Genomic DNA, 72,089 nt, shown 5'->3' on the forward strand with positions numbered 1-72,089 from the left:
ACCGTCTCTCCAATTACTATCTCCCTGCAAGTATCACCTACTCATTTAGACTGATCTCTTAGTTCTATTGAGAATAAGTTTTATGTGTTTCTGAATGAGAGAATCTGGAATATAGAAAGTATTAAAAAGCAACAGACTTGGGTCTTAGGTGTCACTCTACCACCTTGTGACTGTGGACAAATTGCCTATTTAGTGACATTCAGTTTCCCTGTCCAGAAAATGATGCTAACACCACCTTGTAGAATAGATATGAGTGTTAAATAAGATAATTATTCATTGTGCTTAGCTCAGCGCCTCCCATAGAGAAGGTGATTAGTGAATTTATTATATTTCCTTTCTTTTTTTTTACCTGTCCATATTGACTTCCCTTGTATGTTTTTATTTCTGCATTATTTTAAGGAAGGCGCTCTTCACGTCTCTTGTAAATCCCTCAAAGTCTGCAATGTTTGCAATTCTCTAGCCTCCTAGATCATTGTATTCTTCCTTCAGCACCGATCCCAATTTTCGTTTCCACCACTTTGTGGAGTTAGTGGCATGGTATTTGTTCCCTTTGGTAGATTGCAATTTGCTTCAGAGCAGAGACCATGTCTGTCTTGCTCGTGTATATTGCACCTTGATATTCCTCATACCTAGAATAGTTTCTGATGTATAATAAGCTCTAAATAAATATTAGATGAATAAATGATTGACTGGATAATTGAGATGAATCAAGTACATCTTGGTACCAAGCACTGTGCAAGGTTCTTTATGCATGTAACCTCACAGCACCTGAATACCCTGGCACTTTTATTACATCCCTATTTCCTGATGAAGAAATGGGGGCATAAGGAGGTAAAGTAGAACAAGTAAAGAACACTACTAGGAAGAAGCAGAATCAGGATTTGAATTTTTGTCTCCTGACTCCCAGCCCAACTCCTGACCATTATCATAACATCTTCTGTTCCAGGATGGCGGGCAGTGGAAGTCAATAATGAATGCAGAGCTTGGGGAATCTGAGGATTGGGTGATCCTGCTTTAAATCGCTGGGAGTTGCCCAAACAGGATTCAGAAAATATGAATCCCTTTCTTTCTTTTCAACAGCTTTTCCTGTCATGATGTCCTTTGATCTTCACATAAGACTTTGCTCTGTCGATGAAAAAATGGAACACAGCAGGAGTAAGCGGTTTGCCCAAGGTCACTCATCTAGTCATTGATGTGGAAACACAGAGCTGGAGACGCCTGGAACAATCAGTGGAGTAATCACATCAGGTCACTGCAGTCAGCCAGGCCTCCTCTCCCACCTCCTGTTTTGGAGGGGAGCACGATGTGGGTCTGCCTCAGAGATAGCTAAGGATGAGCCTCGTGCTCTGGACAAGTCTCAGGCCCAGAGTCAAGGATCTGGATTCTGGAGGCAGCCACATTATGTGGATCTGAGCTCATGGCAATTATTGACTGGGTCCTGTTTATCCATCTGAACAACCAGAAGATTCAGTTGGATGTTTTCCAAAGACATCAGTGAGATGTATTCATTCAACAGACATCTACTGAGTGCCTACCAAGACCTTATCTGCCTTACTCGCCTCTGTATTCCTTGTCATTAGTACGGTTTCTGATATGTAGTAAGTGCTAAGTAATTATGGGGCAAATGGAGGATTGGGAATGCATGTGGTAAGAGACAACTGAGCAGCACCTAGTCAGTCCCTTGAGCTTTCCTTGAGCTCGCAGAGATAAGTCAACTGCTAATGATCCTGTCCTCTGCCGAATCCTCCCATTTAAGTCAATGCAGGATGCTTTGGTTGCTCTGAGGAGATGCAATTAATCCAATTTTGGCGATGGACAGGGATTTAGGGAGGCCTTCTGGTAGGAAGTGACCTCTTGTTGCCAACTCCTTTAGGATGCGTGGACGTAAGCAGGGAGAGAGATGTGTGAGTGTAGGGCAGAGCTGAGGGTGGAGAGGAAATCAGAAGGTTTGGTTGCTTGTTCAGACAGACTAAAAATTAGAGGAATGGGCTGTAGTTTAGTCGGGCCTGGGGCTGGACATTGGGGTGGGGCAGAGGGGAGAGGTGAGCTTGGAGGGTCACTCTCCTTGTGGAAACAGGAAGAGCATTTTGGGTGCTGTCAATGTGACATGGGAAAGGGTATCGGCAAGGGGTGCTGGCGAAAGGAGAAGGGGACAGAACGAAATGAGCCTTTGGAGTTCACGTGCTCTATTCAAAGGTTGTCAGATGCTGCGGGGAGGAGAGGAGAGAGCTGATGCGAAGGCAGGTGCAGAGCTAAGGCCTGGATTTCTGGTCCCGCTGTTGCTCCCCGCAGCAGGGCCGAGAGCACCCACCTGGGGGAGGCAGGAGGACTGTGTCCCCCAAGCCCCTACTGCCCCACCTGCTGTCAGCTCTGGCTGGTGGCCACTGGCGGGGCGAGGCCTCCTCCTGCCCGCTAGCTGCGGATTCTGCGGCCTGTCTGGGCCCGCGGGGCTGGGTTGACACCGCTCATCATCTCACTGTCACTCCGATCAGCATGGCTGATCTCGCCGTTTCCTTAAGTGGTGTCTTTGCCTTTTAATTTATTTCCTTGACCCCCTCCAGTTCTAAGGCAAACTCTCTGTCAATAGAGCTTGTTCCCAGGGATTAGCTTTGGCTCTTCTTCATTATCAGTTTGGAAGCAAAAGGCCCCAAAGCATTTTCAATACGGAGAAGACAGCGGTGCATGGAAGGAAAGAGCCCTGGGGCGGCGGGCAGGACTCTGGGCACCTGTGACCTTGAGCCAGCCAGTCAAACCTCATCCCTTCTATGGGGGAGAAAAGGGAATTGAGTTCACTGAGCCCTGGTGTTCGGTCAGTACTGTGTTCCTGCCTCTGTGCTCTTGCTGCATTTTAAACACTTCCTGCTACAGAGAACGTTTGTTGTTCATTCATTCATTCTTCATTCACTAGATGTGTAAGATCAATTGTTCTGCAGTCATCTGACACTTCTGTTAGTCTATAAGCGCTTCATGGTGGGGTGGGGAGCAGGACCACTTTTTATTTTAAGTGAATCATTGTATTCCCGATACAAAGGCTAGCACATAGTAGACACCTAATGTATGGTGAATAAGCGACTATGTGCCTTACTTTGGACTCAAACAAGACTATGACTGTTTAGTTCTGGGACCTTGAATGAATCTTTGAGCCTCTCTGAGCCTCATCTGTGGGAAAAGGGGGTATGGATGGGACCTGCTCATATGTACGTGCAGAACAGCTTAATTTCTGACAAGGTGGATGGTGATGGACGAAGGATATGTTAGCATCACAATGCACGAGGTCACGCTAGGAGAGGTGGTCAGATCTGAAGATGCGAAACCTTGTTTGCTAGTACAACGTCCACCATGGCGAGTCAGAAAGGCTGGGGCACACCCTTCTCGAGGACGGCTCGTCCTCAGCAAGGACCTTCTCTGAAGGCCATAAACCCCCTTGGGTTGCGTATGTGGTACATGGATACTAGAAGAGGGAGAGAGAAAGAGGCCAGTGGACACCTCTTGGACGTTGAGACTCTGGGGACTCAGAGGAGCTTTAAGAGATAAGTGGAGCCCTGGTGTCCCTAGCCACGGGATTACGTGCATATTTATGATTGGCTGGTGGCTGGACTGTTTCTTGCTGGAAAGGCCATACTCACATCCTGTTTAAGGAGTTGCTAGTTGAAAGGCTATGCCTGTCAAACACCCAGGATGGTGGCTGACCACATAGACTTACTGTTATCTTTTGAGTAGTAAGTGACAGTATTTCAAGGGGCCTCCAAAGCAAATATATGCAAAGATCCTCAGAGACACCCCCTATCTTGGAATAACTTAAGATACCGATGCCCTTCTCAGGGAATACCGTGAGGATGGTTTGTAGGAAAATAGATAAACGTGACTTACGTGTTTATAGAGATACACTGTATTAGTCCGGGTTCTCCAGAGACATAGAACCAATAGGATAGATCTAAAAAACCAATTGGTTCGCATGATTGTGGAGTTCAGGAAGTCCCAGGATGTGCTGTCTTTGAGCTGGAGAATCATGAAAGCTGATGCTATGACACCCTAAGTCCAAAGGCTCCAAAACCAAGGGCATCACGGTCCAAAGGCAGGAGAAGAGAGATGACTCAGCTCAAGGAGAGAGAGCAAATGTGTCCTTCCTCTTTTTCTTCAGAGGAGAAAGATCCTCGGTGGATTGGCTGATGGACCCTTGCATTCGAGAACTCCACCTTCTTCCCTCATGGATTCAAACCCTGATCTCTGTGAGGGGCGACACCCTCAAAGATACACCCAGAAACAGTGTTTTACCGGCCACGGGGGCATCCCTCAATGCAGTCAAGCTGATGTGCAAAGTTCACCACCACACACGCGTTTCTGCAAAGTGAAATCCATCATACACTGGGATGGGGGTGGGGGTGGGGGCGCGAGAGCGATCACACAGTGAAAAATGAGAAACAGACCTTCCCACTTTGCAATGGCCCCTTGGAAGAACACCCAGGTCCCCAGCCTGGAGCATCTTTCATTGTTATCTTAAACGACATACATACAGCTCCGTCAAAGCCGAGAGAAACTTCTCTGTGGCTGACACATTTCACAAGGAGAAATGGATTTTAAAACTGTTTTCAACTAACAAATTGACAGCCTTAGCCTTCCTTCACCTAGGACGCACTCTCTGGAGTGAAGCATGGGGAGGAGGTGGATGAGGGCTGATAAAATCTAATCCACTGCTTACAGAATTTGAGAGAGAGGATTTCTAATCACCCACTGGAGGGTTCCCCCTCCCGACCCAATTTCCTCCTAAATCACATACTAGAGGTCAGAGAAAGGGGTGATGAGCTGTCCACCACGAGGTGGTTGAAAAGGCCTGATTTCATTCCATCAGAGCAGTGTCAGAGTTTATAAATTGTCGTGTCTGTCTCTACAAAAAGGGATAAAGTCTCCCGTCTCACAAAAAAAATGCATGTTTTCAACTTAGATTTATCATCTTTAATATTCTTGAAGAGTGGGAGAGAGACAGAGGAAGAGAAAGGTGGGGGTAGCAGGGGAGAAGGGGGTGCAGTGGGTAAGGACATCTGACAGGTATGAAATAGGACAGCCGTTCCTTCTGCAGAGACCAGAAGGGGGGCGTGGAGGGAGGTACAGAGGGCAGGCTTTGCCCTCTGACCCTGGGGGGTCCAAACTCACGCTTTGCCACGTTGTGAATCTTGGTGAGTCACCTCAGCTCTCTGAACGTCCTCATCTTGGATTTGGGGACAATGATAGGATGGACATTATCTTTGAAGAGTTTTCTGAGAATTGTGTGACTTAATGCCATCAGTATTGGGCACGATGCCCACACCTACTAGTGCTTATTCAGGATTGGCTCAGTCGTAGGAAATCCACAGAGTGAGCTTCCATCAAGAGAGCCTTGCCACAAACAGTAGGATCGGAGGGCTTCCATGGACAGAAGTCAAGGGGCGGAAAGCGTCACCATGTTATACTGACGCTGGGAAATGAAAAGCTCACTTGCTTGCACTCTTTCTCCTTTTCATATCTTTTTCATCCACTTTATTCTCCTTTCCTAGAAGATGAGCTGTTTCTCTTTCTGAGCCATTAAATGACCCTTCACGATGGGCTCAAAATGGTACCCTGCTTGTTGCCAACCAACTGGGGGCATGTGTCCCATCTCAGATTTCTAGGAGAAATCATCTGACTGGCTCGGGGCTGAGATTTGCCTCCACCCCTGATCTTATCTCAAATCCCAGACAAAAGTACTGAGGATCGGGGGTTGGGGTTAATCGATAGTGTTATACTCAGAGCCCTGGTGGTGGCTAAGAATCCTTAACACTCCGATGGAAGCAGAACAATCTGGTGCCTAAGACCACAAGCTCCAGACTCAGACCCTCCGGATCCAAGTCCTGGCTCCCTCATTTCCTAAATGCATGTCCTTGGGAATGTAGATCTCCCTGTGCCTCAGCATCCTCATGTATAAAAGGCACAGGATAGCTATTCCTACCTCAGTGGGTGATTCTTCTGGTTAAATGGGAGCTAGGTGGCCCCCAATAAACACCCAGTAGTAAACTGAGTAGTAAACTCAGGAGAATACACTTACTAGAAAGTAGTAAACACTTACTCTTCATTTTTCTTGTAACTGTGAAAACAATGTAGGGGGGAGAGACAACTTTGTACAATGAGCTACAGCACAACGTGTTGGACTCCTATTGGGGAGATGCTACATCAGCTTCAGAAACCATCTTGTCCATCCTCCTGGGCAGGGTTTGGATTTATGAGCTTGCTCAATCTGAGTTTCCCGTTGATGTACCCCCAGAGTGCCTTTCCCCTCTGGGGGCACGTGCAGTGCTGGGAAACATCCTCAATCTGTTCTAGCCACATGTAGCCTGATGTCACCCCTCCCTCCCGGCCTCCCTCCTTCCCCCTGCTGTGGTGTGTATGTCACTGGTGGGTGGTGATGGAAAATCAGGAGAGACAGAGCCCATTAGACAGAACTGCAGGCGGATAAGGTTTGCCAATTATGTTTTGTTTCTCTCTGCCTTCCCCGTGACTTTTAGGATATACAGATTCTTTCTGGCACTCCCCCTGGTTCTGCGCCTATAAAATAAGTTTAATGGCTGAGTTTTCTTTAAGATAATCAGAGGCGGTATAATTTATGCATATGAATAGTATTGTAGCCAGATGTAATTTTGCTTGAAGTTGTGGCATTACAGTTAGAAATGGCTCTGCTGGCTGTGTTTTGTAGAATTTGCAATTTATTTAACAGTTGACTGAGCAGTGACCCCAGATAAAATAACCATAATCAAAGAATAGTTTTTTAAAAAAGAGATTAAAAACAAAGGTGGGAGTGGGCCTTGGAGAAAGGCTTTAGTGCTGATGAGCGAGAAGAGCAGGTGGTGAGGATCCCAAGGCAGGTGAACACTGTTTAGTTGGTGCAAAAAGGCTGAAGGTTCTTGGAGGGAGGGAAGGAGAAGGGAGGGCGCAGGGATCTTTGCTTTGGAAATTTTACCCCCACCCCAGGGCTTTCTGTTTGGAGCTTCATCCTCCCCTTTGATCAAGAAGAAACAGATGATTTTTTTTTGCATTCCTGGAGCTGTGAGGTTTCTCACCCCCGGTGTCCTAGGATTGTACAGGAGGGGTCTAGAGGAAGCTTGAAGGGGCCAGGGGCTAACAGGGCGAGCCCGTGCCTTCTCTAAGAAGCACCCTCAACCTGTTCAAAAAGCAGACACTCCTGTAGTTGGCTTCATTCCACAGGGGGAGGAAAAGGACGCCTTCTCCACACACCAAGCCCGCCTCTGCCTCTACCCACAGAACATTTTTAAAATAGAAGAACGCTTGGTTGTAGTCCAGGACAGATGATGGACCTCTTTGCACCAGGGGATGGTGTTAATGTCCTTGCACCCAGGCTGCATCCTGCCAGGGTCTGGCTCCTTAGGATGATTGTCCATCTTCTATATTTCCTTCTAGCTGAATCCACAGGGCCAGGGAGAGTTGAGGGCCTGCTCCTGTCCGGAGCCACACCGAAGGCTTCAATCCATTCGCCATTAAGATCGGAGCACCGGCACATCCATTGGTGAAATGTTCCTCGTGTGTCTTGCTCCCTCAGGAGCCTCGTGGAATGGTGGGGTGAAGGGGTATGAGGTCAGTAAAAATGTTTTGTCTCTGGCTAGGAAACCATTAAAATAGCCACCAAGCTCCTGACCTATAGCCTAATGTAATCCACGCTCATTCCTAATCTGACCGGGTCATTCCTTGTTTGAATCCTTCGGAACCCTCTCTTGATATTAGGATCAAGTTAAAAATATTTCAGTCTGGTATTTGATGTCTTTTAAGACCTGACTCTGGCTTATAATCCATTTCTATTCCATGTGAATCCTGCACCACTAACCTCCCATCCTCCAATGACATACATTTCAGTGATCACAAAGTTCTCAGTCTTTTATTTGCATGCAAAATGTCTAAATGTTTTCAAGATAATGTCAACCTATTGCTCAAAACCTGGCTCACCGACACCTCGCATTAGGAAAGCATTGCTTTTCCCCCAAAAGTTGGGCGAGATCCCCTTCCCCTGGGGTTACATTACCCTTCATATCACCTCCTTGGTGATAGGCATGTTCATATTAATTGCAGCTTTGCTTTATTATCTGTGTAGCCTCCAAACCCAGATGTTGCCTTGCACACAGAAGTAGCTCGATGCGCATTTGTTAAATGAAGGCATAAATAACAGTTCTCTAAAAAAAATGTGATGGAGACCGATGTGCAAAGGGAGGCCAGTGAGGGGAGGGCTTTGGGGAGGAAAAGAGATAAAAAACTCACTCCAGGAACCAAAATATTTCAAGGTTGAAGAGGATCCAAAATAAATATGCGGACTCGTGTAAATTGTATATATATTATATACATGGTATATATTACCTGTCACTTTGCTAAGAACCTTACGTGTATCATCTCACTGAGTCCACACAGTGACACCACACTTCGGCAACTATTATTCCCCTACATGACTGTTGATGCAGCAGCCTTCGAAACATTACACAGTGACTATGTAGCTGCCCAAAGCTCGAAACCTCTAGGTTCTGGAGTTTGTACTGGGTTTTTATTTATTCTTTTTGTTCCTTTTGTCTTTTTAAATACATATTAAAAAAAAACACTCCAGAATAGTCTATATATGTTCAGGAGTACAGAGAATAAAACAATAAACACTCATCCGCATACACCCGCCAAACAGATTTTGACAGCTGTTAATGTCTTTTTTCTAAAGTGAGTTTTTACATCCCCTTTCAATTCCCTTCTCTGTCATAGTCAGTATCCTAAACTTGTTTAGTGTTTCTCTCCTTTCACGGTTTCCTTTCTTTCTTTTTTCTTTTTTTGTTTTTATACTGTCATAACTTGACTACGCACCCATTAACAATAAATGACATTTTTGAGTTTTTAGATATTTCTGTAAATGGGATCCTACTGTGTTCATACCTTTATAGCTTATCCGCATTATTTCTCTTAATTAAGTGCATTTTTAAAAATTTTGGACTAATTTTAGATTTACAGAAAAGTTGAGAAAATAGTACATAACATTCCCGTATACCCCTCCCTTGTGTTTCCCCATCACTAAGGTGCCTGGTCAAAACTAAAGAAACCACACTGGCACATTATTATTAATTAAACTCCAGGCTTTATTTGGATACCCCTATTTTTTCTATCGAAGTTCTTCTTCTGTCCCAGGATCCAATCCAGGGCATCACATTTCATTTACTTGTCACATCTCCTCAACCTGCTCCTGGTTATGACAGTTTCTCCTTCCTTGTTTTTCATTAGCATGACAGTTTTGTTTTTAGATTTTTAAATTTTATTTATTTTAGAGAGAGAGAGAGTGAAAGCGTGGAGGCAGAGGGAGGGTCTGATGGAGAGGTGGAGAGAATCTCAAGCAGACTCCCTGCAGAGCACAGAGCCTGGCACCGGGGTCAATCTCACGACCCTGAGATCATCAACCCTGAGCTGAAATCAAGAGTTGGAGGCTTAACCAACTGTGCCACACAGGCGTCCCATTCATGGCCCTGACAATCTTGAGGGGTGCTATGCAGGTGTCCTATAGAATGGCCCCCAGTCTGGGTTTATTGGATGTGTTCTCACTACACTGGGGCTGTGGGCTTTGGGGAAGACCGCAGAGCTGAAGTGCCCTTCTCTTCTTGTCATGTCAGGGCGTTTGTGACATCCACATGATATCTCTGGTGACGTTAACCTGATTCACTTGGTTCAGAGGGCATCTGCCAGGTGTCTCCGCTCTCCCTTTTCCACGCTCTGCTGCTTGGATGCAAGTCAGTCTGTCCAGCACCACACTCCTCAAGAAGTGGAGGCTTATATTAAATAGAATTCTTCGGTCCGGCAAATTTCTCTCTTCTCTCCCATTTATTCATTTAATCAGCCACTTATTTACATCAGTATGGAGTCATGGATATTTCTTTCATGCTTTGCATTACAATCTAATACTACGTTATTTATTTTGTTGCCCAGATTGCTTCAGCTTGACCCACTGGGAGCTCTGTGAGGTTGAGTCCTTTGTACTATCACCACCGTCCCCTCCTTGCATTTTTTTGAGCACTTCCTTACTTTCCAGTGCTGCAAGATGCTCCATTTCCTCTTTCATTTTCTTTCTCAGTCATTTTTCCATGGATCTTTTTTTTTTCTTCAGGTTTTCTTTATTGTGGTAAAATACACGTAACCTATGATTTTCCACTGTAACCAACCATGTTAATCCAGTAAGCATATTCACCTTGTTGTGCACCCATCACGGTGGGAGACTTGATGCATTCCTTTGGACAGCTGTGAGCTACACCACTGTTGGAATGTTAGCAGGTGCATTCATTCTCCTAGTGATGGACAGTGAGACAATACTAACATCAAACATCCTTTTACCTGATTCCACATGTGTGTGATCAGGAGCTTCTCCAGAGCCTAGTTCCGGAAGCGTTAGATGCTGGGATGTGGGAAACGAACATCTTCAAATATTCTGGGCATTGCTAACTTTGTCTCCAAAGTGATGCGTGGTTTCTATTCCCACCAGCCACAGAGCCCGTGTTTCTACCCAGCCTTGCTGACTCTTGGTGGTGCTTTGTGTCTCTGAGGGGTGGGTATCTTGTATCAATCTGCATTTTTCTGCTTATGTAGCAGGATGAGCTCCCTTCCACCAATTTACCGGCCACTCAGGAGTCCTCTGCAAATTGCCTCTTCTCCTGTTGGATTGTTTATCTTTTCTTATTGATCTGTAGGACTTCTTTATATTCTGGAGGAAAAAAATACACTCTTGGTTTTATGTGTTGCAAATATCTTCTCCCAGCTGTGGCTTGTCTTTCAACTTTTCTTTCGGTATTTTATTTTGTTGTCATACAAACCATTTTAAAGATTTTTCTTTTTGCCTATAGGCCTTTAATCCATTCAGAATATAATGTTTTATACAGTGGGAATTGGGGATCTAATCCGCCATCCATACTGTTTTTTACCTATATATGTCATTGATTCTAAGATGTGCTTTCCGCCCTTCTATTTTGCCACCTCTGAAATTGTGATGTATATTACTATGCATGGAATATCGTACCATTTTCCCCCTCTTTTAATGATATACATATAATAGTATGTGTTTTACACTCATCAGAATTTTAGATTCAGTGAAAGGTACATGCAGTTGAGGTTTATCCCAATTCTTGATACCTGGCAGGATGGAACTTCTATTCCCCTTGTCCTGGCTATTAGTGATCTCTTAATGTTTCACGTGAGTGTTAGAATCACTTTGTCAAATCCCGAGAAAGACTCATAGTTTTGTTGTTGTTTATTTTGAATTGCAGTGGCCCTAGAGAGTAGTTTCTTTTGGGAGCAAAATCATTATGGTTAAGATATTTCATCAGGCCTAAGCTGATGAAAAAGGTTGAGGTCCCCAGGCTAAGCAGTTGGATCAAGTGACAAGGGAAGCCATTCCAGACTCAGGATTCTGTTCTGTTTTCCTTTTCCTCCAAAATCTCAACTCTTTCTTGGATGGCACATCCCAGTTTCTTGAAATAAGCCACCTCCCAGAACAATAAGACTGACCCTGTGGTTAGCAGTGTCCACTGTGGCTAAGTGGCCACCTGACAGAGACGATTCTTCCTTCGGGGTAGAAATGAACTCTTAGGTTCTTCTGAGTGTAAAACTCTATGAGCATCAGGGAGTACAGTGTGATTTGGAAGGCTGGAACGGGAGATGGAAGTGACATGCTCCCGCTCTGTAACTTTGCCTGGGGCCAGCCCTGAGCTAGGAGGAGAAGAATGAAATCTGCCCTCTTTTTTCACTCACTTCTTGTGGCTCCTGGGGAGGCCAAGGAATGTCCTCATTTCTCTTCAGCATGGATTTCCTCTTCTCTCCCCAAGTCCTGGGAAAGTTTAAAGTAGGAGTGGTCAAGTAATAGGCTGCAGGACAAATCCACAGGCCACATGTTTATTGGAAATAAAATTTTATTGGAACAGAGCCACCTCAACAGTTGACATATTGTCTATGACTGCTTTTGGGCTGCGACCCCAGAGTTGAGTGGTTGTCAGAGAGACCATATGAACTGCAAAGTCTAAAGCACTCATTCTCTGACCCTTTATGGAAAAGTATACAGCCAAACCTTTGTTGAAGGGAAGATACCATCAACACAAAGCCCGTTTGTTGCCTGGATTCCAAAAGATAGGGTTGCCTTTATGCTTCGTTCTTCTGTTCATGGTATAGATTTTCCTTTTTAGGGGGAATAGGTTAGACGGCCCACTTACTTAAGCTCTGAACAGAAATCAGCCAGTATGACCAGTGTGCTAATCTCCCAGGGGGAAAGTGGACCCCAGCAATGTGCCTTCATTTTCTTTGGGTTTGAGGCTTGTCTTCGGGAAGTTATCTTTGGAAGAGGCAGCCAGCATGAAGGCTGGAGATAGAGAAGGGAGAGAGAATTTCAGGGAAAGCCTCTGGCAGAGCCAATTTTCTCTCCCCCAGACTCAATGTGGGGATGACAGCAGTGGCGAATTATTACAGTCCTTTATTTGAAACTCCCGTTAGAGCAGCTAAGCGATTGGGGAGGGAACATGGCACTTGCGATTGTTAGTGACCAAGTCATTGGTTTTTGACAAGCACTCTCTCGGATCTGCTGCTTTTCCTACCCCAGTTCACTTGTTTCCATCTCTTCATGAGCATGCAATCATACATCATCCAACCTCTGTCTCCTAATTTGAAGAGTCTGTGAACGGTTCTCCACACTGTGAAAGGCAATAGTCAGTAAGGATAGTCCCCCAAAATGTTGCCTGTGGATCGTTAACAGAACTCTCTGTTTCATGGAGCACCTCGGTGGTTCAGTCAGTTAAGCGTCTGCCTTTGGCTCAGGTCATGATCTCAGGGTCCTGGGATTGGGCCCTGCACTGGGCTCCCTGTTTAGCAGGGACTCTGCTTCTCCCTCTGCCCCTCCTCCTGCTCGTGCCTCTTTCTTTCTCTCATCTCCTCTCTCTCCCTCTCAAATAGATTAAATCTAAAAAAAAAAAGAACTTTTTTAGGTGGCTCAATAATAGACTAAAAAACTAATAATATTACTGAGATAAAAATTTTAAATAGAAATCTGAAAAATAACCCCGGCATATTGATCTCAGATTTCTTGAGTAATACTGCTTGGATAAAGTCAACAACCCAATCATAGCTGTAGGGGACTGAATCATGAACCCTCCCCCCTACCCCCCTGCCCAAATATGTCCACATCCTCATGCCTGGGACCTGTGAATATAGTACGTTATGTGGCAGAGAGGACCATGCAGCTGAGATTGAGTTAAGGATCTCGAGATGAGGGATGCCTGGGTGGCTCAGCGGTTGAGCATCTACCTTTGGTTCAGGTCGTGATCCTGGGGTCCTGGAATCGAGTCCTGCATTGGGCTCCCTGCATGGAGCCTGCTTCTCCCTCTACCTGTGTGTCTGCCCCTCTCTGTGTGTCTCTCATGAATAAATAAATAAATATTAAAAAAATAAAAGGATCTCAAGATGCAGAGGTTATCCTGAGTTATCTGGGTGGATCTCAGTGTTAATCACAAAGGTCTGTGCACGAGGGAGGAGGAGGGTCACAGTTTGAGGAAAGGAGATGTGTCATGGAACAAGAGAGAGAGATGGAGAGAGATCTGAAGATATTACACTACTGACATTGAAGATGGAAGGGGCCACCAGCCAAGGAATTTGAGCAGCCTCTGGAATCTGGAAGAGACAAAGAAATGGATTCCCCCCCCTGCCGAGCCCTGCCAACAACCTGACCTCAGCCAAGTGAACCTCAAGGCAGGAACATCCTGATGATAAATCTGTGCTTCCTGGAGCCACTCATCACAGCAGCTGCAAGGAACCAATTCAGCGGGTAACCAATAGCCAGCGCTTGCTATGTGCCCGGCACTGCGTTATGTGCAGCATCCGATTTACCTTCAAGAGCCCCTGACCAGCAAGGAATGACTATTTACCTTTTATGGATGAGGATTTTGAGACTTTGGAAGGGAAGAGGGAATCTCAGCCCCAAGTGGTTAGCCAAGAACTGAACCTTTTCCAACTGGACATGTCCAGGTCTCTCTATTGTTGGAAGATGGATAATCAGGTTTTGTCCTCAGCTGGGTGACCTGGTTTTTTTTTTTTTTTTTTTAAGATTTTATTTATTTATTCATGAGAGACACACAGAGGCAAAGACACAGGCAGAGGGAGAAGCAGGCTCCATGCAGGGAGCCTGATTTGGGACTCGATCTCAGGACCCTGGGATCATGCCCTGGGCCGAAGACAGGCCCCGACTGGGTGACCTTTTAGTAACCCTTCTTGTCTTAGCTGCAGTCTTCTTACCCACCTGAAAAGAAGATGTGGACCAAGTGACATTTACTCCTCTGTGCGTCCTCGTGAGACTCCAGCATGACATTTCCAGGTCACCCAGAGTTGTGGCCACAAATGGGGGACTCCATCATCACCTCAATCCGTGCCCCCCTTAGTTTTTGAACCTCGAACATAGGCTTTTCCGTGGGAGGAAAGGAGCTTTAAAATTTCAGCCACAAAGTGTTCAATTTAGAGGCAAGGAGCGAAGAGAAACCTGCAGAAATAGACCCGTGACTGGGGATGCTGGGTATCTCACAGAAATATATTTATCTTGTTAGTGTTACTGGAGAATATTTGCATAGCAGGAAAAAGAGCTTTTAACTCGCTTCCTTATCTCACCTTCTTACTGTAGAGAATATTTTCCCCCTGCAGGTGTATCTCGCTATTGAATCTGGCGTTTAAAGGAAATGTCATCAGGACCTGTGATGAAAATTGAATTTTCCCAATGCCTAAGGATGACTTTCTTTAACTAACTTAGCAGACTCCCGACCCGCAATGGAGGCAGACGGTCTGGTTTGCTTTGGATCTGCTGCTCTCTTCCCGTTTCTGCCTCTTTGAAGGGTCTCGCCGCCTTCCACCCTCTCCTCCTTGGCAGCCCGCGCGGCCTGCCCATCCTGCCTTTCTTCTGTTCCTCTCTCTCCTCCTTGAACTGAAAAGTTTCCAGTCTTCTTCCTCTTGCAGCTGCTTAGATGCAGAGGAAATTGGCGGCTCCCTTCCTCTCATGGACAAGGCGAGTCTCTGCTTCATCCCAACACCCAGATTTCCCTCAACTTGCAGGGAAAATGTTACCTGCCTTCTGCACAGGGAAGAGACCAGGCGTGGGGATCTAGAAAGGCATGGGCAGGCTTTTTTTCTTTCTTTTTTTCTTTTAAACCCTCCAGCCACCCAGACTGAAATCTATTACTACACCCATTTCAAAAGCCACCTCTGATTCTGATCTGGGGAGATGTCACCTCGTCCTGTGAATGTGCATCAGATGACATCTGACACTTGTTCAGTCCAAGTACAGGGTCCTGGTGGGGCTCCATGCTCAGAGGTCGGGCCTCCGGCATCCTTGGTTCCACGTAGCTTCTTCTTAGCCTTTAGGGAAAGAGGATTCAGAAGACAGAGGTGGGACAGGTTATGTCACCAGAGGCTTTGCCTTGAAGTGGAAAACTAAAAATCCTTTCTTCGAGCTTTGGTCAAGCAACCGGCTTTCATACACAGTAGTTTACACCTGCTTGTTTGTGTAATTTGAATGTGAAATCAGGCAGTGGATGGACCTGGAAGTACCCGGGGGAGAAAGGGAAAGACCCCACCTTCTCGGCTGAGTCAACAGCCAGGTGTAGTGTCTGGGAAGCCCATCTCATGAAATAAGGCTTTGCTCTTTCAATAGACATCTTAGGCTCTTTTCCCACCATGGGTCACCTGCCTTTTCAGAGACTCTACCTTCTATTTGGAGATTCACCTGTTTGGTCAGGAAGCAAGGAAGATGAGAGCAGGCTTGACTATGGGGGGGGGGTGGCTTCTCAGACCTTCAAAACGTCTCCCCTCTCGACTCAGGTGTCCCCCACCCCCTCAACAGCCAAGCTCCCTTCTCTCCCCAACGCCTATGGTATTAACCCAGGGAAGGAGTGCATGCTGCCCGTGTGCACCCTTTTGAAAGCCACCTGCTTCCACGCCCCTAGCAGAACTCAGGAATCATTAGTGTTTGGAGATTTTGTGTTTCAAGACTTCAATCTCTCGTATTTTGAAATTCCTGAGCCTGTGAGGGACCCTACGCTGACTTATTGAACTCTCCCTAGCTTCAACAGCCCAGGAAGCCAGTCTATCCGCTCTCCTCCTTGTGGTGCACGATCTGTCGGGAAGCTCAAAACCCAGCTGCATCTCTGAAAATGAGAGCCATGTCCACTTGCGCCCTATGTCCAGGGAGATGACATTAACTTGCACGCTAATTAACAAATATCAGGATGGCGAAATGCCATGCGGGACTCCACACACCTGACTCTGCTTCCGAGAGTGGCATCAAGGGTGCAGTTGTTCTCCCTGAAATCCGTTTTCAGAGTCCTGCTCTCCAGAATAACTCCTCCTGCATTCAGGAATTTCTCTGCTTCCCTTCCTCCATGTAGAATATATATGTGTTGCCTCCGCATTCCATTTTCTCCATCTGGAAAGTGGTCATAAGTACTTGACTCAGAGGTATTCAAGTACCGTGGGGGCTTAGCACAGTCCCTGACACGTAGCAAGACTGGAATAGGTGGTAGCAGTTACCGTGAGGAAACACGGAAAACCGAGGTCCTTCTCAATCTGTCTAGGGCTTGATTACTAGGGCTGTCTCCCACCTCTGTGGTCCTCTGAGCACACTGGGGTGAATGTGTACTTCCATCTGCCAAAAATGCCATTCCATGTCCTCCCATCTGGCCAATTTCTCCTTTTCCGATGAGGCTCCTTCAGTGGAGAGATTTGGGTTGTTCAGGGAGAATGCATGGCTTCCATTCTGGACAACAATTCAATATGCTTCTACTCTGGTACTTGTCTCCTATTTCTGTTTATGGGTCTGTTCCCCACCCCATTTCCCATTACCATGCAAGCTCCTTATGGACTGGGAATGCTGGTGTTGCTGGGGAGAATTGTCTGGCCTTGGTCCATCAATTAATGCCTGCTGTCACCCACACAGGGACAGTTAGAGTCACCCTGGGGTGAAGCTGCCCCATCATGTAATTTCCCATAGTCTGAGGCCTCTTTCCTGGCACCTTTGACTTGGGACACATACTTGAAGCCCAAGTGTGTTTTCTCTGCCTCTTCCTTAGTGGTGTATCTCTCTTGATTGTGCAGCTCTCCTTGTATATAGGCTTTCTCTGATGCCTTCATCTGGGCCTTCAAGGTAATGTTTGTATTGACCAAGAGCTTGTATTTTTAGTCAATATCTCTATTAATTTTTTGTTTTATTTCGTTTTAATTTTTATTTATTTATTTATTTATTTATTAACATTTTATTTGAATTCAATTAGTTAACATAGAGCATATGATTTCGTAGTTTCAGAGGTAGAGTTTAGTGATTTTTCAGTTGCATATAACACCCAGTGCTCATGACATCAAATGTCCTCCCTTTTAAAAAAAAAAAAATTATGTATTCATTCATGAGACACACACACACACACAGAGGCAGAGACACAGGCAGAGGGAGAAGCAGGCTCCATGCAGGGAGCCCAATGTGGACTTGATCCCGGGACTCCAGGATCACGCCCTGAGCCGAAGGCAGGCACTAAACTGCTGTGCCACCCAGGGATCCCCTCAAATGTCCTCCTTAATGCAATGTCTTTACGTTCGGTAAAAATCCATTCAGATATATTCCTTCAATAGTAAATGAATAATAAAAATATAGATAAAAATAGCATAATAGCACAATTATGTAATAATATAATTTTGCATTATTTAATAATATAATAGTATAATTCCAGTGATTTTTTGGAAGATTTTGTTTGACAGAGCGAGAGAGAACAAGCAGAGGGAGTGGCAGGCAGAGGGAGAAGGAGAAGCAGGCTCCCCACTGAGCAGGGAACCCAATGTGGGGCTCAATCTCAGGGCTCTGGGATCATGACCTGAGCTGAAGGCAGACACTTAACCCACTGAGCCACCCACATGCCCAATTTCAGTGATTAATGACATTCCTGACACACTTCCAACCAGTATGTCAATTATAAACAATTCTATCAAATGCTTGAACACACATACACAAAAATCCATCAACACCCTTCTCCTTTCTTTTGGTCTCAGGCCTGGGGCACAACTATCATTGTCTGTATTTTTAGTTCTTCTAAAAAGGAACTCGTTTACTAGGTTCCATTTATTTCTCTTTCTTGACCTACTTGGTTGGTTTGTTTACTTCTTCATGTTTGCATGTCTGATAATTTTATTCTACCTTTCGAATTGGTTGGTAGTTTGGCTAGGTATAGAAAGTTATGTTAAAAATCATATTTATTCAAAATTCTGAGGATGGGGATCCATAGTCGTCTAGTATTTGATGTTTCTGTTGAGATGTTCAATGTCATTCTGATTCTTAAACTTTTGCAAGTGACATGCTCTTCCTTTTCCAATTTCTACCCCATCCCTAAGATCTTCTAGTGACCATCCTGTGTCTCAGATGTTCCGAAAATCTACAATGATGCATCTTGGTGTGGAATTCTTCCTCTCTTTATCTCTCTCCTTCCCTCCCTCTCTCCTTTTCTTCCTTCCTTCCTTAGCTTAAGAAGAACACACTTGATAGGAAATCATATATCCCTCAGTTCTAGAAAGTGTCTTTATTATTATTTTTGGAAATTTTCCCCTTGTTTTTATTTTCTGTTCTTTATTTCTGGAACATTTATTATGTGGATGTCAGACTTCCATATAATTTTTTAAAAAAATATACACTTATCTCAAATTGTTTGTCTTTTTGTTCTACATTCTAGACATTCATCCTACTTCATTGTCTAAAAACTCTTGATTTGCTACAATATTTTAAATTTTTTAATCTTATTTGTGTTATTTGACCACCCCCTCATGTCTCCTTTTCTTCTTGCCTTACAAATGCAGTGGTTTCTGGGGGTTTTTTTGGAGATGATTTATTTTAGGTTTTCTTATAACTGTCCTCTTTTCCCTGGATTATTTTGCTCTTTTTTTTTTTAATTTATGGGTCACATTCTTCATTCTGAAGGCTTCCTTCTAATGTCTGGTGGTCCTTGATGGATAGTTCATATATTTAAGAACATGCTAAATATTTCTATGTGTATGGTGTGGCTCAGAGAATGGCTGTTAATTGGTAAGTTTCACTTGAAAATAATCATCCAATGTTGTATCCTTTTTATCAAAGGATCCAAAATGTTAGTAATGGAGACCTTACATTTGCTTCCCTGGGGTTCTCCAGAAATAAAGCTTCCTTTCTTCCTCCTGGGAAGGTAATCACCTGGTTGCTGGCATTCTGGGAGTAGAGAACCTTAGCCCTTAACCTTGCCTGAATTCCTGAGTCTGTAGGCTCGCTGTTAAAATTTCTTCAGAAAATAAACCTTCAAGCTCCTTTATAGTGGCCATGAAGGTGTAAGGAGGAAAACAGAGGGTCTAACTATTCTCTATAAAATCAATTTCCTTTTAGCCTGGATCCTTATGCCTTGAGTAGCTGGCTGAATTCTCCGAGTGGGAACTCTCAGGGCTTCTGGAGGAGGAACTAGCTGCTCACATACCATTCTCCCCCTTTTCCAAAACTTTTGCTTGTAACTTCCTCCAGTTTTATTTCACATTGCCTATTGTTTTCAATCTCATATTCTCTGTCCCGTTGGCTAACACCTTATTACATTTTACTGTCATTTGATCATATGTTTTGAGCAGAAAGAACAGGTATGTCTGCTTAGTTGGCCATTTTCCCACAAACAACTTTTAAGCATGTATCTTTCATTTGAGAGAACTCCCTTTGATGTTCACAGGTGAAACATGAATCAGCGTTGCCAGTGCCAATGTCAGTGTGGGATTTTCTCTGGGTATTGGGCCACTTTTTTGATGATGCACAATCTCCTTCCACAAAGTCCTTTCTCCCACCAAAAGGATACGGTACCAGAAGACCAAGTGTAGGACAAGGCAGTAGGCTTCAGCAGACTGACTTTATCTGTCTTTGCTCTTTGTTCTTGATTTGCATGCTGAATGTTTGTCGGGTGGGTGAATGAAATGGTAGATAAAGCATGTAAAGAAATCAGAACCTTGTTTGGTAAAAATGATATTAAGAGTCAGCCTCTAAAAAATAATGGGAATGCCGTTTCTTCAATTCAATAATAGTGGACATTTACTGTCATGCATTAAGTAATTTACTAAGTCCCAGGACTGTGACAGGTACTCCAGTCACCAATGAATAAGATAAACAAGCTGATAATTTGAGCATAGTTTAGTGTGTAATGTGCAAGGATATATAGGCAGATATTTTCCTTTTGTATATATCTGTAATAATGCATATATAATTAATATATACATTAATATTTTCACATATAATTATAAAGTTAGAAAACAAAAATCCATAACCCCACCATTTAGGGTGCAAGACTATTATTTTTTTTTAAAAGCAAGAAATGAAAATGGAAGATTTAGAATAAAAAGTAGAGGATCCCTTCAACCCCTTTCCTTCTCAGTAATTACTGTCAACAGGAGTGTGTGTGTGTGTGTGTGTATCTTCTCATAAAAATAGGAACATCCTATAGTGTTTTGAGTCTCTTTTCCACTTAATAAATCTTAGACATCTCATTCTTTTTTAATGACTGCATACTATCTTACTCTTTATATGGAGCATATTTAGTTTATCTGCTTTGGACAAGTGCCTTCCAAACTTTTACTATTACAAAGTCATGTAATAGGCATCCTCGTATTTATGCTCTGCATCAGGTGGAAAGCCAAGAAGAGTGACTTCAGTGGCTTGTCCCATTTAGTTTGGGGTTTGGCATCCAGACCGTGCTTCCTTCTGTCTTGCTCCTGCATGGCAGCTAAGCATGGGCAAGATCAACAAGGTTAACAAGAACCTAGCTTTCCGAGAACTCTGGCTGCCCAAGATGGAAATCCATTTACTTCAAAGGAAAAATTTCAACCCAAATTCTCTTCCAGTTTGGAGATAACAAAATCTCTTTTTAATTATTAAAAGGTAGGTCATTTTCACCATCTCTTTTCTGCTTCCTGGGGATGATTCTGTCCAGGTCCATAATATTCTTTTTGTTGAGAAGGGATGATGGCTTTCTCTACATCCAGGTAAAGCAGAATGAATCAACTCCTCTTTTGTGCTGGCATAGTACTTAATCCTACTTGTCTGAGAGGCCAAGGATGTGTAGGACTTTCTCCACCTGTGGTAGAGGGAGTAGGGAGTAGGGTGGTACAACATCCTTCTGTTTGTTGGTGACTGGGCAGAGTGAGACACGAGTGCAGAAACATCCAAATTGCTATGAAGGTGACAGCCCATGGTCAGGAGCACAGAACCAGGTGTGGGGCTGGGACAAAGCTGTAGAGGACAGTAAGTAATGATAAAGGAAGCTGAGGAGTTTGGGGAGCTCACAGGGGAAGCTGAGCACCAACGGGCACTCTTTGGACAGCCAGGGTGTCTTATTGGTGTTAAAGGGCTGGGTAAGCTCAGCCGATTCCTTCTCATGTATCACCAGAGCTGTATGTCTGTCTGTGTCACCACTGATCTGTGAGGTCCTTGAGGTGGGAGGCTGCCTTCCATCTCTGCAGAAGGGTCTGGCACATAGTAGGCGCTCAACCTGCCTGTGTGAAAGGAAGGCAGTGGTCTCAAACCTGGCTCTGCAGCAGAATCACTGGTGTAAAACAAAACCCTGCATCCCTGGGATTTATTCCAGACCTTGGTCGGAATCTCTAGGGGACAAATCCTGAGACTCAACTGTTTGGAGGAGGTCCTTGGTTGGTTCTGAAGCATCCAGCCCTCTACTTATGGCTCCGTGGCCTGGGGTGTGGAAGCCCATCACTTGACTGACGACGCTAGCAGTGTCCTGTGGGTTGCAGAGATGACAGACTTATCATGCAAGGACCTCATCTTCAGACTGTTCCAGCCAGTTCCCCCTTGTCAACGACATGCAGGGGGATTTTGTAACACCTTGCCAGGGGAGGCTGGAAGTGGGTATTTTTTTTTCTCTCTCTCTTTCCCAGGGATCCGGGCTATGCACTGGCTGCAGCCTGGGTGTGCTTAGGTTTTCCTCCCCGAAAGTCACATTCCTTCCGAGATATTTACAATGGCAGAGATAATGGGTTATTGATGAACCAATCAGCTGGGATGGCCCCTGGTGAATTAGCTGTTGGCCACTGGCTGGCCTGGGATAAGGAACTCTGCTGGGCTCAGCAGCAGCTGGGAAAGGTCTAAATCATGCCCATCACCTCCAGCGACACTAGTAATCTCTGCTGAAGGTCCTACTGCAGCCAATCCCTCATACAGGGGAAGCAACTTATTTAATTTATAGTTAATTGAAGGCTGCGAGCTTTGGAATCAGACAGATGAGAGCTTCAACCCCTAGCTCCTCTTCCCCTTCCTGGCTATGAAACAAAAGCAAGTTATTCAGCATTTCCGGGGTGCATCTTCCTCCCTTCTGAGATGATAGTCCTGTCCCCGACTTCTCAGCATCGCTGTCAATAGTACATGAAATGATGGCTGTCCAGCGCCTCACGGTTTACAAACCACATTCACATTCATTATCCGTCTTCATTCCCCCCAACAATCCGAGGAGGTAGGTAACCTTAGCTCATCTCTAGATATAAATACACAAGGGTCAGAGTGTTTAAGGAGCTTACTCAAGAAGCAACCCTTCCCTGGTGCCCACTAGAGACACATTTTATTGATGAGAAAAAAAATATGCAAGAGGGCACATGATTTCCTCCAAAACGGTCAGCTTAGTAGCTTCCTATGGTACTTAGAATAAAAACTAATGTATGTACATTGCCCTTCAAGGAGCTAACAGAACTGATTTCTATTACTCTGTCCCTCTCATTGTGGAAGGTGGAAAAAAATGCCCCCAACTCTGCACCCCACCTGGTATTCAAGCCCATTTACCATATACTTGCACAGGATCCTCCCGCTCCGGCTAAGCAAATGGTGGTGAGACCGTTCTGAGCCTACCCTTTGAAGGGCATTGCGTGCTTTCATGCGTGCTCTTTGCCATTGCTGTGAGAACATGTCTAGGCTGGGCTGCTAGAAAATGAGAGACACAGGGAAGCAGATCATGATACATGGCCCTGACCCCTGACACATGAGCAATAGATACATTGTTGCATCCCACTGAGGTCTGTAGTTGCTTGTTACACGGCATTGCCGTGCCATAGGCGGCTGCCGCACTAACCCCATCTTGTGTCTCTCTGCCCTCAGTGTGAGCCACATCCACGCTAGCTTTCCTTCAGGCCCTCAAACAAGCTGCACCCTTTCTCTCTCCAGTCCCTTTGTGAATGTGCTGCTGTGCCTGCGGATGCTCCCTTCTTCCCTGCTTCTGCGCAGCCCTTCATTCACTCCCTGCAGAGCTCCCCTCTTTAGAAAGGACCAAACCTTTTTACCATTCTGTCTGAATTATGTCTTTTCACATATCCTGTATTACAGTACCCTGTTGTCTTTCTGCTGTAGCCCTTTTACAATTTATAATCACACAATAATTTTTTTTATTATTTTATTTTATTTTATTTTATTTTATTTTATTTTATTTTATTTTATTTTATTTTATTTTCATAACGAGGCCTGCAATGACTGGATTGGTGGCTGATGTTGTAGTTTCCACTCTGTCCTGCTCACTTTATGCAGTGCCTGGTTCAGAGCATGTTCTCAGTACATGATTGGCAAATAGATGGATACAAGAGTGAATCAATTGGCAGAACCGGGATTTCAACGCTTCACTCCTTCCTCTCTTCCTTCCCTGCGACAATCATGGTGTTATCGGAGGTTCACGGCTTATCTTTTTTGAAGAACCCTACCTAAAATGCACAATTCCCTGATAGTGTTTAGTCAGGTTAGCGAGCATCTTTTTATCAGTTTACACTCAAGTGAGCAACTTACTACTTCAAGGGATTATCTGACAGTCAGCTGAGCAGAGACATGGAGAAACAACTCAGAGGTGATCAGAATACAGGGAAATGAAAGCTTCAGGAGAAAACCAGGGGAATCTGAGACCATGGCAGCAACATTTCTTGGGTTTGGACATTTCCCCATGCTACGGGGGTGGGGGGGCAATTTCTAGTTCCTGTGGCAAGCTATTGTTAGAGCAACTGGCTGACAGGTTGAGGTTCCCAGATTTATTCCGGAGAAGAGGCACCTGGGTGGGGTAGTGATTTCTATTTTCATGCAGACACACATGTCAACCTGGGCCTCTGGTCACGACCCCTTATGATCCAGAGCCTGACAGACTTGAGATCTTGCTTCCCCAGGTGCTTGGCCAGAGTCTCTCTCTCTCTACTCTGGACTCATATCCAGAAGGACCAAAGCCCTGGGGACTCTGCCATTTTGAGTTTTATTGCATGACAAAGGGACAGACACCAGGAAGGTGGATGCTTAGCCTTGAGATCAGTGGTATGGGGAGAGACCAAATGTAGAGAATGCAATGGAGTGAAAATTCACCTTTCTGTAGCAGAGCCAGGGGAACACCCAACAACAATAGACTCTCTGGTGGTCCCCAAATTTAGATGCTTCCAGAAAACTGACAGAAATAGAGAAAAAGCATAAAACAAATCACGGAAAAGATTCCATTCACTGCTTTGGTTGTGTGGAACACTGCTTCAAATGACCAGAAATTTATGGTGGACAGTGTCTGATTGAGCTGAGATAATCCTATGGCAAGGATTTCCTAAAGTATGTTCTAGAAAGCAGTTGCCTATAACATATCAACAGGAATTCTAGGGAGAGTAAAGAGTTCTGTGTAGAAATAAACTAGGAAAACATCACATACTTTATGGACAGTCACACACATATTTGCATATTAAAGACTGAAAAGTCGGTAAACAGAAACAAAACATTTTACATTTTTGTCATCTAAATGATGCTATCTTAACTTACTTCACTAAGAAGAAACTTCCTCCTGCTTCTTTCCCTTTCTTTCCAATTTTGTTCAATGCCAGTTAACATTTCCACAAATCACAATTTGTGAAATACTGACCTGGAGAAATTTTTTCCAGTGTGTTCCATTTTGTGCTCATGGTTAAAATAATACAAAGAAAGCAGAATGATTATTCATTGAGCCCCACCTGTGTGTCAATCCTTGTACTAAGCTCTTTTTTTTTTGTATACTTGAACTCATTTTATTCTCAAAACCAGTGAAGTCAGAAATATTATCAATTTTTCAGATAAGGAAACTGAGTCTCAGAGGAATTGAGTTGCTTGCCCGGCTTATACCGATAGCAAAATGAACTGGTGAGTTTCAAACCAAGACAGCCTATTCTAGAGTCTGCCCTTTTAGCCAGCATATTATTAAAATCTGAGAACTAAATAGTAGTCTTCCACTGGCCTAGCTAAGCAGAAATCCCATATATTGTTTTTTAAAAAAATTGTGATTGTGGGATGCCTGGATGGCTCAGTGGTGGAGCATCTGCCTTCAGCTCAGGGCATGACCCCGGGGTCCTGGGATTGAGTCCCAGCATTAGGCTCCCCATCGGGAGCCTGCTTCTCCCTCTGCCTGTGTCTCTGCCTCTCTCTCTGTCTCTCATGAATAAATAAATAAAATCTTTTTTAAAAAGTTGTGATTGTACCCTTTATTTCGAGTGAGACATGCTGACCAAGGGATCTCAACATTTCTAGGGCATACACAAATCAAACTGTCAGTCAGTGGCATCAGAAGAGATACACTGAGTCCATTTGCAAGCTTATTGAGCTGAGAAGTTTGTGGTCAAATAATTTCCATTTCCTCTGTGATGTGTGGATGAACATGGTCAATAATTATATCCTGGGGTTATGTGGCAGGTATAATTACATCTATTTACCAGTTAGTTTTATTTTTCTAAGAAAAAAGTACACAGCCTGCTGAGATTTTTATGAGGAATGAATAGATCTGTCCTTGACTGTGTTATAAATATTGTATATCCAACTGCCCTCCCGACATCTTCACACATTGAAGGGTTGGGCCTGGCCCTCTCTGCCTTAAGTCCTGCCAAATACTATTCGCTCATCACTGCCCCATTCACAAAAAGAACAAATCCCCCCTTTGGTTCTTCTCCCCTCGTGTCTGCCTTAGTTCTTGTTCCACATTCTGTTTATACACTAGCAGAGTAGACCAATTCAAGGATTTGGGACCAGACAGAACTGGTTTCCACTCATATTCTTGGTGCTTTTATTTCCTCTGCTAAGCACTTAAAAATAATAAAAAGATTTTATTTATTTATTGAGAGAAAGAGAGAAAGTGAGCATGGGTGGGGGAAGGGCAAGCAGACTCTCCACTGAGCAGGGAGCCTGATGTGGGGCTCCGTCCCAGGACCCTGGGATCATGACCTGAGCAGAAGGTAGATGCTTAACCAACTGAGCCATCCAGGGTCCCTGGAGCATTTTTTTTTTTTTTGGTATGACTTCACCTGATTTCCCAACAACTTTTTAATGGAAGATTCTATTGTGACCCCCTATTTCCCTCCAGGAAGAAAAGATTGGGTTTTAGGGTGGTTAAGTAACGTGATCTTTCAAGTAATCCTACCTGAATGGTCATGCTATAGAGAGTGGTGGTGTATTAGTTATCCAGCATACAAACTATCCGATAGTGCAGCTATTTAAAGCAGCAGCATTAATTATTTCAGTTTCACTGGATCAAGAATCCATGGGTTAGCTGGGGTCCTTGTCTTAGGGTTTCTTAAAAACTGTAATCTAGGTGTTGGCCGATGCATCTGTTTCCAAGTTCACCGATGTGCTTATTGGCAATTCAGTTCCTTATAATTGGACTAAGCTCTCTGTTCCTCAAGAGCTGCTGGCCAGAGGTCTTCTCAGTTCCTGGCCATGTGGGTAGCTCCACAGAGTATCTTAAAACATGGCGGCTTCATCAGAGTGAGCAAGAGAGAGTACTGGGAAGGTGGAAGTCGCAGTCCTTTGCAATCTCATCATGGAAATGACACTTCAATATCTTTGCTGGATTGCATTTACTGGAATCAAATTGCTAGATCAAGTCTACATTCAAGCACAGGGGATCCCACAGGATCATGAATACAGCAGGTGGAGAACACTGGGGCCGTGTCAGGAGCTCTCTATGCAAGAGATTAAGAGCCTACACCTTCAAATATGGTTTTTCCAGTTCCACTAGTAACAGGCTGCATAACCATAGGAAAGTTATACACCTTCTATTTTCTCATCCGTCACATGGGTGTAATAATAGTACCTACTTCACACAATCATTGTTAGAATTAAAGAAACAAAGAGATGCTAAGTACCTGACGATAGCTCTGGTTGTCTTCTCCAAACAACTGTTGGCCAAGTGGCTGAAGGATCATCTGGAATCCAGCCCTTCCCATATAGTCTCTGGAGGGGTGTCGAGCAGAGAAAAGAGCTAGGATTCTAGGATTCTAGAATGTTCTAACTCTCTATTTTGCTGTGCCACTTTTCTTATTTTTTTTCTTCTCAGAAACTTTATTTATCTGTAAAATTTGGGGATAAGAGATAATAAAAAGCTTTCTTTTTTTTTCTCGGCTATTTCTCAATGGTTGGCTGTGCATCTCTGGAGCTTTGTAATGAGAACTATTTCACTGGTGTGCAAGAGCCAGCTCCCAGAGGCTCAGGAGCGCTGGCTGTGCACAACTTTTACCAACTCCTCATTGAGCAATGTCATACTGAAGTCAACCACGGTGGGAGTACTTACACCACACACATATAAGCAAATGGTACATACAAGATCTCTCTCTCCCCCACCTCCACCACAAGAACAAGTTGTTCGGCATTTGTCATTGCACTGCTAATTGCAAAGCTCTGTGAGAAAGAGGACCGTAATTTATTGCAGTACCTAGCAAAGACTCAGGAAGAGGATATGGAAGAATGAATGACTAATGCATATTTGCCATTTCTGGGTAGTTGATTTCTATCATCCTCTCTGCACTGACATTCATGGACTGTCTGCATTTTCAGGAGGAAGAATTTACTGGGGCAGAGGAAAGGTCGCTAGCAGAGGCTCTGTCTCTGAAATAAAAGGCACACTAAAGCCCGGTTTATCAGCTGCTGGCCGTGTTTCCTCATCTCAGTTTCTCAAAACTGTTCAAGAAACTAATAGCTGGCTAATGCTCCCATAGACTCTAGAAATATTATGATATTTCCCTCTTTCTCTAAATGGATGGAAAGCAAGTATGGTAAATAATGCACATGCAATGAGGTTTGTAATGTGCACAACTGCATACCTGGACCTTCTCAACCACAAGCATCATACATGGAGTGTTGGCATGTTAGGGCACTCCAGAGGAACAGAACCAATACCATAGTTATATACGTTTCTTTACACAAGCAACTGGTTCTCACAATTATGACAGCTGAGAGGTCCCATGATCTACCATCTGCAAGCTGGGCACCCAGGAAAGGCAGTGGTGTGACTCAACCTGAGTCTGAAGACCTGAGAACCAGGGGAGCTGATGGTATAGCTCCCATTCTGCAAGGCACGAGAAGACAACATGAGCTGTCCCAACTCAGGTGGTGAGGCAGAAAAAAAAAGACTGAATTCCTCCTGCCTCTGCCTTTTGTTCTATTCAGGTCCCCAACAGATTGGCTGGTGCCCACCCACACTTGGAGGGCCATCTGCTACACTGAACGCACTGATTCAAGGGCTAATCTTGTCTGGAAGTACCTTCGCAGGCACGCCCAGAAATTCTGTTTAATCTGGGCACCCTGTGATCCAGGGGAGCTGACACATAAAATTAACCATCACAGTAGAGAAGGGATTATTTCCAACTCCCCCAGGCCCTGACCCTGAGAGTTGAAGATCAGAGATGCTTGAGTTACAGACACTTACCAGTGACCTCATGGTAACAAATGGCTTGGCTGGAGCAAGTACTCGGGTCTTATTACTCCAGCCCTTACTTTTTAGACTTTAGGATGAGAAATCTTGGCATGTGGTGGAGAACAGGGAGTAGGGACAGACCATCCCACTTGTCCCCTCATGCAATTCTGATGGTCTCCAAAGCAGTGAGATATGGCCACACTCATGATGTGTTACCCAGAGAGGAGCTAATGGCATAATCATGGACTCTCCACAGTCAATTATTGCAATTACCGGAAGCCACTCTCTTGTCATATTTCATTTAGCACACCATGGCACGGAGAGGCAAGTGGCATCAAGGGTCCTCGGCCCATTGTTGCTGCCCTCGCTGGAGCAAGCATCAAAAAAGGAGAGTGCCAACCCCAATAAACTGTTCCTGCAGAAGCCATTAGGCTAGGTGACATGTTCACTTAGGGTGACATATATTGATCATGTAAAACACGCACACTGTATAATATGATTAAACAAAGTCAACCAGTTCCAGAGAGAACCAGCTGAACTGTGTGTGGAGCCTGGCTCTGCAGCAAGAGCCTCATGGCTCTGGTTGGGAGTGCCCAGCTTAGAGAAGGAACTACATACAGCACGTCTGCCATTGATTATTCATTTGTTCATTCATTCAACAGGTATTTATGGAGTGTCCACTATGAGAGGGGCACTGTGTTCAGTGCTGGGGGTGGAATGATGAATGACATGAACAAATGCTTCTACTCCCATGAAGCGTGTGGCCTACTGAGTGATGTGGGTATCAGCACAAGTAATCGGCATGAGCCACAAACAGAAGTAAATGCTTGGGGGAAAGGGTCATGGTTCAGTGACAGCATATCATGAAGGAATCTGACCAGGCCAGGGGATCATGGGATAATTGTCACTAATTATCATACACCTACTGTAGTAGGTTAAACAGCGCCCCCTCAGCTCCATGTCCATCCAGAACCTCAGCCTGTGACCTTGTCTGGAATATAGATGTAATTAGCTGGAGAACTTAAGACGATATTATACTGAATTTAGGGTGGGCCCTGAATCCAATGATTGCAGTGACTGGTATCCTTATATGCGGAGAGGACACAGGGGAGAGGGAGGAGCAGAGACTGGAGTGATGGCACCACAAGCCAAGGGTGCCTGGAGCCAGAACATTTAGAAGAGGCAAGGAAGGATTCTTCCCTAGAGCCCTTGGACATGGCCTTCCTGATGTCTTGATTTTGGACATCTCCCCCCGCCCAGAATTGTGAGAGTATAAACTTCTGTTATTTTTTAAGCTACCCGGTATGTGGTGGTTCCTTATGGCAGCCCCAGGAAATGAATGCACCTGCTAAGTGACCAAGCATTAGAAATTGTGCCAGGAGTTACTAAGGCAGGATGACAGTAGACACAGCTCCTGTCTTCAAGGAGCTCAGGGTCTTGTTGGGAGCCAGGCTGTGAATAGATACCTAAAATCTCTGTTAATCGCTGTGATCAGGGTACACCCCGAGATTGTAAGAGCACAGGGAGAGAGAGCCCTAGCTCAAGTTACAACTGATCATCGGTACCCAGAGATGAGGCTGACAGCACAATGGTCACTACACCTGTCACCTTACCTGAGCCCTGCCTTCCATCTCCAGTGAAACCTGTCACACATGGTTCAGCTCTGTCATTAGTAACTAATGCCCTGCATGTCAGAATGTCTGGCTATGTCCTCACTTCCTGCATGGTTGGGAACATTATTTCTTATTTGTCTCCTTATTTTGCACCTTAGAACTTCCATGCCCCGGGCAGCCTGGGTGGCTCGGTGGCTTAGCGCCGCCTTCAGCCCAGGGTGTGATCCTGGAGACCCGGGATCGAGTCCCGCATTGGGCTCCCTGGATGGAGCCTGCTCCCCCCTCTGCCTGTGTCTCTGCCTCTCTCTCTCTATCTCCTCTCTGTGTATTCTCATGAACAAATAAATAAAATCTTAAAAAAAAAAAACGTCCATGCCCCTAGCACAAAACAAACAACAAACACACACTCCCCTGGACTACTCACCTATATCTTCCAGGTCTTTAGCTATCCAGGAAGACAAAATGGATCAGACTTGGGTTTTGGGTGGTAAAGGGGAGGACATAAGGATGACCCTCAGGTCTCTGCTTTGGGGGACAGGATGGGTGACAGATGACGCCTCATGGGGTAGGGAACACAAGACGTCAAATAGACATGCGTGAGGACTCGGAGACCTCAGACTTGGGTTTGCTGAATTTGTATCGTCTGTGAAATGACTGGCTGGTGATAGCCAATAAGTGGTTGACTAGATGAGTCTGGAGAGAAGGGAGACATCTGCTCATTTTGAATTATCTAGTAGTTACTCAGATGGCCGATCTCTGCTTCAAACCCAGGCTAGGGAGTTAAATCCAATTGCATGTAGGATAGTGAAATGGCGGGGCTTGCCCTTCTCATATAATATCATATAAACTCTATAGGCTCCAAGAGGAGTGGAAAAGGTAGGAGTCTTGACAAGCTATCGTGTTCATCCACTTGACTCCTGGTAGATATTCCATTAGAGTGGATGTTGCCAGGAACCTACAGGGTTTGAAGATTTGCAATAACATAATTTCAACAGGAAGTTGGACAGTTTAGTCCTTAGAGATTCAATTTATCTTCTTCAGGTGGTAACAGTCTAAAAGTATTTTCTGGAATATCAATTCTCTGCACTTCATGGTAAGGGATTGCTATGATTTTAAAGATAGAAGTATCTCCTTCAAGGAAACACTCACAGCTTTCCATCTTCCCAATGTGAGCGTACAATTAGCAAGGAATTTCTAGAATTTACCATTTGCCATAATGGTGTTTCCACCACATTTTTTTTTTTTTTGGTTCACAGGGGAAAAAAAAGAACAATAGAAAAAGTAGACATGTGTACATATCCACAGACAGCAGAGATATATTTGCATGGGAAGGGAAGAAATAGCTTTACTTCTCAAATCTGAAAGATAAAAACCGTGCAAAGTTGTAGAGAAGGGCACACAGATGAGGCTAGTGGCTTAGCTGCTCACTGTCTCGGTTTTCTCATCTGAAAAGGAGGCTAAGAAGACCCCATCCCCGCCACTGAGTTGCTCTAAGGAGTAAATGAAAATTAACTGCAAAGCCCCTTTTGCGGAGACTGGCAGACAGTAACTGCTGGAAAAATGGCAGCTTTCACTGAAATATGAAATAATGGAGAGCCTGCCCTGCCTCCCAAGAGTGCTGTTGATCACAATTTCAAATAGCCTAGTCATGGATATGTTCTTGCACCATTAGACTTAGATTGTGAACTCCAGGGGGGCTGGGGGGACCCTACATAGTCATCATAACAACAACAATGATAATCATAGCAAAGCAAGCACATACTGAGCACCTACAGTTTGCCAGTAGAGAATACTCAGATGCATGCCAGGCTTGCATTTTCTCATGTCATCCTCCCAGCAACCCAGTGGGATTGGCATTATATTTCCCACTTTCTGACGTGAAATGGGAGTCAAGGCAAGAGAGAGGGAAAGGGACAGAGAGAGAGGGATCCATACTGTCTTATTTATGTTGGTGTTCTCAGGTCCTTGAGCAATCACTAGCTACATGGGCCTTCACAAAGGTCATTTGAATTAGTGATGGAATGAATAAATGGAAAGACGTAAGCCACATGGGTCTGAAGCCTTGGCGGCTTGACTTCTCCTTCATGCAGATTTATTCTTTTTAGCCCGTAGGGACCCAGGCATTTCTAAAGCCTTCTTTGGGTTTTTCCCTCCTCCAAGAGCTGAGCCAGGAAGTCACTGCACCATCTTTTTTACTTTGTGGTTCTAATTACCTGCTCATTGGCATGCAAGGACCTCCCCAGCCCTGTTCCTGAGAGGGAGTGGAAATTCTGTGAGAATCGTACCCATTAAGGCCTTTTATGACCACCATTATGTAATAAAGAGCATCTGGAGCCTGAGAAATTATTGCAAGCTTTTATTTTGTTTTAAGTGTAACTATCTCCTCACACCCTTCTTCCCTCGGATGATTGCAATAATAGTTAGAACTGCACATTCTCTCTCAGGTCAGACTGTGGTGGACAGCAACCATTCCTCCTTCCTCTCGCTCAACAGAACCTCAGTTTTGTTCTGGCATCTACCCTTCCCCCTCACGGCATGCACCTCTGGGTCAGCTGACCTCACTCTCAGTCTTGGATGGACGCGTGTGGTCCGAAGGCATCTCCATCCCTTTGCAGATGGTTGGTTTAGGGACAACCAGGAGGTCCAATTCTAACTGGACTCTGAGAAGTATGCTGGGGTCTTTTGAGTAAATCTTCCTCTCTCCTAAGAGGGAACCATGAGAAGAAAACATGTCTTTCTTTCTCTGGATGCCATTCCATTAGGATGTGATGCCTGGACTTCCCACCAGCCTGTGCTGAAGCAAAGCCTGAAGATGGTAAAGCAGGGATGTGCAAAGGTATCTGATGACATCAGCGAGACGGCGATCCATGGTCCTGTTCTCCCTCTGCACTTCCTGTTATGGGAGCTAACATATTTCTGTGCTGTTCAAGTCAGTCCCACCTTCATTTCTAATATGTGCAGCTAAGAGCACCCTAGTTAGTGAAGAGCCCCAAGAACACAGAAGCCCCAGAGAGAGGACCAACTCTGCAAGATAAAGTCATTTTCCAGATCAATAGAATAGAGGCAGTCTACCTCAAATAGTTAGGTTCTCTTCAAAGTGTCCCAAGTTCTTTTATCTTGGGCAGTTTTTGAATTCTAGAATCCCTGGCTGAGAAGGGACTTCAGAGATAACTTACTTCCCAAACTCAAACCCTTGGGCGGATGGCATCGGTGCCACTTGGAGGGATTTTAAAAAATAAACATTCCCTAAGCAGTGCTCTGGAGATCCTAATTTCAGAGATTTGGGATGCAGCCTGGGCATTTATTATTTTTAAAAGGCTCCCTGATAGCAACCCCCAAGTCACTGATCAATACCTTTGAATGGTACAATTGACCCTTGAACAACACGAGGATTGGAGGCGCCAACTCCGGCACCATCGAAAATCCATGTGTATCTATTGACTCTCCCAAAACACAACTACTAGCCTACTTTTGACCAGAAGCCTTACTAACAACTTGAACAGTCGATTAACACATATGTTGTGTGTCCTTTATATTATACACTCTAGTCTTAGAATGAAGTGAGTGAGAGAAAAGAGAATGTGATTAAGAAAATCATAAGGAAGGGGCACCTGGGTGGCTCATTTGGTTAAGTATCCAACTCTTGGTTTCTGTTCAGGTCATAATCTCAAGGTGGTGGGATTGAGTCCCACATCAGGCTCTGTGCTCAGCATAGTCTCCTTGTCCCTCTCCCTCTACTCCTTCCCTCACTCATGCTGTTTCTCTCTCTCTCTCTCTCTCTCTCTCTCTCTAACAAATAAATAAAATATTAAAAAAGAGAAAATACATATTTGTTTTTCTGTTGTCTGGCTTACTTCACCTAGCGTATTCCAGGTCCAGCAATCCCATTCTGGATATTTATCCAAAGGAATTAAAATCGGAATCTCTAGCCTGCACTCGCAAGCTCATTGCAGCATTATTCACAGTAGCTAAGATATGAAAAATAACACATATGCCCATCAACAGACAAAGAGATGAAGCAAATGTAGAATAGAGATGCAGTGAGATATTATTTAGCTTTGAAAAAGAAGGAAGCAGGATTTCTAAACACAAGGTCTTAATCAGAGAAATTACAGGGTTTCCCCTTACCTTTATTATTTTTTGGGGGGATGATATCTCCTTTATGTGCAAATGTGTAGCTTATCTTTCCAGAAAGAATACAATGTTTTAGCTCTGTGTCAGAACAATAGACCTTTTACTAGCTTAATCCTGTTTCTAACAAAAAGGGGAAAAGTCGATATAGTGGCCTATTCCCCCAACCATGGTCCTCTATCATTCCTCAAGTCCTCATCTTGGATTTTTTTGGCCACTAATGCCAGACTCTGTCGGGGAGCTCTTTTAACCCAAGAAGTAAGATGTTGGAACTTGAAAGATTAAAACAGGACCTGCATTTTGGAAAAAGGCTGTAGTGCTGCCTGGTGCCAGAGAGGGGCAGTGTACAGCCACTAGGGGTCCTGGGGGGGGTCCAGCCTCTGCTGAGCCTGGCTTTCCTCAGTAGGGCTCAGAGGACCAGCCAGGAGGCTGGAGCCTTCAGAAAGCAAGTTGAGGAATCACAGGTGAAATGGAAGAAAGCAGGATGGGAGTGAACACACCGAAAGATGAAGCTGGAATGTTCATGGCATTTTGAATCTGGTGCCCTGGAGCCACTGCCTACTTACTCCTCCACACGGGACAAGCGCTCAATCCCTTGTACCTCCTCACTCTGGCATTCTTTCTACAATCATTCGTTCATTCATTCATTCACTGGCAAGGAGAGAGTAAATGCCTTTTGGGGACTTTGAATGTGTCAAGGGGCTAGGCTCTCAGGAGATGCGTCACAGGTCAACGGGGTTGGAGGTCAGAGTCCTACACTGGAAGGTAACTCTGATGTCAGGGATTGGGGCATCAGACAAATTGGAGCACATGCGCGCTGTGCTGTGGAGTAATGGGGAATGTGGCTTCCTTCCAATGGGGCAGCCTTCTCTGTGTTGACCAGAAGTAGGTCCAGGGTAGTCTCAGGACCACATGTTTCTGGTTGGGTGGATTGAGTATAGCCCAACGTCAGGGTCCCATTGTCCCCATGGGTGTTATAGATCTCTATATTTATTAGGACAATTTCCAAGAAATGGCAGTAGAGAGTGCTAAGGATGGGATGCTACCTTGTAATTTTCCTCACTGGGTCCTGCTAAAACTTGACGTGGAATTCTGGAGGAAGCAGAAGCAGTGTCTGCCTTGATGGACAGCAAGGTGGGCCCTCTGATGAAACAGTGAGGGTCTCGACGGCTACTAACACTGGACCCAACGGGAAGCAGTGAGGACACTGACAGCACACTTCCACCAACATGAGGAAAACTTGACTTGTATACCTTTCCATACCACTTCTTAACTACATGCCACCAGTGGGCTGAGCAGAGATGAGTATTAGTTCCAAATTTAATACCAATATTTAAATAATACATACTTCTGAGTCATCAGCAGATGAAGGGCCAAGTGTTCTTATTTACCATTAAAATTTATCATGTGGTTGAACTTCAAAATCTTCCAAGTGAGTGTTCTACTCCCCTCTTTGATGATGGTTGGCTGGATAAAGATGGTAGAGACTCCTTGACTTCAAATAGTTTTGGATAGAGAGAGTAGACATTTTCCGAAACAGACAAAATGTCAAATGATTCTTTTTATTTATTTTTAAAAAATTTTTTTCTTTGTTTTTATTTTTAAAGGGAGAGAAACACACTTTTGTTATTTTGGAGAGAGAAACTTCTGGTTAATTGCCTCATAATGAATCATTGCCACGACATTCCTGTGTCTCTGAAATAGAGGTTGTCAAAAATTTCTAATAACCCGATGAATTTCTACGTTGTCAATAAACTCATACTGTCAAGGGCAGTATTAGCCCGATGAGGAATGATTCAAATCAGCATGAGCTTGAATATATGGGCTCATCACTATGTCTCTATCTCTCACACAAAATCATAAACACAGACACACCATAATTCTTTCCAGAAGTATGATGCTTGTGTTGATACATTACTGCAACCAGTTGTCTTCTTACAGTGGACTTACATTGTCTTTATCTGCCTGTGTTACCTTTGGGCACTTTTCATCAAAATATTTCCAGTATGTCTCCTTTCTAGGATCACTGTAGAGTGCACTTTCCCACCCCCTGAAGTTAGGTGTGGTCATGTAATTTGCTTTGGGGAAAAAAAATGTGAGTAATACAAGTGGCTCCCAAGTAGAAGCTTTTACCAGCCAGTGTGCATTTTTTTCCTAGCTCAGCAATCTTGGAATTTTGGAGATGCTGTGGGCTTTAGCTTAAGTGAGGATGATGTAGAGCAGAGTCTCTCACCCCCAACCCCAGTGGACATGTGTGATGAGCAATAAACAGGGGGTATTTTGAGCTACTGAGGTTCGGAGATGCTTGTTACTGGGGTATAACCCATCCTATCCAACCAATACACTTCTTTTCATTTATTCCTCTTTTATAGAACCAAGCCCCACTCTCCTTCCTTTCTACGTGGTTGGGGGAACAGTGGTGGAATGGACTACCTCTCCTTTCCTACTTCGGAGGTGATTGCTTAACCCCATTCAAGCCAAACAAAATATTCCATCATCCTCTCCTCAATTATTGGTTCACAAACAGGCAAATGATGCAAGCCAGGGAAATGAGATTCAGTCCCTAGTTGAGAAAGAAGCTCTCTCTTTACACAAGGGGATTAATTAAGCAGATAGAACATAAGCCTAGAGGTACTGGTGGCCATTTTTGCTGCCACTTGGGACGAGCCCCTCTGAGGATAAAGCCTACCTAGAGAAGCAAGAGCTGAAATATGGACAGAGACAAGTTTGTGATGATATTATTTAAGCATTCTGAGTCAGAACATTCCTGCTTTCTGGTGATACGTATCAGCAACTTTCTTAAAATTTTTTTGTGTGTGTGCGCGCTAAGTTTCTTGTCATTTGCAATAGAAAAATCTTAACTAATATTTTTCTTAAACATGCTGGATGAAGCACCTTGGCATTTCAACCGTGTTTAGCTAGAGAGTGAAGCTTAGCTAAAACCTGTCAGCATGGCCTTCAGGGCCTTTCTGGTTTGGGGCCCAACATGTATTTCCAGCTTTACATGTGGGTCACACCCTTCCCCCTGCTTCCCTACCTCTGTCTCCCGTGTCACCTGGTATTGCACCCCGGCCATTCTCCAGGTACAACGTGGGCTTCCTCATGCTGTGCTCATGCTGCCGTGGGCTCTGGTGACTCTGGGGTGAGTCTGTCCTCCCTCCATGAATGTCAGCTCTACTTAATGCAGAGGGGGACAGTATCTCACTTCACTTATATTTTCTTCATAGTCAGATGCTGATTCTTGCACCCTAGTAGGTGCTAAGTTGCCCAACTGAACCGGATCCTGCTTTTCAAAAGTCTTCTCCTACACACTGAGCTTAGACCCCTGTAAACCAACCCTATATTTGGTTGACCTTTAGGGAAAGCTACACTTGCCTCTGTTTCTCCTCCCTCAGACATCATATTTCAGGGCTCCAGTGGAAACCCACATTTTTGTTTAGGCTAAATCTTTATATACTTAGTCTCCTTTGTAGAAGTCTTGATCATTTAAAATTAGGAACTTTTTGAAGAAAAATGTCATTCACTCTCTGCTTTGCTTTGTTAAAAATGTATATTTAACACACACAACAGTCTTAGATGGATACTTTCACTAGCTCCATTAGACAGCCAGGAAATATCATCCAGAGAGGTTAAGCAACTTGCTTAATGTCACGCAGTGGGGCTCAGATTGGAACCTAGACCACCTGATGCCAGAAACTTCGCTCTATGATTCTGTGTGCATTCCTCAGTTCGACATCAAGAGATTAATGGGTCACTCGTCTTAGCTCTTCTTAAAACGAGATACTGTTCTTGGAATCTTTTTTATGCATCCTAGTTGAAGCTAAGACCTGGCATTCCCTGGAGATGAGGGCAGTGCCACGTAGCTGGGCTAGGGGAGGTCCATCCTCAAGCCATGGCTTCGCCCACTTCCAGCTCTGTGATCTTTGAGAGGCCACCGCAACATCCCAGTCTTGACTTGGTCATTTGCTAAACAGAGATGAGAACTGTCTCTGAGGAGTTTGTGAGGATTAAGAATGTAAATGGACAAAATGTTCCCCATAAAGTACCTGGCATGAAAGAGTGCTGTGCACACAGAAGCTGTAAATAATCATGTGTAGATTTCTAATTTTAGTAATGCCTCTGCCCTAGATCATTCTAACCGCTAGGCTTCGGAGACACTACCTGCCTGCCTTTACACGCATATGGCCTAGCACCATGCCTGGCATAAAGTGGATGCTCTGCTATCTTTAGGAGAGTCCAAAGGCCTCCCAAACCTTGTATTCCTGATTTTTGAAAGGGGCGGGGTTGGAGTGGGGGTGGCGATCCTATCTTCTATCATGACATGGGGTCCCGTGTGCAACATCATAAGTACAGGGACGGGCACCTCATGTATGACACTAAACAAAGTAGATTGAGGTGACTCTCCACCCAGAACCCATTGGAGAAGATTCCCCCAAGTGTTCTCTAAAAGCCCCGGTCCTCACCACCTCCTTCCTGTGTCCTGCTCCATCTTGGAGCCACCAGGGAAACCCTAGGACGTGCTTGGAGACGGGCGGGCCCCATCGTATGGCCACAGGGGCAGGGCAGCAGCCGGGCTCCAGCGTGCACCCCTCAGCAGGGCCCAGGCTGAGCCCAGAGACGGCCGGGGAGGGGGCCCGAGGAGCCGAGGCAGAGCAGTGGGATGTTCAATTTCCTAGTCCTTTACCAAAGGCAGCCTCCAGGTTGTCACTGTTTGCAGCATATGCACAGAAGCTCTGGTCATAAAGAGGACGTTTTATGAGGACATATGCTACACGCCCAGAAGCACTGCCAGGCCTGAATGCTATTCCTTGGCGACACCATGATTATATCTCCATCGAGTCCAGGGAAGCCTCTCAGGTCTGCAAGGCTGCAATTTCGAAATGGATTTCACAGCTGCAAACTATAAGATGACCCAATTTGTCTTTCCCATTTCTGCCTCCACTCCTATAACTATGGAAATCTGCATCCGCGCCTCAGTGATGGGCTGCATAAAATATGCAACAGGACTTAGCGCTCAGATTTGAGAACTGCAAAATTTAGGGACAGCTGCTAAAGTGATCGCGGGATAGGTGGGGGGTGTGAGCAAATCCGTGGCAGGGCATGTGCAGGCTTTTGCTACCCCAGACACAAAGGCTTTCTTTTTCTAAAATGCTCGTCCCAAAGGCAAGAGGAGGAGAGGATATATATATATATATATGCCCCCTTATCTTTTCTGAGGAACCCGGGGCTACCCATCCTCCAAAGAATATCCCAGATGGTAAACGGAGCTGAAGTTTGCACATAAATTTTCCCCAGGGAATTGGTGGTTGGTGATAGCAAGCCTAATGAAATTTTTTATTGTGGTTATTACATACAATTTGTACAGTATATCATGCACGGAAATTTTTTCTGTTCCTATAAATCTGGAATTGCCAGCGAAAATGCCCAGGCTTACGAACTGCTGCAGAACACAATTACCTCTAGATACAAACTCTCTTTAGGACATAAAAATCGTTGCTACTGAGAAGGCTGAATTGCACCGGCAATTTTGTAAATATTTGAGTGATATATTTCCTTTTGGATAAGTTTTCATAGCCTTGGAAAGCTGTCTCGTTTCTTAATGCTTTTGTTGTTACGTGTGTGTGTGTGTGTGTGTGTGTGTGTGTGTGTTTCCTGGGTATCACTTGTGGCCTGATTGTTGTTTTCAATCATGCTTAGTAAATCAGACTATTGGACAAATGTCATTTATAAAAGGCTCAGAACTGCAAGGCCGTCTGTTGGCATTACGAGGACTGTCTTCAGAGTGTGTTTCTTAAAGATGCGAGAGGAAAGAAAAAAAAAACTAACTACAGGCACATCCTCTACTTTCTCCTCCTATATGGTCAGTTTTTCAAGTTAGAAGTTGGAGACAGGGTTTCCATTTTTAATGAGGGCTGATACCCAGTGCCTTCGTCTTTATGCTTTCATCAGTCAATGAAGGGCATCACTCCTGGATACACCGGGTGGATTTTCACACGGACGGAATGCACCAGATGCGTGAAGTTTCTGCACATTTTCTAGTTAGGCTTTATTACCAAGTATGATCGTGAAGGATGTTATACCCTGGTATCGATTTTCTACAAGTTCTAATATTGGAGATAAGGAGAGTTCTTCCATCAGCTTCCAGCAAACAGAGAACGGAGACTGTTAAAACTCCTCATAACGGCTTCCAAAGGAAGACAACAGTGATGGATTACAGACTGCCCTGGAAGGCAGGGAAACATGCTCACTGAGCCCTCAGAAAGTGTTCAAACAGAAGCCACTTATAGGAGGGAGGATATTCTTTCTTTCCCCTTCTCCTTCCCTCTTTCTTCCATCTTCCTTCCTTCCTTCCTTCCTTCCTTCCTTCCTTCCTTCCTTCCTTCCTTCCTTCCCCTTTCCATTATCTTATTTAATCCTATGACTGCTTCTAATTCTGCATTTTACAAATGAGGAAAGTAAAGGACTAACTTCCTCGTTGGGAGTCTGATGGCTTGCAGTGGGCCAGCTGAGATTCGAGCCCCAGTCATACCAGCGTGTGAGACTCCCCCATGGAAGGCAGTCGTTGCCTGCTCCTTCCAACTTTCTTCTTCCATGTTCATCCCAAGAGTCCGACATTCAAGGATGACAGAACACCAGCTGGCTGTGCTCCTTGAGACGCCCCGGTGACACCACATGCATATGTAAGACACAAGAAGAGGACTGATATAGGATTCCTAGGCTCATAGCATGAGAAATTCTGTTTGCACCCTGTGCATGGGAATCCAGTAGAAGGATTTTATAGAAGCATCAGGAAGAGTTTGGGGCTCAATATAGAGCTACTCGGTAAATGTGGAGGGAAACTTGTGTTAAGGTAACTGGGTAAGGAACCAAAACAAATTGGGTGGAGAATGTGAATGAATATTTACCAAAGAAGAAGTAAATAATAAACAAGAATAGGAAAACTTCTCGTGTCTAGTAATCAAAGAAATGCAAAGTAAAATAACAGGATCTCAATTTTCGGTGATTAAAATAAGATTATTTTTCTAATCATAATTCCTGCTGTATTGGAAGTGAAACTGCTGGGACGGATAAACATAGTATTTTCACCACTGGTAGTAGGAGTAAAAGTTAATAAAAACTCAAGGGTGATGTATCCACTTGTGTCTCTAGTACCTCCTGGACACTTACTATGTGCCAGACTCTACTGGATGCTGGAATCCATAGGAATGGATGGATCCAGCTTTCACCCTTGTGAAGTTAATATGCCAGTGGGGGAGAGAGGTAGTACTCGAATAATTCCACCAGTAACTGTAGAAAGGCAAAGCAAAATAAGAGTTGTTTAAAAAAGAGGCATGTATCAAATGTGAATATAACAAAGAACCCCAGGCCAGACTAGATAAAATAAACTAGAAGCATTTGGAAAAATGAAAAAGAAAAGTAGTCTCTGGGTAAATGGTCCCATATAAAAGCATTACAACATATATGTTTGACTCAACAACTCCATTTCAATCAGGTTTTTGGAAATAATCATTGTTTTACATCAATCGTTACACCCAACGAGTTTCATTATTGTATTATTTACAATAACAGACATTTGGAAACTCTATTCAGCAAGGGGAGAATACTTAAGGTATGGTATAAACACATGAGGAAACTCTAGGCCTTATTTGGAAATCTGGATTTTGAAGCCTTTAAGTGACACGAATTGCATGCTAATATAATGTTGAGCAGCTTCAGAACCGCACACATATTATGATTTTAATTGCATTAAACAGAGGAAAGAAGTGTTATAGAAGGCAAGAGTGTAGGATTATAGGTGAGTCATTTTATCTTTACTACATTTATCTGTGTTTCCTCAGATTTTGGCAATGAACCTGTATTAATATATTATAAAGAAAATGACTAATTTTTAAGCAGATGATGATAGATTCAAATCTTGAGTAGATGTTGAGGGGGTGGGCACCGGGTGTATATGTGCAAATGTGAAAACAAAAGTCTGCAAGTGTTCCTCTGGCTGAGTGCGGTTTGGCTTTGGAAGAGGACTGACCAATTTCTCTTTCCTATAAGACCCCCACCAAGGGTCCATCTCACTGTATTATCTGTGAGTTTCTCTCCCGGGAGTGGGAAAGAATTGTGCTTGGCAGGTAACACCAGTGGCATGATTTATTTTATTTAATTAGCAATAAATAACACCACTCACCAAGCCCTGTTCTTGGTGCCCTACAAATATTAACTTATTGACATGTCATAAAAGTATTAAAACATATTTTGATTCAGCAATTCAATCAAGTTTTTGGAAATAATCATTGACTGACACAAATCTTTATGCACAAAAGGTTTTCCTCATTCTGTCATTTATAATAAACAGAAATTTGAGCTTAAAAATCCTGTGGGTTTCAGGTGGGTGTCCATCAACAGGTGAATGGAGAAAGAAGGTGTGATACACACACACACACACACACACGCAATGGAATATTACTCAGCCATCAAAAACAATGAAATTTTGACATTTGCAATGATGTAGATGGAACTAAAGGGTATTATGCAAAATAAGCCCATCAGAGAAAGACAAATACCGTATGTTCTCACTCCTGTGTGGAGTTTAAGAAACAAAACAGATGAACATAGGGGAAGGGAGGGAAATAAGACAAAAACAGAGAGGGATGCAAACCATAAGAAAGTCTTTCTTTAAAAAAATATTTTATTTATGTTTTTGAGGAGAGAGAAAGAGAGCACAAGTGGCAGGGGGTGACAGAGGGGGAGGGAGAAGCAGACTCCCCGCTGAATAGGGATCCTGACTTGGGGCTCAATCCCAGGACCCTGGGACTATGACCTAAGCCAAAGGTAGACACTTAACCGACTGAGCCACCCAGGTGCCCCAAGAGAGTCTTAACTCTAGGAAGCAAACTGAGAGTTGCTGGAAGGGAGGGCAGGTAGGGGATGGGGTAATTGGGTGATGAGCATTAAGGAGGGCACTATGTAATAAGCACTGGGCATTATATGCAACTGATGAATCACTAAATTCTACCCCTGAAACTAATAATGCCCTATATGCTAACTAAATTTAATTTAAATAAACAATTTTTAAAAATCCTATGGGCTTGTTAAATGGTGCAACCACTAAGGAAAGCAGTTTGGTGGTTCTTCAGAAAGCTACACATAGAATTACCATCTGATCCAGTAATTCCACTCTTGGGTATGGTTGATCCTTTGGATGTAACAAATTCTGTGTTTGCAAATTTGCAAATCCACACTCATGACAATGTGCAGACAGGTGCATAGTGACAAAAATTTAAGTTGCTTACCTGGTATATTCCCACCTGAGGTTGAACAAAGTTGACACTGTGCCTTCTTGTTTCAGCTCTCCAATGGAGATGACCAGAGGATGTTGGCAGGAGGGGTGGTGCCATGGAGAGAAGGAAGCTCCAGCTCTGGGCTGGTCGCCTGGGGTCAGCGGGGCGGTGTCAGAGAAGTCACTTAGCGCTTCTGAACCTCATCTCCTCCTTTGTGAAATAAAGAAAATAGAATCTACCAGGATAAACTATTTTTAGGATTTAAGATTATAATCTGTGTGATACGTATCTATATATTTTTCTTGGAACAAGGACTTAGTATTTGCTAATTTAGTGTTTGCTGCAACCTTATAGAACATAACTAAACACATAATGAGAACTGATTGTATAAACCCAGAAGAATCGAAAAGACCTATCTAAATACTTACACACAAATGTTCACAATAGCCAAAAGATGGAAAACTTCAAATACCCATAATGGATGACTAGATGAACAAAATGTGGTATCTTCATATAACGAAATATTACTCAGCATAAAAAGGAACAAAGTACTGATATGTATGCTACACGCACGAACCTCGAAAACATGACATAGCTAAGTGAAAGAAGCTAGACACAAATGGTCACATATTGTAAGTTTCTATTTATGTGTCATGTCCAGAGCAGGTGCATCCATTAAAATGGAAAGTTGGGATGGGAGGAAACAGGGAGTGACTGTTGAACGGGTCTGGGTTTTCCTATCCAGTGTGATGAAAAAGTTTGGGGCTAAATAGAATTGATGGTTGTACAACATTCTGAATGTACTTAATGCTGCTTATTTTTTTTTTAAGGTTAATTGCATGTTGTGTGAATGTCTCACGAAAAGTAATCCTGTAAAGTAGGGATTAGTATTAAGCCCATTTGACAGCTGAAGAAATCAAATCACTTGCCCAACATACTCAGCTGCAGAAGGAGCTGGGATCAGAACCCAGACCTCCTGACTTGCACCACAGGGGCACTCGGCCACCATGACATGCTTCAGCCTTTGCAGAACAAAGCATAAGATGTGGGTTCATGGTAGGTTCTTTAAAAACTTTGCCTCCTTTCCTTGCTGTGCTACCTTTGCGAGCAGGAACTGCAGATGATTGGATTTCCTCACTCTCATTTGTGGAGAGGACATATGCAAGTATTTGATGCATTCTCTTTGTCTTCTATTAAGTGAGTCAGGGTCTAAGAACATGCTGTGTTGTAAAAATTAAACATGCAGAAAAGTGTGGTATGAAGCTGAAGAAAACATCCATGAACAACCAAAAAAAAAAGAAAAGAAAAAGAAAAAAAAAAAAAAAGGTCCGGACCTGCACTTTTCTAAATGATGTAGGAGAGAAATAATGGGCCAGAGGAGAGAAGGCCAGCTGTGCTCCCCCGGGTCCCTAAGATTTATCACCTACACATGCAGGATGCTACAGAAAAGAGATCTGGTGACCGTGGCCATAATTCACAGGCCAGCCATGCAGCCTGCTACCTGCTGATAGTACCTGCAATGTGTGGCCCATCCTCTGGAACTGTCTGTCGGGTGGGGGCTAGTCAATAACAAACCCTGCCTCCTTCTCTTCGGACTCCTAGTCTATAACAGTAGCGCTGCACTTGGGGACCTGGCGGTGGGGAGTAGGGGGTAAGTGTTTCAGCTGCAGATCCCATGGTTTCACCGTTGGGGTTAGGCTGGGAAGACAAAGCAATGCGGGCAAAACCGACCCCAGCTGTGGGCCTTGCATTTGTGGGAAGAGTTCCCTGTCAAAGAAAAAAAAAAAAAAGCTCAAATAATCAGAGTTTGGGGGCTGGAGTATCCCTTAAAGATTGGGCCCTGTATTTGCAGGCAGTCTCCTTGCATTTAAACAAGTGCCTAAAAATGATTCCTCATCCAGGGTGTCCGCAGTAGGAAAGGGTTCAAACATATAAAATACCAGTTAGGTTTTTGGCAGTGGAAAGGAGTTTTATCGGTTCCTTATGAATGGTTGCATTAGCATAAGCAAAATAATGCTTTTATTATAAACTCAATTGAAAACCACTCTGAACTCGTGGAAGATGAAATGTCTTTTTTCCATCTTCATCGTGGAAGATGAAACTCTGTCCTTTCTTCCTTGTTGCCAAAAAGTCCCAATAAAATTAGGATTTTTTTTTCTATACTTCTGCTTCTTATATACCAGCAAATATGGTGGTTCAATTTCTGATCTGTTTTTATGCCTTTTCTTATAAACAATCTGCAGCTTTCATTCATTCACTCATTCATTCATTCATTCAGTATTTACCACGTGTTAACTAGGCTATAGGAACTTGTGATTTAATGAGAGAGACAGATATTCCTACTGGGAACAAGTTTTAACATGTGCTAGGCTGACCTATGTGGATTTCATTATTCTTTTGAGCAAGTCCTTAGTCACAGAGGAGGTCAAGGGTTTGGAGTGGGTTTTGGGTAGATCCTAGAATCCCAGGCTTCTGGCAACAGTGACTCTTACATGCATTGGTGGGGGTTTCTGGAATTATCTAGAGAGAAGATGAAGTATTTCATGGAGAATGTATGTTAGGAATACTCTTTGCCTTTACCGTGAAGCACTTCTGAATAACTTTTACATCTTAAAAGAGAATAACTTCTAACCTAATGGTCTGGAGTGGGGGAGTCCTTCTGCAGGGACATTTGGGGTATGATCTGAGGTACCGAGTGAGGTGGCTGTCCCGTAAAATTTCACCCACAATGGCCAATGCCTAAAATTCCAAAAATCGGTAGGGATTTCTTTAGGATATTTATTGTCTTTGTTTCTGAGGCTTTCCACCCAAGGGCAAACTAAGATGTGAAAATCTATTCATTCCAGCTTTTTAAATGTGTTGTACAGACCTTCATTAAAGGATACCTTATTGCTAAAAAATTCTAACAATCACCTGAGTTTTCAGCATGTTGTAATCACTGATCACAGGTCAACCTAACAAATGTAATAGTAAGGAAAAGTTTGAAATATTGTGAGAATTGCCAAAATGTGACACAGGGATGTGACGTGAGCAAATGCTGTTGGAAAAATAGCCTTGGCCGACTCAATCGACACAGGGTTATCGCAAACACAGTGTGTACAAAACACAGTATCTGTAAAGCCCAACAAAACCAAGTGCAATAAAAAGAGGTGAGCCCATAGGGTGGAACACGTGATGATGGGTGGGAGTTCGTGTTCGTGGGTGGACCTCTCAGCTCTGTCCCTTAGTAGCTGAGTGATCTTGGGCAAGCTGCCTTTCCCCACCTATGTTGCAGTGATGTTGTAGAACGGGCTTCCACTGGGCCACGGGAGCTGATTGTTGCATACTCAGGAATTTTGTGAGCAGGTCATTAAATCGTTGGTAGCTTAAAACTGGCCATGACGGGAAGATTGACATCACAGAAATGAACAAACATTACAGAGCAGACCTCTGCCCTCCACTGCCCCCTTGCGAGGATGGGTACACAAGCACACCATGCTCAGTTCCTCTGGATTCCTTGAAATGATTATGAGATAATTTATGTAAAAGGCTCAGCACAGTGTCCGGGATTTAACAAACTCCTTATTCAAGTTACTGACTACTACCACTACCAACAATAATTAAGTAATAATAATGTTATTATAATGCTTTGGACATAGTGGATACTGGAAACACATTCATCTCTTCCCTCTCTGTTCATTATTACCATTTCTGCAAAAGGGACTAGAAAGTGATTCTATACCAAAGGGAATTCCAAGGGGTCAGTTTGTCTTTCAGGGTCACTTTTGACCCTTAGACAAAGTGGAAACTTCATTCCTTCTCACTGACCACAATTCGGGGTGGACACTCAGATATCCATGTAGCCTTGACTAGAAGCCAAAGCCAGTCTCCATGCTCACTTTCTCCATCCTACTAAGTTTTCCACTCCCGCCATGGCAGCTAAGTGACTAGGGGCTCCCTTCTACCATCATGAAGCTGTCAGCACCCATGGTGGGCCCTGCAAAGTATAAAGGACAATTTATCCACAGAGCAGTGGCAGCATCATTGTTTATGAAATGATAACTGCTTCAGGTAGCAGCAAGTTCCAACATTAGCACAACAAAAGCTTTGAGCTGGACCATCTGTTGCCACGTGGACAATCTGGTGGGCTTGCCAAAGCCATTTATCCGTGTCGAGTACATATCCACACTGGCCAGTCCTCATGCTGAGCAGAAAGGAAATTTAAAGAAAGGCCCATCATTTATCATTGTAGACAGCTGGGCTGGAGTGTGGGCAGAGAATATTTTTTTTTTCCTTGAGAAAAACAAAGACCCTGAAGATGGGTAATGCTTGCTCAGCTCCAAGCTCCTTGCTAAGGACAACCCTTCTAGCTCACTCTGTTCTTCCTGCTTTTCCTGATGGTAGAAGCGATGCTGTAGACATGGATGCTTGTTTCCCTGCCCCCAAATCTCATGACCTGGTAGCACATAGAATTCTTCGGTTTTTGAGCTGAGGTGGGCATGTTTATTTGTGCCTCCTGGAAGGGACCTCCAAAATAGAACCTTCCTGCCATGTCCAGGGAGACATCAGTAGCAAAGGCCATTGACCTTGGAGCTTGTAGCCGCCCCACGTGAGTTCAAGCTGGTTGGCTACGTGTGGGGGGACTGGGACATGGGAATTCAGCTCCCTGGTTGTTAACTTTGTCTTTTGCCACATGGTCACATGTCTACCTCCTAGTCCTGTTTGTGCATGTTAGACCACTGGTGACTTTTGCAGGTCTTCCCCACGGAAAGTATTCAATAACATATTTTGTGACTGTGTTGGTACAAAGATACTGACATTATATACAAAGACATTTTCTTTAACCTGAAAGCTCATTTTTTTTCCTTCTGGTTTTCAAAGAAATTGAAGCATTTTTGTAGACTCCGATTGTGAGGAAAAGAATATATTTATTATATTATGTAAGAATATATTTATTACATACGATGGTTAAGATACCACTACTGCAACAACCTATCTCAAAGTCTCAAAGGGTGGTTGTAAAGGTTGTATGCATTGATTAATATCAAACTCCTAAGGCGGCTACGTGGAATATATTAAGCCTTTGCTAACTGTTAGCTTCTCACCTGCTCACTTTGCTAACTGTCTTATTTATAAGCCAGCAAGCATGCTGGGAAGCAGTAGACACCCTGGTTAAGAGCAGAGCCTCTGGAGTGAGAAGACCTTTATGAATAAGTCATAAATACCTAAGAAAACACTGCCACTGCATTGAGGTTCCCAACTTCAACCATTCCTCTCTGCAGTATTTTTGTTACCAAATCCCATTTAAATGACCAGTGTTGCGCATATACAAAATTGGATGGGTGGTTAATGACTCGTGAGCACATTTTATAGGAATCCACTTGACCTGCAAGGGATCAACTCTGTGATTTGATTAAAAGCTTAACCTTTCAGAGTCTGGCTCTGACCCCATGTTCATAGATAAATCTCCAAAGCTGATAGATCCTGACATTTAAGAGTTTGGCCCAAGGTAAGGTGATATTCCATTTTCCATTTTCCATTTTTCTAAGAGATGCAATAAATGGAGACATGCTCTAAATTAGCTGCACTATTTTGGACAACTATACGCTCTCTTGGCCTCAGTTTCTCCATTGATAAAATCATGGTCAGGCTACAGAACTATAGTTAGAATTCTTCTCCAGATAGTGGGGTATTCATGAAATACTTCCAGTGGCTGCTGGGGAAGTCCAGTGGGCAAGACCCTGCCCCCCTCCCCGCTGCTTCTAGAAAGCTCCATTGTCCTCTCTATAACTTCTTGAGTTCACACACGAGTTTTATGGCTAAAAATGAGCTTTGTGGCTAAAAAAAATAAGGTGTGCAAAACTGGACGAGATGACACCTCTATTCAATACTAATTAAGATATTTGGAAGAAGCAAGCCAAGTCTGAGATAAAATTGAATAGGAATACATGTAAGATTCTACGCTGAATCCCCCAAAGAACAGAATCCAGGTACCGAATGACGGGATATGCTTAGGAAAACACATACAAAAGCTACTTGGGTGGTTTGGCTGGTGGAAATGTCAGTACGAATTAAAACTGTGATATTTTCATAAGATAATAAACCCAAGCACCTATTGGCCACTGCTGTAACCACCAGCCCCATGGTAAACCAATGCGCATTTGGGCTAACATAACAGAAAGATTATCTTCAGAACCAGAAAGGTGAATTTCCCTTTCTACTTCTTGCTGGTTATAACACGCACTAAATTTTAGGGGTAGAAGTGTCATCATGATGGTATTTCATGATTTTGAGGAGAAGTTCCAAGAATATCCATATTCTTCCCACTCAAACACCTCTTCTCAAAGTTCCTGGGGAAATTATAAGCCAATAGAAATATGTTAAAATTACAATCATCCTAAGTGTTTATTCACAAGGCTGAGAGAAGTTCAAAGTGCATGGTATGTATCGTCTTATTGAACCTCATTGAATTGTCAGAGCCACCATGTGAGTATGTTCTTTTACCTTCATCTTTTTCCCCCCAGAGGAGGAAATTAAGGCACAAGGATGTTGAGTAATTGACACAACATCGTAGAGCAAAAGGCAGAGCAAGTGAAAATCTGAGTATGATTTTGCTACTAACTAGGTCAAGGCCAAGGAGACTCCACGAAGGATTGTAGGAGAGCTGTCTTGGAGTTTCTGGTTTCAGATAGATTCCTAGGCAAGTTCTCTACCTTCTCCTTCAAGCATGAATATGAATTGATAGATCTTCCCATATCTGGCCATCCACATGTTACAGGAACTCAGAGCAGTGACTTTCCAATTTATGGAAAAGCAGAGCACCATTCTGCATGCCCTAATGAAATCAGACAGCCCCTGACCCTTTTATGTCCTAGCATGAGGGAAGCAAAGCCAATGACAATGCCATCTGCATACTGGCCTCTGATCTCCATAATGCCCTTGTCCACTGTAGACCTGGCCAACCAGCATTTGCGTCCTGAATCATCAGATCACTCTTCCCTGCTCTTCCAGAGGAATCAGAGATTAGGTGGCAGAGAAGCAAGCCAAAGGGGTGGAAGCTTCTACCATGGCCTTTACCGCAAAGATCCTGAAGCCTGGACTCTTAAGTGGGTACCGCAAACTCTGTGTGCCACCAGGAGAGGAGAAGTCAGAACTTGGTCATAAAGCAGTTGTCCTATGTATCTGAAAAGCTGTGATTGCATGGAGATGCGTCTTGTTGAGTGTGAGTCAGAAGTAGAACCCTGGCCAATGAATATGGAGGAGTAGACTTTGGTTTCTGGTCATCAGAGCAGCCCAGCAACGGTACGGGTTGCCTTGTGAGGTCGGCTGTCCCTGTGATGGAAGATGTTCAGAAACTGGAGAATGCTTGGCAAGGACTGTGTGGACCAGCTGTACCCAACAGGCCGTCTGAGGACCAATTCCAGCCTATGCATTGTTAGTAGTCTGCAGCTAAGTAAATGCAGAAACTCTAAGCATTTGGAAAATTTATTTAGAAAATTTCTAGGAATTTGGGCAGCCCAGGTGGCTCAGCGGTTTAGTGCTGCATTCAGCCCAGGGTGTAATCCTGGGGACCCGGGATCGAGTTCCACATCAGGATCCCTGCAGGGAGCCTGCTTCTCCCTCTGCCTGTGTCTGTGCCTCTCTCTCTGTGTGTGTGTGTGTCTCTCATGAATAAATAAATAAAATCTTAAAAAAAAAAGAAAATTTCTAGGAATTTGACATAGTAATTTTTATATCTGTTGAATGTAATAATAATAAAAATAAATAAACATGGGCTTGTATATTGTACATTTTATTTCTCCTGATAACTTTTGTTTTGAATAAAAGCACTGGTGTGTGGAGGCATAAAATAATTAAAGAGGAAGTCTTTCTCTATAGAGAGTTTGAGAAGCATCAGTGTAGGAGGTTTTCTGACTGGGGAATTTGTAGGGATTACAGATTGGGCTGTGCAGACACTGAAGTAGGTGGTAAGCCTGGGTCCTATGTCCTGCGAGGAATGACGAATGCAAAGCACCTAGCACAGTTCCAAATACATAGTGGGTACTCAACCCTCCCTTTCTTACACTAGTTTGGCACATACATTTGGGAGGCCACCCATTGGTAGACAAAAATATTAGGTTCACTGTGGCCCTCTAAAAATAATCCCCACCTTCCTTTCCTGCCATGGGTTTTGCATTTCATTTGTGAACCAGGCCTTAAGTGGGCTGAAGTCAAGTGGTCATCACTCAAAGGACATCCTAGCCCTTCTTTTTCCTTTTTAAGCCATTCTATTTGAACTGAAACTTGGGAGGCAAACCTTGATACTTGAGCTCTGGTACTGTAATGCCTGTAGCCTCAGACTCGGGCCCTGCTTTGGGATGACAAAACGGGAGGCGGGGCGCTGCTGGCCACTAGGTGGCAAACGCAAGCTCTCTCTGCGTTTACTGTAAGCTCCCGTTCAAACACACCGGCTGGGATCAGCTTTACACACACAAAAGATGATGGACGAGAAGTGACACATGGAGTGGAGTAAGTTGGAGCGAATGATCCAGAGCGTACCTGACCGGAGACGTTATCACTTCCTTGGGGGGAGGGGGGGGTGTGCTGGAAATGATGCTGAACTGACTCCATAGTCAATTACTTCTGCTTCCCGTCCCACCCTGTGTGTGACGTGGTATATTCAGGCAAATCTAGTTTTTTTCCCCTTCCCTCTCTCTCTCTTATTCCCCCATAAGATACTAAATTAAAAAAATCCCTCCAGATCTTTCTACCTACCCATGTATCTTGCCTCATGAGCTCAGCCACCATTCAAGTGACCACAGAGGGAGAGAATTGGGTGCCAGGCCAGTGTAGATGGTGCTGCTGTGATTTAGGAGGCTTGCTTCTGCCCAGGTGCGGGAGGTATCGCCCACGGCGGCTCCGACACAGCAAAAATCAGAATGAATGTGCGCGTTGTGTTTGGGGCACATGACACCCCAGCCTGCTGCGCTGCTGCCCAGTGACGCCTTCCACGTTCGAAGGGAGCCGTTCCCCATCATAAAGCTGGAAGGCAGCAGTGAGCCCCTCCATCCACTTTTGGCAGGTTCGAGGAGTCCAGATGTCCATCGTGAAATGGGTTATTTAATGTATCTGTGGGCTGTTTGCAAAATGGGAATGCCTCCGTTTTTGCAAACACCGAGCGGGCAAATGCCAAATGTACTTGCCATCGACATCAACCTGTACATGGGTACCGGATGCACATAAAGGACCCTTTCTATTCCATCCAATGCAAATCAAATATTTTGCATTTCAACTAGGATCTACTTAATTCTATTTCTTACCCAGAAGCAGCTCCATTAGGTCACCCTGCCAAACTCTGGTGTCTCTGTGGTCCTCTCCCTATGGGGGCAATCATCAAACTTCTCTGTCTGTGTAACACTTGGATGTGGCACAATGCTGACCCTCACTCCCCTTCATCAGAACTCATCAAATCCTGCTTACCCAAAAGGAACTGGGAAAATGACCATGGTTTAGATGAGCTAGCTTCAAAACCAGATTCTGGAGATAATAATTCATTTTGCACAGAAACTAAAGTATGGGCATTGTCAGGCTGCCAACATGAGATGCATTACTTAATCCCATCCCCCTAGATCCATAGCTTTTAGCCTTGTGTGTCTGTATGTGGATGTGTGTGCACTGGTGTGCAAGACTTAACACCCTTGGGAATGTATTTATAGCAATCAATTCATTTCCTGGGAGGTGACATGTAGATACGTACATGTACTCGAAGTATTGTGAACATTTTTAGGGGCTCACGGACCTTCTAGATGTCTGTGGATTAAGAAAATGTTGCTGGGGATCCCTGGGTGGCTCAGCGGTTTAGCGCCTGCCTTTAGCCCAGGGCGTGATCCTGGACTCCAGGGATCAAGTCCCACATCGGGCTCCCGGCATGGAGCCTGCTTCTCCCTCCTCCTGTGTCTCTGCCTCTCTCTCTCTTTCTCTCTATCATAAATAAATAAATAAATCTTAAAAAAAAAAAGAAAGAAAATGGTGCTGTATTTTCCACACATGATTCAAATTACATTGAAAGTCTATTAAATTGGATGGTAACCATCTGAATACTCATCGTCAGCTCTCACTCAAGACAGTAGACTGGATTTCATTAATCACATTTCTGTAACTTAACAGTAAATATTACAAATGGACGTTACGTCCTGTAAAGGTCCTGATGGAATGGAAAGTTATGTTGCCAAGTATTGACTTCGGAGCAGGAAGATAATGTTGATCAAATGCAAGGAGTTAGTACGGAGCCAACCTATGGTGTCTTCTGTGCTCAAAGAAACCTTGACCTCATAAGAAATCATTACTCCAGGAAAGACTATTCGGGACTATCTGCCTAATAATACAAACTTACCGTTAGGTCAACCTGCCTCCTAGCATGCTCAACATCCAAGAGGACGGTGGGATCAGATACACTGACCAGCATCTCACGGACCACACTGGCTTCTGTTCTGCATGCAACCTGACCAATATAAAAATTAGCCCCTCACCAGAGTTTTGCCTGATGCACCTTTGCTGATGGGTCTTGCCTGTCGTTAATCTCCTCAGAGTCCTGCGGGACGTGCCGTCCATGTCATTGGGTAATTGTCACAACTGCAATATTTGAATTACTCTGCTTCCTCAATTTCTTCCCGTGTGAGTCCACTGAGGCTTTCCCTCTCCTACCCCATTGCCCCCCACTCCCCAAATGGTGTTAGTCTTCCCTCACCACCCAAGCCAATTTTGGATGAGGCAATATGTATGAAATGCATGACATGTATGAAAGCCTACCATTTCTAAACTTTGGATCTGTCCTGCCCACCCCCTGCTTTTCTTTTATTTCTTTTCTTTTTTTTTCTTTTCTTTTCTTTTCTTTTCTTTTCTTTTTTTTCTTTTCTTTTCTTTTTTTCTTTTTTCTCTACTTTTTTCTTTTCTTTTTTCCTTTTTTCCTCCCAACCAACTCCAATCAGAACAGAAACAGCTGAGACACACCTCCGGGAAGCCTTTCTTGACTGACTTTCGCTGAGTTGGACGTCCTTCCTCTGCATTCTCACAGTCCTCTTGCGTCTATTTGTAGCACTGTGCTTATTATACCATGTCATGCTTGTCGGTTTGTAAGTCTGTCCCTCAACCAGCATGGGGCTTGGGTCAGGACAGAGACTGTGCCTAAAAGCACAATGTAGCCGTGGCTCTGTGTTGATCACTGAATTCACGGATGAAGGTGAATCATTGAGTCTTGACCCTTGGACTTTTCTGCACTACAGGGTCAACCACGCCTGCTTCCCTCATCACACAGCCCTCTTTCTGGGTCATACTCCCTCTCTGTTTGCAAGCCTCCTGCTGGTTATGTACCTCCTGGCGTTGACTAATCCTTCTCCTGGGTCACTTCCATACCCAAGTCTTGCAGTCCAGGTGAGTTCTCTCCTAACCCCCGTGCCTCCCCTTCTCTATCCCACCAGTTTGGAATCTGGGGCCCCAGTGTCCCCACTGTCTACGGCATCTGCTGCCATTTTAACTTCCAAAGACTGATTCTTGTGAGTCTCACAAATTGACATCATTCTGGGCCATTTATCCTGGTTTCCCAATTCAGTACAGGGCACTTTCTGGAATAGACTAATTTATCTCACTGACTGGAAGCGTTCCCCTCCTTTCCCCACTGCAGACTGTTTCCAGAGAGTCTGTGGACAAGGAGCATCCTGGGTCCTGCGGAGAACATGCAGGGTTCATAAGCGGCCCAACTTGAGGGCATTCCGGCAAACTAGCTCAAACACAGAACAGTGGTTCTCAAGCATCAGTGTGAACAATAATCACTCGGACGTGCTGGGTGAGACCAGATTCCCATTGCCTTCTTCAGAGGTTCAAATCCAGCCCTTCTCAGGTGGGGTTCAGGAATCTGTATGTTTGATAAGTGCCCCCAGATAATTGTGAGGACAGTACTGTGTGGCTCACAGTTTCACCAATGGGGTAGCTCTCTTTATGTGGAGTAGAGGAAGGTCCTTCTGGGAAATTTACATTTCACATGGGAGGGGTCAGGGCATCCTGTCCACCATAGGCATGAATTTCAGAGACAGACAGATGCACGCTAGTGAGAACCACGTACTGGCTACGTTACTTGGAGAATACTACTCAATCCTTTTCAGCATCAGTTTCCTGATATGCATCCTGGGATTTACTTTTTGGGGTTTTTAGTAGACTCTGAGACAATGTGATCAATCAGTTTTCATGGTGCCTAGTGTTCAGAAGGCACTTAATAAGTGGTGATTTTATTTTCATGTTGTTGTGGTTAACATCCCTTTAAGTTCCAATGATCATATGGTGCCTGGGTGGCTCAGTGGGTTAAGTGTTGTCTGCCTTCGGCTCAGGTCATGATCTCAGGGACCCGGGATCGAGCCCTACCCACATTGGGCTCCCTGCTCAGTGGGGAGCCTGCTTCTCCCTTTTCCTCTGTGCTCTCTCTTCCTCTCAAATAAATAAACAAATAAAATCTTTTAAAAAATAAATAAATCCCAAAGATCAGCTCCTAGTCAAAAATGAATCGGAACAAGGAGGATCTTCCAGAATGCCATTTCCCCCCTGCTATGCTTTCCGCCTCTTGCGCCCAGTTTCTCTTTAAGTGGTAATACTGGTTTCAGAGAAGAAGTTCCCTTCATTTTATTTTAAATACCATAGGAAGTCAGATTTTGACAGCTCTTGTCTGCACGGATGTGATGCTGGGAGAAGGGATGAGGAGGCAAGCAAAGGCTCTCTCTCTGCCCGCGTGGAGGTGTGCAAAGTGCCTGATTAGCCAGATATTTTTAAAGTTTCATAGGTGTGAGGCAGCCTCCGCTAATGAGAGTTTTAGGGGATTTCTCAAATCTAAAGTGAAGGGTGCCAAGAGTGGAACATGACCTTGGGGCTTTCCTGTACATGTTAACTAATATTACAAAGAACTCTCAGAAAACCCTCTGAAGTCAACTTCGGGAGGAGCAGGAACAGGTGAGGCTCTGGGGAACCGGCGGTGGAGAGTTAATGATGGTTGCTATAAATAGCTTCGCTCCGAGGGCTGGGGCAGGTATCACCAGCACTCTGCTCAGAGCGGGAAACAGAGGGATCTGCCCCAGAAAGCGGGTCAGGGGTCCCATGACAGCATTTTATTTGGAGGCAAAAGTTAAAGACAACTGTGTGTAGAGCCACCGAGGCACACAGCTGGATGGGAGCCCCACAGCCCAGCAGCCCCACAACCTCCTCTCCCACACCCTACCCTTGGCTCTTTTAAGCACTCAGATCTGTCCCAACTGAAGATCTATGGGCTGGGACCTCAGCTCACGCAGAGTGGGAGACCCAAGGCATCCTGAGCACTTACTATGCACCCCCCTGTGCCTGGCAGTTCACATGAGCCCATTCCAACCTCCCGCTGAGACCGTGAGAAGGTATCCTGGATCCTATTTTATAGGTGTTGGGGGTACAACCGATGCGGTGGAGAGGCTGAGGAAACGTTCCAGAGTTCCCCCAAATGCTAAGTGGCAGACAGGGTTTGGACTCTGGACTCCCTGTACTTACAGCAGCTGACTTATTAGAACACAGGGTGTAAATGGGGAAGCTGAAGTGGGTTGCAAATAGGGCTCTTGTGAAGGAAAAAGAAGAAAAGCCACGACCTCTAAGAGGATGACAGGGCAAAGCTGCGATTCCAGCAAGAGTCAGAGCCCTCCTGATGGGGTGGGAAGCAACGCAGCTCTGAATAGCCATGCTCGTGCTGCAAATGGAGGTCTGGGTAGCAGGTGAGTTTCGGCAGGCAGGGGAAGGGGGGATTGCTGCACACTTGGCAAAGGCCATAGAATCTATTCTTCTGGGCGAAGAGTCATGTCCAAGCAAAGCAAGTGAATGAAAGAGCTTAAACTCTAGCGGTCAATTCTTTGGCTGTGCGGGGGAAACTGAGGCAGGAACTTAAGTGAATGGACTGGACCATTATGGGATTGGGGAAGGGGATTTTTTTTTTTTTATGATAGTCACACACACAGAGAGAGAGAGAGAGAGAGAGAGAGAGAGAGGCAGAGACACAGGCAGAGGGAGAAGCAGGCTCCATGCTCCGGGAGCCCGACGTGGGATTCGATCTCGGGTCTCCAGGATCGTGCCCTGGGCCAAAGGCAGGCGCTAAACTGCTGTGCCACCCAGGGATCCTGGGGAAGGGGATGTTAATGAAAGGTGTCAACTCAAGGTCTCGGGGACTGAGCTGACTCAATGCCAAGGGTTTTATTCAGTCTCAGCAGGTGTTGAAGTTGAGGGTTTATATATCTTTCTGGACCCTGTCTTAGTCACCACCGTACTCCCACCAGTACTTAGCACAGCACCTGGCACACGTTATCACCAGGCTGCATCCTGGCCCCTGCCTAACTGGGAGTGCCATTCACACATGCAAGGAGGGAGCTAGAAATCCTAGAATTGAGGACTCATTCTGCAGCCAAGCTCTGAGTTGGCCTGAGCAAGACAGAGTTTCTTCATCCGCAGAATTTGTCAAAATTCCTTCCCTACACACTTTGCAGGGGGCCGCATAGAAGAGACCCAAACCATGCTCCTTCTCTGGCAGCCATCTGGGGCATAGCCCAAAGTGGGGGATCTCAACCGTCAAATATCTTTGAAGTCTTACACTTTATCTTAAGGAAAAAAAAAACTCCATACAATTCTATATTCTGCTCCATAATATATTCAAGTTTGTTTTAATAAAAAATAATGTTGTTCCCTCCCAAATTGAGTACATTTGATACTCTAGAAGGATGTCTTCCCCGCACCCTCTCCCCCCACCCCGCCGTATCTTCTTAAGCCTCCTGGTACACTATGTGCCCCAGTTTTAAAAAAGCCCTTTGAAAAGAAGAAAGCGAAAATGAAAGAAAACTATAAAGCACTGAACAAGCACAAGGCATTCTTAGAGTTCTTATTTATTAATAAATAATTGTTTTTAATAATTAATGCCAATCAAATCCATTTAAATGGCCTATGCAAGCCCTTCAGGAATTGGAGGCAGCCTTAGCCACAGCCCAAGAAAAGCACAGCTGGAAAGAGCAAGTCTCCGTTCCCGAGTCGGCGCTGGGGAGCATTTTTGGTTTTCTCCAATGCCCTTGGCTTTTGGGTTGGGCTTCATTTTTCACCACACCTGATGGGGACGGCAAGCACCAACCAACCAAAACACACACTCACAACAGCAGCCGTAGCAAGACAACAGCCACAGCCCTGCATACTGTATGGGAGGCATCGTGCTAAGCATCTCACGGGCCAATCTCATTCTCCTTCCCAACAGGTGCGTGGTGCGTCTTACATCCCATTCGCGGAAGGGGAAGCAGAAGCCTGAGGAGGTCAGACCTTCTTCCAGGGACTCCCCAGGTGGAAGCAGGGTTGAACTGCAGTCCGAAAGCAGAGGTCTACAAACTGCAGACTGCATCCCTTACACCAAATCTGGCCAGCCCCCTGGGTGTCGTGAATAAAGTTTTATTGGGACACAGCCAGGCCCATTCACGTATGGACCATGTGTGGCTGCTTTCCGGCTAGCGTCGCAGACTTCAGTTGTCGCATCCAAGACTAACTAGATGGTCCACCAAGCATAACATATTGACTACCCAGTCCCTTACAGGAAAAGCTGGCCGGCCCCAACGTAGAGCTCCCACTCTTCATCCCAATCCTTATTTTTAACACCGGAGGTTCTGTCTTTGTGGGAGCCTGACCCTGAGGTTTGAGAATGCAGAGCTGAGGGCCATCTGTGGTCCAGAGGAGGAAAGGCCCTGATGGGAGAGCTGGGTCGATACCTACTTTGCTTCCCAATGAGGGACCCACAAAGCTCTATGCACATGGCCTGGCCTTCATCACACTGCAGCCCCACTGACTTTTTTTGAAAGCTCTCACCTGACTCCTCCCACTTGCTGAAATTCCTAACCTGACCCCCAGCACTTCATGAACACATCCAGATTCCTGAACATGGCATCCGGGGGGTTGCTCATGAGTACATCCATCCACATCTCCCTAGCCTCAGTGCTTGACTTTCTTTTTTTTTTGATGGGATTTCTATATCTATGCCAGATTTCCATGTGTCTGAGCAGCCTCTGAAATATGTCTCTCTTGCCTAAGGGATGACTTGCTGATGTGACTAGTCAAGCCCAGGCTGACGTGGATTGGCAAGTGGGGCTTCTATGCCTCAAGGAACAGAACCCCGTAGGAATTACCTCTCTCCGTCACTGCCCCCAGGTGGTGAGAACACTCAGCATTACCTCATCTCTTTCCATTCCCTCTCCTGTCTTCCTCCCTGGGTAGGTAAATCAGGACACGGTGTCCTCTCTCCTGCCATTCCCACTATTGTAGGTGCAGAAGTGAAGGCATTTGCTTATCTCTTCCCCTTTGGTCTCACCAGTGCTATGCAAAAGCAGATTTTAGTGTGCTGGCTAAGCCACTCCAAGAGTTTGTTTCAGTGGCTAGTGTGTAAGGGTTGCTGTCTTAGGAAACTCAGACCCGAGAAGGGATCAGTGGTAGGATTTGGCTGTCACTGTGCTCCTGGATGAAAAACGATAATAACCCCCAAACCCACTCTGGAGGCTAACATCTTCATGCTAGACACCCGGGACCTCATTTGGCTACCCTGAGACTCATGAATCTCTACATATTGCTCCCTTTTTAAAAATGAAATACACCTCTCTAACTGGCTAACTCCTACTCAGTCTTAAAAGCTCAATGCAGTATTTGTGGGTATTTTGGGGGAAGCAGAGGGAGTCTTCAATGACTCTCTTGGTTGTGTATCTCTGCTCTCTGAGAACTTTTTTTTTTTTTAAGATTTTATTTATTTATTCATGAGAGACACACAGAGAGAGGCAGAGACACAGGCAGAGGGAGAAGCAGGATCCATGCAGGGAGCCTGACGCGGGACTCGATCCCGGGACTCCAGGATCATGCCCTGGGCCAAAGGCAGGCACTAAGCTGCTGAGCCACCCAGGGATCCCCGCTCTGAGAGCTTTTGGTGCCTGCTCCTGTTCCGGAGCTGGTCATCCCTTCTTGCAAATGCGGATCGACTTCTCAATGCTCCCTCTAGACTGGGACATCTTTGAGGGTGGACACTATCTTATTCCTTCAAGTCCCATCCCCCCAAATTAGCAATCCACCTGCCATAGGGTGTGTGTAACACTTAGAGGACATTTGGCTGCAAGTAACAGCTGAGCAAAGGTGACTGAGACCAAACAGCATCTCATATTTGCTCAAATGGAAATCCAGAGTGAGAGGGTCCCAGAGATGGATCAGGCTTTCAGCAACATCATCTCGGACACAGGCCTCTTCAGTCCCTCCACTGAGCCACCTGCTATATAGGGGAGGTCTCTCTTCCCAGCCGCAGGGTGGATGTCTCAGCTCTGGCTATTACATCGTCACTTGGTGACTTTTAAAGAGGGCAGCAAGAAGGGTGAAGGGGGCCACAAAATGCTTTCTACCACTGTGCTTGTTCTAACATTGCAGGGAGGTGGGGGGAATCCCTGTGTGGCACAGTGGTTTGGCTCCTGCCTTTGGCCCAGGGATCGAATCCCACGTCGGGCTCCCGGTGCATGGAGCCTGCTTCTTCCTCTGCCTGTGTCTCTGTCTCTCTATCTCTCTCTCTGTCTGTGTGTGACTGTCATAAAAAAAAAAAAAAAAAAAAAAACTAACATTGCAGGGGGGTAAGTTCCTGGAAGCCACTTCCAGCTAATTTGTCCTCATGTCTTATAGGCCAGAACGAGGTTACATGCCCTCTGCTGTATCAATCTCTGTAAAAAGGGGGATCTTTGTATGGTGATTGGCTTGTAAGAATGATAGTTTATTGACAAATAGACGACAAATGTCTATTCGCTCCACAGATTTTGTGTGTAGGGGAAAATTTGTATTCAAAGAGTCATTGTTGGATCCTTGGGTGGCTCAGCGGTTTAGCACTACCTTCAACCCAGGGCGTGATCCTGGAGACCCAGGATCGAGTCCCACGTCGAGCTCCCTGCATGGAGCCTGCTTCTGCCTCTGCCTGTGTCTCTGCCTCTCTCTCTCTCTCTCTGTGTCTCTCCTGAATAGGTAGATAAAATCTTTTAAAAAAAAAAAACCAAAACAACAAAGAGTCATTGTTGTCAATGAAAGAGTCAATGTTGTCAATGACACAGGCTTCCCTGTGTCACTTTCATAAGAGGGTGATGTCCTAGTCAAGAGAGGGGAGGAAAGCTACTGGTGCCATACGACTGGCACCATGCCCCACAGAGTATAAGGGAAAGTCATGAAACAAAATGCTGCTGCAGCCATCACTGGCCACCCTGAGCCAACCAGATGCTTCTAGAACAGACTTTAGTTCTCTTCAGTTCAATAACCAATTAGTGACAACTTCTCAGGTGCCATTCCCTGCTTGAGGCCATGGGGTTAGAGCTGCAAAGGGGGTGAGAACTGTCCCTCCTGAAGCTTATAGCAAGGGGAGAGCCACAGTGGACAGAGGATATGAGGAATGACCAGCCGATGAGGCTCATGTTCTGGCCATTCATTCATTCATCAAATATTTATTGCAAACCTACTGCATCCCAGCCACTCTTACGTATGTTGGAGATCCAGCAACAAACAAAACAGAAAGGGTCCCTGCTTCCATAAAGTTTATGTTCTATCTGGGGAGACAGATGATAAGAATGGAAAGGCCTGAGGAAGGGAAGGATATGTAGGAATCAGTGCTGCTAATAAACAGGGTAAGCGATGGAGAGAGGGTCCAGTTACATGAAGGGGTTGGGGGTGTGTGTGTGCGTGTGCATCCTCAGCAGAGGACAAGGGGCTAAGGGGAGGAAATAGTTTTGCCTGTTCCAGGTACGTCCAAGGTGACCCATCAGAGTGAGTGAGGGGAGAGAGTCCAGGGATAAGTTGAGGTTATGGAGGAAGGCAGCAGCTTTGTAGGTCATGCTAAGGAACTTCTTTAAAATACATTTGCCCTACCTACTCTTGTGTTAGCATGAGCAGCATAGATAAGAAATGCATAAAATACTTCAAATAGCAGCTGTGGGGCTTGCTTGAGCACATTATTTGTTATTATGTTATTTGAATTGTAGGATGCAGCTCGCATGAATACTGCTGTTTGCACAGCCTTATTTGCTTGGTATACTGTGGTCCTGGTTAATGCAGGCGTCTGTGCAATCTTCCTGTGTTCTATGGCTTCCCGAGAGAAGCACCATCGTGGATTCAATAAACCTAGCAATAAAGCCCGTATTAATAATGTATGCAGAGCTATATATGTCTATTTATAAGGTGCAGAATTGCAGTCCAAATGCATCCCTTCTCTCTCCTCAGATGAATGTAAGTGGCCCGAACTATGTTAGATGAGGTTTCTCTCCCGACCTGACACCCCTTTTCACCACACTGCATATTAAGAGCTGAGCTAAGTGCTATGCCAGCCCTGGGACCATTGCATACACATTGTCCCTTGGATCCGGGACGATTATTTATGCGGGAAACGGGAGATAAAGCATGCCTCGAAACATGCTATGATTCAGAGCTAAGAAGAGGAATAAGTAACTGGAAACCAGATGAATAAAGAGATGGATAAACTTTCTTGGGATAAACATTCTTTATACGAGACAAGTTCAGTGAGGCAGGAGGATGCAGGAGGCAAAGCATCTAATGTGTGATGTGAACCTACTATGTGCCAGAGACTATGCTAGGATATGTGTGTGTGAGTGTGTGTGAATGTATGGCATAGACTGAATGATTGTGTCTCCCCCAAATTCACATTTTGAAACCTAATCTCCAATGTGATGTCAATTGGAGGTGGGCCTTTCAGAGGTGAAAAGATCATGAGGGTGGAGCCCCCGGAATTGAGATCAACATCTTTCCTACCATGTGAGGTCGTCTCCCAACCCTGCAGGAAGTGGGACCTCACCAGACACCAAATTGGCTGGTGTCTTGCCTTTGACTTCTCAGCCTTCAGAACTGTGAGATTAAATTCCCATTTTTTATAAACCACCCAGAATATAGTATTCTTCTATAGCAGCCCAAATGGACTAAGACATCATACATATTTTTTTTCACATGATCACAGAAATATTCAAGACATCAGGATAAAGGGGGCAGCTAATATTTATGGAAACCTACTCTGTGCCAGAATGTTCTATATACACTGTTTCATTTTACTGACTCCTCACACCAGACTCACAATATTATCGATCAGTCAGGATAGATTAAATATTGCTGCTGTAACAAGACACCCCAGAGCCTCCACAGCTTCCAATAACCGAGGCTTATTGCACTGGCTGCTCAATGTGGCCAAATGTCTCCTGCCCCATGACATCTCCAGTCTCTGTCTGCAGCACTGCTGATCAGCACGGATGAGGGAATGTGGGACCACTTGGGGGCTATGAAAACTTCTGCCTAGAATTGGCATATATCTGTTTACATGTAATTGGCCAGATCAAATCACATGACCAAGCCTGAGCTGAGCAGGACAAGGGTGAATGCTGTCCCTAACAGCCTCCTCACAGGGTATCCCTGCTTCTGGTCGGAATGATAACCTTTTCAGAGTGCAAATCTAGCCATGCTTCCTTCCTATGAAAACCTTTGTTCCTTCCCTCTCTCAAATATCCCATTCATGAAGCACCTACTATGTGCAAAGCACTTCATATGCTTTAGGATCATGGCAGTGGCCAAAATAGCGCCCTCACTATCTTCTGGGGCTTATAGTCCATAGGGGGAGATCAAACCTAGCCAAGAGTAGAGACGCATGTCACACGGTGATGGTGATAAATTTTACCAAGGAGAGAGTCACAGTGTGCTGTGGGATGAAGTCCAGACTCATAAAGAATACATCATGGTGTGTTGTTATGTTTGCATTGTGCTTTTCTCTCTGCTTCATGAATCTTAAGATTATGTAGAGCAGGGAATACGTCTTCTTCATAACTCTACTCTCAGAGACTTCTCTAGAGCCTATTACCTAGCAGGAGCTCATTATTCCTTGGTGGTTGATTGAATGAATAAATAAACTGTGTATTTTATTCTGTGAATTATACTTGCTTGTATTTCCAAACCTGGGGTGAGATGGGTGAGGAACTGGGCAAGAGGAATAGAAAGAAAAGTAAATCATGTTTAAAGTAATGGGCACTGGCGTCACAATACCTCAGGCTGTGTCCCAATAGTGGTGCTTGCTGGCTATAAGACATTGAATAAATTACACCTGTACTCTGATCCTTCGCATTTATCCAATAGGAGAGTGTGCAAGTTGAATAAAGGAAGGTATGTAAAGTGTTTACTGTGATGCCCAGGCAATGGCAATCCCTCCCAAAGTGCTAGATCACATCAGCGTTAGTATTATTTCTTGAGAACACCTTGTGTTCTAGAAACTTGGGAGGTACTTCACAGGCATCATCCAGTCTCATGCTCACAGCCAGCTTCAGGCATCCCATTGTACAGATGCACACACTGAAGCCCGGAAAGTTGAAATATCTCTTGCTAAAGCACACACAGATTAAACCGTATGTCAGGAAAAACACAAATTTCTGCCATAGCTGTTTAAGGACAAGGGAAAATGATGAAAATAACCCGCATTGGGAGTCACTAGAACACTGTCTTCAGTGGTTTCTGTCCACTTCCTAACTGTCTCTGTTGGCCCCAGGGATCGGTGGAAGCTTTGGTTTGCAGAGACTACATTCTGTCCCTTCAAGGGGCCTCCCCCAAGTAGAATTCCTCTTGATAAATTTTACCTTTAGTATTTTTCATCTGTGAAAGCAATCCCATCTTTTTAGAACTTCTGTGAATATTTAATACACATAAAATGCCGCAGACTTTCACTAAGGACATAAATTGATTTAAAAAAATTCCTGGCACATAGCAAGCACTAAAAATGCTGGCAATTATTATTAAGAAAATATAGTGTAGGCAATTAGTCAAGAAAAAGGAATAAAAGGCACCCAAATTAAAAAGAAAGATGTGAAACTATCTCTGTTTTCAGATGACATGATCTTGTCTAGAGAAAATTCTAAGGAATACACACACACACACACACACACACAGAATTATTAGAGCTAATATATGGGTTCAGGAAGTTTGCAGGATATAATATATATACACACTATGTATACATCACTTACACTTCCATACACTAGCAGTGCACAATCTGAAAATGAAATTAAGCAAACAATTTCATTTACAACAGCATCCAAAAGAATAAAATAGGAAGAACTGAACAAAAGAAGTACAAGACTTGTATATAGAAAGCTGCAAATCATTGCTGGAAGAAACTGAAGATGGCAAACAAATGGAAAGACATCCCGTGTTCATGGATTGGAAGATTTAATACCATTTTGATGGCAGTACTTCCTAAACTGAGCTACATATTTAACGTAATTCCTATCAAAATTCCAGGTGCTCTTTTAGCAGAAATTGGCAAGCTGATCCTAAAATTAATATACAAATGTGGGGCCCAGAAGAGCCAAACCTATCTTGAAAAAGAAGAGCAAAGTTGGCAGACTCACATTTCCTATTGGAAACAGTCCAATTATCTATCAACTGAGGAGTGGATAAACAAAATATAGCATATCCATGCAACAGATATATCATTGAGCAATAGAAAGGAATGGAATATGGATACTTGCCGTAACATGGATGAACTCTGCAAACATGCTAAGTAAAAGCCAGACACACAAGAGCACCTGTCACGTGATTCCACCCAATGTCCCCAGAAAAGGCACAGCCACAGAGGCAGAAAGTATATATAAATTGCTGCCAAACATTGGGAGTAAGTAGTGAAGAATGGGAAGTGACTGCTGATTGGTAATTTTTTGGGATATTGAAAGCATCCTGGAATTAGATAAAGGGGATGGTTGTATGACCTGTGACTATTCTAAAAACCACTGAATTATGTACTTTAAAAGGGTGAGTTTTATGGTATATGAACTATATCTCCAAAAAAAAAAAAAAAGAGAGAGAGAGAGAGAGAGAGAGGAAAAAATTCACTGTAGGAGGATCCACACTTCTCTGAAGCCAGTTACTTCAATGTTCTGAGCTCAGCTCTGACACTGGCTGAGAGGCCTTGACACCTAACTTCAAGTACATCATGTCCTCATCTGTGTAAAGGATAAAGGAGTCTCTGAGTCATAGAGATTTCTAGATGGATTGTAGGAGTTCATACATGTGAAGTGCCCAAGACAGTCCCTGCATGCAGTTGGAGCTCAATGGGTTACTGTCCCTGGCCTGGGGGAATTATAATCTAGACAGATGTTTGACACACAAACAGAAAATGACAATACAGCACATCAAGGCCTGTGACAGTGAGAAACCCCAGGTATTTTTGGAGCAGTCGGACAGGCTGTCTTACCCAGCCAGGGCAGCAGGGAAGTCTTCCTGAAGGAAATGATAAACTTGCATGAGTTTATAAGATAAGAGGCTATAAAGCAGATAAAGAAAATTTTAGTAATTCCAGATAGAGCAGCATATCCAAGGCTCCCACTCAAGAGAAAGAGCATGGAGCCTTCTGGGAAGAGAGAATGGGTGATGAGACAGGAATGAAAAATGGAGTTGGAATAGCAATCAAGTATGAACCCACAAAGAGCCTTATAGAGTTTTTTGTTGTTATTGTTGTTTTTAATAATTGAGTTTTATCTTGGGGATCTTAGGGAGCCATTGAGGGGTTTTAAGTGAAGGATGATAAAATTAGACTTGCGATTTTAACGCCTTGGGGGTGGAGAATATTTTAGGGATGGGCAAAAAAAAAAAATCTGTAAAAAGATCAGTTGAGGGATGGGGGCTAACCTGTTTTCCAGGCTGTGAAGATGCAGAGCCAGCAAGGAGGAAGAAACCAGCAGTGTGGCGAGCAATCGGGTGGGTGGGGTGGGTGTGAAGGCCAATGAGCCACCCAGCGTGGCTTCTACATCCTTGGTTTGACTGAGAGGGGCAGATGGCAGCTTCTGCTGAGGCGGAGAGCATTCATCACTTCTAAAAAGCTGGTGTCTCATGTCTCATGTCTTTGAGTTCTCATAGTCTCTGTTCTCTGAACTAGGATTGTATCACCAGTGAAATCTGGGTAAATGGTGATTCCTCACCTGTGTTGCTCATGGTGGGAGTTTGTGGGGACAAAATCCATGCATAGAAGCGATGTGTGTTGTGAAGTGTTGTATACACAGAAGGTGCTATCATCATAACATGTAATAAAATAAATAATAATTCCATGAAAAATGAAGGATTTCTGAACCAGTTTTCTTAGACTATAAAATGCTTAGATCAATCATAATAATGTTAATTAATACCTGGCATCTGTTTGACACTTTGCTGCTTGACACATTGCTTCCGCATTTATTATCTGAGCAGATTCTTCCCTGTGTAGACAACAAGTCTGAGACGGTCATTTTGTAGATGAAGAAACAGAGAGGTAGAGCGCTTAAATGTATTTTCCAGGGTCACCTAGCTAGCAAGAATCAGAGATGGCCTGACTCTTAGTCTGAGAAGCTTTCCTTGATACTGCATATTCTCTTGAAAAAATCATGTAAAGATCTGGGTATCTAGAGTCTAGATTGCAGTTATGATGTTTATGGCACTTACAGAGACTGCTATTGCCTACCTAACATCTACTTTCCTCCTGTTACATAGTAGCAAAGCTCTGATCGTATCTGGTGTGGCAAAGTGTTCAGCTACCACAGCACATATCCCAGCCTCCTGGCAAGGTGGGCTATGTGTCTAGTTCTCTTCAATTATAGAAAAGTGGAAATGAATAAGAGCATGAGGAACTCTTTTAGAAGGATGTTCTAACTTCACTGAGAAGTGGGTCCTTTTTGCCTTTCCCTCTTCCTCTGCCTGGAATGGGGATGTGATGGCTGGAGTCCCTGCAACCGTATTGGACCGTGAAGTGACCTTAAGGATGAAAGCTTGAATTCCTAAGCCACCCTATGAACCCTGAACTGCCTACCTCTAAACTTTGTTTTCGGTTTTATTGAGGTATAATTGACATATATGAACTTTATATATTTAAGGTGTATAACATGATGTTTTGCTGTGCATATACATTGTGAAATAATCACCACAATCAAGTTAATTAACATATCTGTCACCTTATAAAGTCACCATTTCTCCTTCTTCCTTCCTTCCTTCCTTCCTTCCTTCCTTCCTTCCTTCCTTCCCTCTTTCCTTCCTTCCTACCCTCCTTTTTTAAAAATGAGAATACCTTTTTAAAGATCTACCTTTTTAGCAAATTTCAAGTAGATAATATAGTATTGTTAACTATAGTTATATTGTTGTGCAGTAGGTCTCCAGAACTGTTTTTTTTTTATCTTCAGTACTTATTAATCTTGCATAACTGAATAACCAACATCTCCCCACTTCTCTTACCCCAAGCCCCTGGTAACCACCATTCTACTCTCTGCTTCTATGAGCTAAACTTTGTTTTTAACATGAAAGAGGCAAAAAGAAAAAGAAAAAAATCCATCACATTTAAGTCCCCATCTTCTTGGCTTTTCTGTTAAATGTAGTCAATAACTGATACCAGAAAATAGCCTAACATCTCTTTCTGCAGGGTTCACAGCCAAGACTCTCCAGCTCCTAGATCTGGGGGAGATCTGTTCTTTCCCATGGTCACTACAGATCTCAACTTGAAGTCAGTTTGATAATTTCCCAGGATAGCAAGGTTGGAAGGTAAGCATCTTCTTGATCTGTGGTCTTCCCTTCCAGTGTCCTCAGGCCACCGAATCACTGTGCACACTTCCTCTGCTGCTAGGCCTGTGGTTGGACTAGAGGCATATCTTTCTTCCCTTGCTCTCCTAATGCTAACCCCGTGGATTGTCGAACTGCATCTAAACACACTCCATTTTCATCAGGACACATGGGTGGCTGGAACCTCCTGGCCAGGCAGGTCAACTGGAGCAAATTGACGTTGCACTGAAGCAAACTGGAGACCTAACGAGCTATCTGGGTAAGTTTGGGGACAGCTGAAGCTGCTCGGCGGCTTGGATTCCCGGAGACAGTTTAATGTCAGCATCAGTGGGTTCCACGTTGGCAGCCTCCTATCCTCGACTTCAACTCCACACCCGCTGACATTTTCCTTTCTTTCAAATTGGCAGCAGGAGCCAGGGAAAACCTAAATTTAACCTCCAGAGAATATACCACATGACATTTGTGGGCCTTGCATGTTCGGTTTAAGACTTTGAAAGCTAATTTAGCCATGCGATGCCTCCGTAAGTGATGAGGGTTGATACACCTGAACTTCTGTCATTGTTAGGCACTGTGGTTCCACTCTGTCTCTTGAGACTACATTCCTTAATAACTGCTATCTTAAGCCCCAGAGGATAGCACTAATGAGTATTTGAAAATGCCAGGTTCTTGGCACCGTGTGCTGATTTAAAAAAAAAAAAACTAAATAACACCCATCAGTATAATGGTCACTCAGTGAGGGGTATGGTGGATGTATTATGCATGACTTGCCTCGTCATTTCCATCCCTCCCTTGAATTCCCACATCCTAAGTACAAGCAATTAAGTGGCTCCCGGACCAAATCTTAATTAATTCAAGGTTCTGTGACCAAGGCCCTGAAATAAAATGCCATATAAGCAATACATATAAAAAAAAATCACTAAGCCATGAAGGGGACAATAATACAAGGATTAGCTTTGGAGAGACCAATGATGACTGCTTAGTGACAAATCTCTCTTCTTCGTCTGGGCTTCCCAGCACCTAATGCAGCCGTTCAAGTTTGAAATCTTAGTTTTGAGTTCTCAGAATCTACCATAAAGTATCTGAGACTGAAAAAAAAATCAATTAGATACCCATTCCTTGGGGGAAAAGGACTTTCTTATTTGTCTGTGTATTTTCGGCATCTAGTACATAGTAGGGATTCACCAAGTCCTAGTTAAACTGAATGCAATTAATCAACTTTCTGCTCTCTTGACGGTGGCGCCAATGTTCCATGCTACATGGTGCACCTCAACAGTGGTCTCCCTATTATATGGTATCCAACTGGTGTATATAAAGAGGAGGGACCTGTTGGTGTGGGGCTGGCTGCATCTAGAAGATGCTCTTCTGTGAGTAGTTTAGAAACTCTCTCCATATTTGATTTCATCTTCATGTATTGCTCTGAAAAATCCCATTGACATTATTCTTGCGCCCATAGCATTTAAAGTCTTGAAAGTGGCAGAGTAATCTTGAGCACAAATAGGAAGATTCCCATCTGGCACACATATGACCACTGCCAGTTATTTGGCTGAGAATGTTATCAAAGGGTGTCTGTCTGTTTAAGCCTTTGCCGGGCATATTGGTTTTTATTTTTCAAAATTGCCCAGCTAATGTCAGTATTAGCCAGTGTCAGAAATTAACCTAAACAAACCTGTACAACAGGTTTATTCAGCTCACTTAAATGTCGCAGAGCGAAGCTTGAGTTATACATCCAGTTACTGAAGAACAATATCTCTTTTCTCTATGCCCATTTGAGTTTGTTTTAAACATGGTTGTTTCATGCCAGCCTAAGACCTTAGAAATCTTACCAAGGCTCATTTCTCTTTTTTTATAGAGATAAATCTCCCCAGTTAACAAAAAGAGAGAAAGTACAGTTCCGAGAAAGGGGAGAAGGAAAAGAAAATGAGGGAGGACGAGGAGGGACCTCCCAACACAGCAGCAGATAAAGAGGCATCAGGAAAAAAATGACTAATAGTTTTATTTCCAGTGTATGTAGCAGCAAACTCACATGCAAGCCCTCCAATTCAACGGAAGGCAGCAGAAATGCAGGATCAATTTTAAAAAAACATCATCAAAGAAGACATACAAATGGCCAACAAGTACATGAAAAGGTGCTCAATATTGCTCATCCTCAAGGAAATGTGGTTTTGACAAACCACAATGAGATACCACCTACACCTGTTGGAATGGCTGTCATCAAGAAGACAAGAGGTAGGGGATGCTTGGGTGGTTCAGTGGTTGAGCATCTGCCTTTGGCTCAGGGCATGATCCCAGAGTCCTGGGATCGAGTCCTGCATCGGGCTTCCTGCAGAGATCCTGATTTTCCCTCTGCCTATGTCTCTACCTCTCTCTCTGTGCCTCTCATGAATAAATAAAATCTTTTTTAAAAAAAAAAAGAAAAGAAAAGAAGACAAGAGGGAGGTGTTGGTGAGGATGTGGAGCAAATGGAACCCTCGTGCACTGTGGGTGGGAACATAAATTGGTGCAGCCGCTGTGAAAAACAGTATGGAGGTGCCTCAAAAAATTAAAAATAGAGCTATACCATGTGATCTAGCAATCCCACTTCTCCAAGAGATATGTGCACCCCGTGTTCACCACAGCCTTAGTCGCAATAGCCAGAAACAAAGTGTCTGCCGCCTGATGAAACGATCACCAGAATGTGGTATATGGACACAATAGAAGGTTACTCAACAGAAGGAGATCTTGCCATTTTCAACAACATG

Source organism: Vulpes vulpes, chromosome 3, assembly GCF_048418805.1.
Source record: "Vulpes vulpes isolate BD-2025 chromosome 3, VulVul3, whole genome shotgun sequence".
Lineage (NCBI taxonomy): Eukaryota > Metazoa > Chordata > Mammalia > Carnivora > Canidae > Vulpes > Vulpes vulpes.